The sequence below is a fragment of the Megalops cyprinoides genome, chromosome 21 (assembly GCF_013368585.1).
Source record: "Megalops cyprinoides isolate fMegCyp1 chromosome 21, fMegCyp1.pri, whole genome shotgun sequence".
NCBI lineage: Eukaryota > Metazoa > Chordata > Actinopteri > Elopiformes > Megalopidae > Megalops > Megalops cyprinoides.
Genome location: NC_050603.1, coordinates 10,077,207 through 10,149,102, shown reverse-complemented (window position 1 = coordinate 10,149,102; position 71,896 = coordinate 10,077,207). Strand labels below are relative to the sequence as shown.

Genomic DNA, 71,896 nt, shown 5'->3' with positions numbered 1-71,896 from the left:
TGACCAATGAATCAATGAATAAATAATGACCAACCCAACCAAATGGGTATGTTGGGAAGGTATAGTTCCCTGAAATTCTAGAGATCCCGTAATGCTTTTTGACTATCATTATATCTCTGCAGCTTTAACTTTAAAATCTGGAGGAAACAGACCATGAAAGTCTTCCAGAGACAGACTGAGCCGTTTCCCTTTCAAGGCAGAACCAGGTTCAGGGTCACTGATAACTGCTTTGCCTCTTCATAAAAGCTCCTCACAGTATCCGCACAGGGGAAAACAAGGTGGTACCTTTAAGTCAGTATTGGGGTTTAAATCAATATCAGGGTTTTTCCCCTGAAGTCTCAAGTTCCTGCTTTATGTGTGGGACCATGCAATGAAGGGTCGTGAAGTGACATCAAATTACCCATGACTCTTTGCAGATCATCTGGAAGTATCTGAGTGCTGGGAGCCAGATAGTGAAGGGACATGAATGTAAAAGAATTTAAAATAAGTGTATCATCCAAAAAAAGAGCAACTAGAAAAACATGTCTACACAATGTGTAGTACCACTATCTGAATTAATTCTGTGAAATCTTCATATAAAATCTAACACAAACCAGTTGTACAGCATATTTTTGGTCTGTGTCCATTAATATCCCTTTATCTGCCAAAGAGGATGCTGTAACTGTACATCTGCCAATAAGAAAGTTCCCACTGTAGGTCTGTCAATGAGCCAGTTCTTACTGTATATCTGCCAGTGAGAATGGTGATATGTGCTAAAATATGCTGGATGAAACTCAGCTCTCCCTCCAGCGGCTCAGTAAGCCTCTGTCCTGATCATCAAGTGGAAGCACAGACTTTTACCACATCAATACATCACTGATTCAGGACTCAGTTATTTTTTATTTCATAGGACAAGGCACGGTCAATTGCTAAACACTGGCAGAGTGGATGTAACTTTCCCAATATATTCTCAGGTCATTTATCTAAAGGCAGTGTTTTTATCTGGTCTGTTGACTCTAAAGGCAGCCTGTACAATAGTCTAAACCCATACTTCTTACCTTGGAGTCCCGAACACTTATAGATAAATTATTACCTGTTTTTTACTCCATCGCTGATAACATTAATAACGATCAATGTAGGGTCTTGAGATCTATACTAGTTTATGTATGAAAATGCTAAAATATTCCACTAAAATAATTTTATATTTGTTTTGCTTTGGCCAGCATGACACGAGATGCCAGCTTGGTGGGGTTTCTGTTGAGACACTTCCTCTAAGACTTTCAGACTGCAGTTCAAAATTGTACTCAGCATTGATGCCAGTGTTGATAGCAGGATTGTAAAGCAACAGCATTTGTGTTCTTCCTGCACCGTAAAAGATTTATTGGCCCTTTGTTTGGCTGGCATTAGGAGACAAGCCCTCTCTGTGGCCGTGTGTTGCTTTTTAATAACAGTGAAAGACATGGCAATTGTTTATTGAAATACTTTTGCCTGGCACCGGCGGCTTGGCTGGGAAATCTCCGCTGTGAAGTTTGAAAGGACGACAAGGGGAAACTAGTACAAAGAAATTATTGGTCAGAGATTTCAGAGAGACCTGTTCCACCCACTCAACTCTACCACCCACCCACCCCCCCAGCCTAAGATATAGAAGACCTATTTATGGCAGTCTCACTGATTGGCCGGGACCCACTTTGGGCGTGTCCTGGGTGTCTGGTACGTTAGACCCAGGGAAACAGTGATGAGTGGAGCTTGGGGTGGGCGGCTCTATTAATAGACTGTTCAATTGTCTGGGAGCTGCAAGGTACGCTGGGTATTTTTGAGGGCAGTCCAGGAGTATAAGACAATGAAGGGACAGGCAGCTGGACAGCAGAGGTACGGCTTGTCATTTAGGGTGCTGTGATGTACCAGATACTGATCTGCAATTTGTCTGATTGGCTCATTTCATTCCTGTCCCCCCCCATCCAGCCAATCCCCATATAATTCCATCAAGTTTAGTGAATGTTACTAAAAAGCATTATCTGATTGGATTCTTCCTAATGTCATGTTTTATTTACTTACAAGCAGACCTTGATTTTCATTGTCATGAGGAGTCAGCCAGTTCTATGTCTCTGTGGCTCTTCTTGCTGAACTGCTGCCCTTGTGAACATTTGCACTCCTCCGTGAACTCAAATCAACCCTCTCCACAGAGACGCTTATCAGTGAGACTGGGGTGCTGTTCAATTTTCAACACAAAAGGCCACTTCTGTGAATCAAAATCTTGAATTTATACAATAAACCCACTAATCATATTCACTTTATGCAGCGATAAACAAACATAGGAAATCCGTTCAAGTAATGGCAAGGGTATTCCTACTATAAATAACTCCGCAAAGTTGGAGCTGACAATCTGGTGTACAATATTTGACAGCACATGAAACGGGCCATGCAGGACGCACCTTGGGTATTAAAAAGGCCAGCAGGGTGGAGTAGTATTTTGGGAACAAGACTGGATGGGATACACCGAGGGCTTCTGGCTTGAATCCCACTTCGAACAGTATTGCTGAATCATGAGGTAATTAACCTGCATTGCCTGACTGAATACCCAGCAGCCCTCCCACGACAAGGGTCTGTGCTGATCAAATGTATGCACTGTGGAGACATGCCACAAAAGGTCAAGCTCAAGTTGACCTTACAGCATCTCTGTCTATACAATACATGCTGGTTTGTCTGTACACTTGACTTTGACCTCTGACCCCATAGTCCATTCCAGTCACCAGTATCAAATGCCCTACTGTTCAAGTGACCAGTGCTCTCCACTTCCTCCTTGTAGCTCCGAATGGACAACACTTACACCCAGCTCACACTAGAGACACATTTCACCCCTGATTAATCCTGTGAAAAACTGATCAATAAACATGTTTGAACATGTCAATAAACCATTTGAACTGCTGTTACTCACTGACTTACTTTTGTTAGTAATAATATCATCTGTCATTGCTGTTTTTTTTTTTTTTTGATAAACCTGCTTCTCTGGCATGTACTCGATTAGATGTATACGTGACATGAAACTGTTTAGTCCATCAGATAGCCTGGATGATTAGTTATTTGAATGAAAGTGAAGCCATGAATACTTGCAAGGAAAGAAGACATAATGGAAACTTAAAACGTTTCAGGCTATAGGTTTTGTTACTGTGGACAGTAGATGTTTTTAACCTATGAAACTTTTGCATTTCTAGTGTAAATCAGTCCTTACCAGTAAATTTACCTTTTCCCCTGTGTTGCATATTTTTGAGCGGAATGAGGAAGCATTCTCTGTCATTGTGTAAACTGTGTATCACATGTTTACTGATAATTCCCTGTAACTGTCAGACCTGCACAATCACGAGTGACAATGTTTCCAGGTAGTTTTTATCCAAGAGACTGTTCTGATGACACATCACACTTGCGCTCTCTAGCCTATGTTTGACTGAATGGTGTTATCTTGATTTTGAAATGCATCTATGATTGTCTAATCTGCTTATACTCAAAAGGAGAAAAAACTTTTCCCCTTTACGCTTTGACTCAGCTATTTTGCACATTACATTGTTACACATTATATACGATTTTAACGAATCTGACCTAGAGGGAAACAAGTGACAGATCTGTGGTTATATCAACAGGAAAAGGACAAAGAACTGCTAACATATATATCTTTATGAGCAAGAGCAAATGCAAACGTGGGGGGGGGGGTTCCAAACTGAATGGATATAGCCACGCTGTACAGTGTGCATGAATGCTAGTAAACAGTAGCTTTAAATAGTACATTTTAAAAAGCATTTCCATTTGAGCATTATCTGCATTTTCATTGTCTGCTTTGTGTAAACAACATCTTTGAAGTGGTGTGGCGAAATCAACCGCAAAAGGGGTAAATATAGAAACCTAGATTACCAACACTCTCAGCTATGAGGAGGATGGTACCTCAGAGCGGGAAGAACGCGTTTTATCTCTTTGTCAAACATGCAAAGTGGGGGCATGTTGACAGTGAATACTCTATGAGTTTAGATCATGTGAAATTGTTTACATGTGTGTGTTTATAATAGTGAGGTCTTGGACGTGCAAAGAGGCAAGTCGTCAGGATTATGGAGGCCTTTGGATGAATTCATTGATTAAATGTCACGATAATAAACTACGTTGTGCGTTGATTTCCTCCAGTCCCTCACACAATCATTGAAGCAGAGAGCTGAAGAGTCAGGTGTGCACGTTCGGGTAGTCTCAGTGGAAATGTCATCATTGTATGTATTATTATTCCTGTTATTATTATTGCTGTTGCTAGCAATGTATGAACATACAGCAATGAGTGTTTTCCTGTCATGCCCCCCTCTTCATACATGCTTCCCAGTCCGTGCTGCTGTCATCAGTGAGTACTGAGAGTACTGAGCTCTTTGTGCAGTACGGTTAATGACTCCTTTTTCCTCTTTATATTTAATTACGCAGCCATGATGGCGTTGCCCAATAGACACCTTTGATCAGCAGAACTTACAGGTTTCATATGCCCTATCATTAAATGTGATATATTGGGTTTTCTAATCATTCTACCAAATGGTCACGCTTCATTTCAATGGCCTGTTTACACTGTTGTTACACAGTATGTTGTAAAGATTTAACAATATTATTGCACACTTCTCTCTCTCTGTTTCTGTCTATATATATATACCTGTGTATACATAGAGCAAGTATGACATCACTTTTGAAACAATTAATAAGCAGGCTGTAAATAGGTAATACCACTGTTGTCAGGAAGTGACCCAATTGTCTTTAACTTATGAAAGTCAGAACTTACGAATGCCTGACCCTTGGTCAACAAATTAAATGTACGAGAAATACATTTTAAACCACTGAATCATTTCAGAATTGCTTTCTTATGAGGCTTAAGAATGCAAAGGTAAAAGGTAAATCATTTAACAGTTGTTTGCAAGTAGTGATGGTCTGGTAAATCATTGTAACGAGTAAATGATCAGTGATCATCAGACGCTGGTAGTTGTGTCTGAATTCTTAAAATTCTTAAAATCTTAAAAATGTTTGAGCACATGTCGTGACTATGCAGATGCACAGTGTCTCTTCAGTGAGGTCATACAGGCATCCACCTTTTGTGTGGTTTAGGTTCCCGTTACTAATTTAAGTCATCCAGCGATGAGTCATACGGTGCTATCGGCCTGGGAGGCAGGAGGATGACCAAAAGTGTTTGTCTTGCACCACCACCCCCCCCATGCCCTCTCTTCATGGTAACAAGGTCAGACTAGGCCACTGCTACTGTTAGTGAAGGGCATGTGTGTCTGAATGAAATCGGAACATTGAAGGCAGAGATAAGGCTCGTCTTCCTTTCCCTCCATGTTTGTGTTCATGGTTTCTATATGTGAGTCTGAAAGCTGACCTGACTCTCTCCTACCACCCCCTCATCCTGTGGCCCACCCCCCCGCCCTGCATACACACCCCACCCCCCTATCTGCTGCATCCTGGAGGTCAACAGGGCCCCAGGTCTGAGTTTTCTCAGTTTTCCGATGCAAGGGATGGTCACCCACTTCCTGTGGCCCACAAACGACTTTGGAAAGTGGGATAAGGTGCTATTTCTGCTAACATTCAGTGAAAACTGAAGACCACCGTGGGATGTCTTTGAGAGGTCTGCTAAATGTCAGATAAACATGCAAAGAAGAATAAAGTGATGTAATACCTCGGTTTTGGAACTATGGTGTAGTACCACTGGTGCTACAAAAAAAAAGAAAAACTGCACAAAACTGCAGTATGCAAAAAAAAAAAAATCGTTATCATTCACCCTTATATTATATTTCTTATATTGCTCTCTGATAATTGGCTATTATCTGATAAATTATATACAGATTTATTATGTAATCCATGTGAAACCCACTGCTGCTATGTCAATAACTTTTAATAATTTGGAAGCTGCAAAGTCTACAGAAAACTAACGGCCTAACGGCCACCCCAAAATGTATTTTAAAATGCCTCTTTTGTGTAATTAGAAAATAATAGAGAAAATGAATGACGTAAATTCTTCTGTAAAGATATTTAATACTATAATGAGTGCTCAAGTTCACTAAATATGGCATTTCAGCTGGCACAGAATGGTGTGTGCTGCCAGACAGGAATTTTTCTGCTTCAATGGAATGAGTTATGACTCAAAGGGAGGGTCACAGACTCTTCATCTCAGGCACCACTGTTCCACCACATTATGGGAAAATTCTGCCTTTCAATGGAGTGAGTAACATCATCACTGTGATTCCTTTGCAGTGGCTAGGCCAGCCAACACCTCCAGGTTAAGCTCAGTTCAAAAGCAGAATAAGAATGAGTTTACCTCCGCTCTTGGTCTTGTGTATACCATTTCACATAAAACCAAAAATTGCTGTGCACATAGCTAACAGAAATGGATTGGATCTGTCATTTTACCTTGCTGAGCCTTTACATGGGCATGAAAGGTATTTCAGGAGCAGTGGGTTTAGGCCACATTGCCAGTGCTGGAGATCTGGGGTTTGAATTAGTGTTGTTTTACCCTTTAACCTTTGCAGTTTACCTCCTGTAAAAATGAAGCTACACGCCTGAGTAAGTGAATGTACAACATACAGACATTGCAAGGCATTCTGGTTAATACTGTCTGCTAAAGCAGTCATTCTGGAAACTAGCTTTCTGATTTAAATCTTAGCCTAGGAAAGATCTAAATGTCAACAGTGCAGTGAAGATGGCTCATTGGGGTGTAACCCAGTTTTGGGGGGAGCTTGCTTTGAGTTACGGCTGGTGCATAACATTGATGTTACTGTGACATTGTTGCAACAATGAGTGTGGCTCCAGAAGCCAGAGCGATGATATCAGAACATAACTTGCAGGGAGTTATGGGAAATTCTTGACCTTTCCACCCTGTGTGATTGTGAAGTGATTCCCACCTCCCCTCTCTTTCCCTCGCTTTGGGGTAATGTAAGGTAACCCCTTCTGTATTCTGATTTCACCTTGAGGCAAAGAAATAGACCCCGCCCCCCTCCCCAACACACACACACACACACACACACACACACACACACACACACACACACACACACAACATGCACACACACAAAACCTGTCAAACACAAGGCACTCATAAGTCTTGATGCTGCCATGCACTGCTCCTGTTTCGACATGATCTAATTCCATGATTCTAATTCCTGTAGGCTGACACCATTGGGTGTGCAAGAAGACTGAGAACAGTACATTGCAGAACCATGCATGTTGATTAGGACATTGTTCCCCATCCCCGGTTCCCGTTAGTGCTTTAGCTAGGATCTCAGGTTTCATTGAGCTATTCACAGCACACTGATCATTTTATCTCTTCATCTTATTTGTGCTGCGTAATAGCTATTTTAAAGTTTGACGCTTGTGCAACATATTGTTGTTGATAACTGGCCCTTGAACAAATTTAGGGCAGCTGTCACAGCTCAGCTTATTTAGTTGTCCCAAGCCTGATTGAACCGATCACTCTTAATCGATGAAGTTGCCAGTACAGATTATTAATGTACTTTAGTGGGCTTAAATGAATATACAGTAGATATTCATACTAAATCATACTGAATCAGAGCTCAGCTGGAATGGAAGCCACCAGGCACAGTGATGCCCCAGAGCCATGGTGGCACAGGATGAGCTGAAGAGAAGTGTTACATGCTGCTCTTGCAGGAGGCCGAGCCTAGCAAAGTGTCAGTGCATTTCTTCGAACCCGAGGCCTTTCATGGTTCACAGACGTCTCATTGTCTGGCAGATGGGAAATCATCCAGGTTCAGTGACAGGAAGCTGTGGTGAGGAAAAACCCGGTAACGCTTCGCTTCCAAAAGGAATCTCAGCAATGCGATTTTGAGAAAAAAAATAACAAACCCAGCGGAAATAAAATTATTTTTATGTGTTATTTTAAGCTTGCTTTTGGTTTGCTCATGGGGTTGGGAGCCATCATTCTGAGTCGTGTTGCTTATATGTGGGAAATTTACTATTATCTTTGGTTTATCTTTTGGCACTAAAACAAAACAAGCATACCACATAAATAACTGACAACAAGCACACAGGCCAAAACTGTACATCCCAGTGTTTTCAGCTTCTTTAAAATAGACCCTACATGGCCACTTCCAATCCTTCCAAAGAACAAGCCTTATTGAGGGTTACTGAGCATATATCAGCCTGGCCCAGGAAGGTGAAGGAATGTGGACTCCTGTAGGATGCAGTGGTCAGTTGTTGGAGAGAGACAGAGAGAGGGTGGCTCTGGGGAAAGCAGACAAGAGACTCCTTTCAAGACTCTGTGTGGAGACAACTCTCTGTCTTTGCCTTATCTAACACTTCCGTCAAAGTCCTGAGGGGTCCCACCCCACCTCTTGTAATCTGTGGCGCCATCTCACCCATCTTCATCAATGAAAGTGTAAATAATGACATTGAAGGAGACAGTCGTGGCCTTTGCAGAAATACTCCCCGTGGAAGATGCAGCCAACTTCCTGTTAATTGTTTCCGTTTGCAACGGCTGTCTCTGTCTGCAGACACAGATACCATCAGGTCCCTGACTGCTGGGTACTTTCTGGAGCATGTCTGAGGTGTCGGCTTATTACTGCATGACTCATGTGTGTAATGGCTGATGTGTAAATCTGACAGTGAAAACATAACTCATTAAGAATCATTTCTTTTTGATCAATTTTAATGGATGTGTAAATGGTGCACTCCTGGGGACTTTTGTTTTTCATTTAGTGCCTTATCTCCACCCTATATTAGACTCCAATTTAATGACTGTAATAGTGGCAATTAGCAAGGAATTACGCACACCTCAGGCCCACCCACCATGTCCACTGACCTATCCCCATGCTGCTCTGTGTCAGGCAGCTCCTCCCACAGTAACCAGACGGTCGCCACAGTCCTGTGCAGTGTCTCACTTGAGAGCTCTGCCCCCGGTCAGCCCGCAAAACAGGAAGACAGGGAGCCCGACCTGTCACTCAGTCCCTCTGATGTCAGCGCTGTCCAATCACGCGTGTCAGCACGCATTGTGTCCTCTCGTGCCTTTCGGACAGAGCCTTGATTTTCCCCTCTTGTTTTGATTTGCTTGTTGTTGTTATTTTAAGATTAAAACGTCGAACAAAAGAGCGGCCGGCATCCTACAAGCGCTCCAAAGAAAGCAAACATCTGCGCGCTCAGATACGTCCCCCCCCTCGCGCGTTGCACAGGGGGAGCCCGGTAACCAGGAGACCTGTCTGCACTTTCATCGCTGTTGTTAAGAAACTGCTTGTACAGCCAGAGAGATGCAAGCCTGAATCCTGGGAGGGGCAGTGTTAAGGCTTTGTAGAAGGCATTTAACTGGAATGTCTTTAGTAAATATCAGGATGAATAATAAGTTCCTGGAGACGGTTGTAAACTGGTTTGTTGTGGACTGAATCTGTTTTTCCCATAAATATCATGTTATAAGTGAAGATTATATTTCTCAATATGGGATTGAAATCATTTTTTTTTCTCCCACAAAAAGCCTGGGGAAATATGTGTGTCGCTGAAATATTCATACAATATAAACACTACAAATATTTGTATATTTGAAAATACTTTTATAAACTGAATAAAGAGTACATTTTCAGTGTGTTGTGACACTGAATGGCACTACATGGTTTGTGTCAAGGCAAAGAGGATTCAAGATGAAACCACAGTCTTTGGACCACAAAAGACAGAGTTTATACATCTACATCTGACCCCTTTCCTAGGGTTGCTGAATGATGGCAATTTCATGTTCAACCAACGATTGCACATTTGTTCTGAGTTTCATTCAAAAATCTGTCACACAGCCACTGTGTCCTAATCTGAATTGCCTCAGTAAATATCCATCTGAATGTATGGATAACACGTGGAAGGAGAGCTATGAAATCCCCCTGCATAAGATACATAATGGTAAAATAACTATATAATAAGGTATATATATATGAGATGGATAATCTGAAATGTAATATGCTTGGACCCCCTAGCTCTTAGATAAGATAGAGATGGAGGAGAGGTGTGGTTACCTGTGGGGTTTGCGCAGTGGGTGTGTCTTGTGCAGCATAGAGTTTCATCCATCTGGCCTCGCTATCCTGCCTCACCATCCCCGTCCAAGTTCCCCTCCGCTCCTCAGCTGTTTTTCAACAGGGATGAACACGTCAGCCTATCAGCCCGTGCCTGAATGGAGGAATTAAGATGGGTATCTGTGGTGATGTGAATGGGGAGCGAGGGGCTGTTTACAGGACCGGCTGGGCGGTTTACGTGCTACTGCAGCAACCAGCTGGCGAACCCGCCTGACCCAGCTGTCTGATCGTCTACATGTGCCATACATGTGCCAAAGCACAGCAGGGATATATATCGCCAACTACAAGAAACAGCATGTCCGCCTGCGTCCTCTGCACACTGCATATAGCTCGTATAGGTTGCTGTGGTAAGGGTTAGCCTGCTTCGTTATGAGCGGCTCTTATCAAAATGGCGGAATAAAGAAGGGGGATCATTCTAAAGGTCCACTGTTATAGTCTATATGATAGCCATCAGTGTGGTAGACTGTGGGGTTTGGAGGTTTCCATGACTCCTGAGTAGCAACCTTTGACCGTCTCATATGCTCACCACAGCGTGAGTAGGTGCCACGGCAAACCTCAGGAGACCCTCCTGTCCAGTCTACATGATCTCCGCATCTCTGGATATCCACAGGGGAGGTCCAGGAGGAAGATAGGATCGTTGAACTGGAAGTCTGATTAAAGCCGCTTACGCTTGTACCTGAAGCTGCGGGAAAGCTATGGCACGTGTGGCTGCGGGGAAAACAGGGTCAGGAGAAACAAGCTGAAATACGTGAGCTTTCAGACAGAGGGGATATCGGGAATAACATCTGAGTGTGGAGTTAATCCAAATAAAGAGCTATCTCACGAGCAAGTTATCTCGCAGCCCAAAGACATTGTGCAGGTACAGAACTCTCATATGGAAATACATGAATTATTCTGCCTGAAATGCAAGAGGTGTTTTACTGATACATTCACTGAGGGGCGTCATTACAAGAACACCTCACTGGAAGAAAAGCACTTGAAAAGACTTGTTTGCCAGTAAAACACACAAGAAATCGCAAGGCGTTGTGAGTTCTTGATTGGTTTAGAGGTGATTTTCAATCCCCAAAGAATCCTTCATGGCTTTGTAGGTGAATTTGCATCCCCAATGAACCCTTCTGACATAGAAATGAATAAAGTGAATTCTGCAGGTATGATGGTAGAATAAATATCAGAACCCCCTGAGGCAACCGCGTCACCGTTTGCACAATCTCGGCTGACCCCCTGCCCCCTGTCCCCACAGTCAGCCAGCTCCAGACTCATGGCTGGGACCCACATATCTGGCTCTTATAGAGGCAGCCGTCTGCTGCAGTTCCCCACAAACAAAACCAGGAAGAGACGGAACGTTCCGATACCGGCCTCTACTGTAATCACCGTCTCTGCTGACCAGCAGGGCTCTCCCAGTGGAACAGAATAACAGCAAACATATACCCTCACACACATATGCACACTAATGCACATATTGGAATGCCGTCTCGCGCGCGCACACACACACACACACACGCACACACACACACACACACACACACACACACGCACACGCACAGGTACACTAGCTCACACACAAACAGATGCACACACATGGACACGCACACACACACACACACAAACACACACACACACACACACACACACACACACAAATATTCAATGGAACAATGTAGAGGACATTTGGGGAAGGAACAAAAACAAAAACACAACAATCTCGCCATTAATCATACCCATTATCAACCCCCATCAACAGCATATCAGTTCCCTGATTACCGTGCAGCCCCACTCCTGCATTTTTCCCATGTTTACCCCTCTCTCCTTCTCTCTCGCTCGGCAGGAATGTGTCAGGAATGTTGAAAAAGCATCCTGTTTTTCTCTTTCAGACTGAGGTGGTCATTAAAGAGCCCTCTGAGCTTGCCAGGTTGTGTGGCGCAGGGACTTGTGATTAGGTTCGCTTGTTCAGGTCCCAGATGGGTCACTGCTATTGTACCGTTAAACTAGATATTTCCAGTAAACCAAACGGTTTCAGTAAAAATCCAGTTTTGCAAATGGGCGGTGTGTATGTTGCTCTGGACAACAGAATCAACTAAGAAAAACAATGTAATGGATAACAGCTTCTGCCAAATGAATAAAAATGTACTATATCTGCATATATATCTATATAAATAGTGATACAATTTTCTCACCTGTACCTAACGTACATAAATCATCAGCTCAATTCTTTAATTACAACTGTCTTCCATAAAGCCTCTTACTTCAAATGCTATTTGTTATTCTGTCTGAACACTTAATTATTGCATTGAGTGGAAGCAATTACTGCTCATTCGTCCAGATGGCCTTTTCCCTGTGAGACTGCAAAGCAGCATGACTGACAATTACATCCTAATAACATAAAAGGCTGTGCGGAAACCACCGCACAAGTTGCAGGTCATGGTCACGTTTGTGGTCACAGTCATGGTTATTGTCAGCAGAACAGCTCATATAACCCAGCAGTATCCTGCATTGAGAACTGGTGAGTACAATGCACGGAGTATTGAATGACACTGCGGTGGGTTTATGAATTTTACAGCAGCTGCTGAAAAACTGCTTACAGTGATCCTGATTATAGCGATTCAGATTCTGTGATTCTGTTTTTGGGTTGGGAACAGAAAGAGCTGCCTTGTTGGAGAGCTTGGGTCGTTGTATTGAGAGTTACAGTAAGTTGTATTGTAGTGTCACAGTACTTTGGGAAACAAAGTGAATGAGAACCTGTTAGTAGTACACAGTACACAGCACTAAGGACACAGGTACACTAGGATGCTCTATGTCTCAGCATAACCTTAGCATTTCATGACATCAGGGCTGTTTTCTCAAAATTTACTGTTTGAACTGGGCTTGTAACCTAAATATTCAAATATATAAAGTCTTGAAATCTAACATTGGATTAAGGATTCAGTCAATAAATATTTTAATTCAGAATTTAAATGTATTTTAATTTTTTTTTTACATACACACAACACATGTCACCTTGGGTGCATACTGTGTCTGTTATGGAAACAGATGTGTCTGTATGGATGTGTTTTCCTGTGTGGTGTAAAAAACAATAGCACACCTCCTTTTTACATACCTGTGATGTGGAATTACCGTGTTTACTCTGCTTCTGAAACACTGAGGTCCTCTTGGTGGTGCCACCACCCTCAGAATAAATGGAAATAGAACAATGCAGTCTGATACACCACCTTTTTATCTAATGATCATTACTCACTCTCACAGCCAATCGGGGACAACGCTCCACTCGAGTGGAAATTTTCTTGTTTATTAAGTTGGCTTGATAAAGACAGTCCTCTTCTTGTTCCACCTGATTTTCTGTGCGTAACTACTCCGACAACTTTTCAGCTACACGTGCAAAACTTGCCCACTTTTATTGCTTGCACTTTTTCTGTTATCTACAGTATTTTTTTGACATATTTATGATTTTCCATCAAAAACTTCCCATTGACTAACAGGGGTAGAGAATTAAGAATCTCAACATTCCAACACATGCAGCTGAGGTCACAATGGGCCTGCTACAGCAGCCACAGATACAGACTGTCTCTCAAGCAATGCTTGTAACTGTTAGCTACTACCATGCTAGGCTTTTTCATGACAACTTAAAGTTTGTCCTCAAAGAATAGTTTCATTTGTATTTATTTGTATTTTTTCTTATTCTGCAATTACTCATTTAATGTTAGGATGTGAGTGTGTTGTCTGCTGAGGAGATCTTTTCAGATCTATGTTAATGGACAGTTATGATTGCTCTTGAATTCAGATGTTTTTTTTCCAGTGTCATAGTCTCACCACCCCCTCTGTTCAGAGATATCACTGGCTGGCAGCAATTCAGTTATTTGAAGTCTTAGTCAAAACCAAGACTCTCAAATTTAGGTTAATAGTAAATGTCATGCCAGCTGTAGAAAGTGCTTCTTCTGGGAGTTGTTAGCGATTGAAGTGACTTGAATTTCTTTAGAGACAGAGACAGTAGGATCCTTTGACACCAGTAAATGATGAACAGTAAAATATTCAATCAGTGGCTTGCCATTGCCATTTTTGTCATTATACTTATGATCTTACATAAAATCCACTTCAAAATGTTAGTGAAGAAAACTCTGCCTAAACTGATGCAATGCAGCTGTCTTTGATCCTGTGGGGATGAATTACAATGATATGCAAAGGCAAGGTATGAAGTCTGTCAAGATTCTTTGCTTCGAATGGGAGGCTGTTAGTCACGGGGCTACCTTTCCAAGAGTTTTCATCATAATATACTTGCATGCAAAGATGGTATCGTGTTGAATGAGCAAACAAGACAAGATGATCTCATTAAAAATAATTTATTAATTCATTATATCAGAATAAAACAAACACTTGGAATGGAAAGTACATTTTTTTTCAACACATAGACAAATAACATATCAATATCCCATATAAGTTAAATAAATAATGAAGAGCTGAATGAAAGTATAGGGAGGATCGAAGGGAGTTGAGTGTTCCGCAGAAGTAAGACAGAGGGGAATCACTACAAGCTGCCATGTTTCATCCTCTTACAACAGCAAATGTTTAAATAAACGATAAAAAAAGAAAATGCATTTAAATAAATTACAGTGACACATTCTCTGAGCAAACTGAACAGGGCCCCCTATGGAAACAGGTACACTAGCGCTCTAATCAGGAAGCAGTGTTTTTGAAAAAAATTCCACACCACTTGAAATCCCTTGCCGTACAGGACAATGAGACTTAACATTACAGTATTTGGCATTGAAATTCTTCCAGTGCCACCCCACTCCCCTACTCCCCCTTTTGGGACCAATTGACATTTGAGAGGAGTAGGGGGTGAAAGGGTTGGGGATGTAATGACATGACAGTTCAGTGTTCTGACTACGGTGGTCCAGTCTGCAACAGGTTTCTTAGAAATTTAGGAATCAATAGTCAGAATAGTTAACCTGAGGGCTCTTTATAATAAATGCAATATATTCGTGATATCCTCATGACACACAGTAGTACATATAATGTATTAATTCTTGATGTTTGAGTTGGTACTGCATATTTTAGACGAATTGCATCATTCTGTGAGAATACATGTTCTGTAACGTCTCATGTATATATCCAGTGTGGACCTGACTTTCTGTGTTCCTCACTTTTAAGACATTCAAGTACTGATGATGCTGGATCACGAGGTCAAGCCATGCTCACACCCAGCAAGACTCCTGAACGGAGTCACGTTCTCCTCTGATTCAGAGGAAGGCATTCCGCAAGCCCTGCGCTGAAAGCGAGGCAGGAAAAAGTGCTCAATGGAAAAATGACCCCAGACAGAGGGAAATTAAAAAACCCGGATCCTTCCTTAAGCCCCTGTCTGAGCATCACAACTGTCAGAAAATAAAACACCCATACCATTATAACTATCACGCTACCCTGAATAAAAGCTTTGGATATATAATCACTGCATGCCATGCCAAAGTGGTTTTGCACATGGAACAGACTGATGTTACATCAACTAGCTTTGCAAAAACATTTGTAGTTAAAGGCAAAAGCTCTACAGGTCTAGAGCCTCAAGCCCCCAGCGATGCAATTTTTCAGGACCCACCCTTGCAGGAAGGATGGGGCACACAGACTTCTGATTCTAGATATCTGGGAACCACTAAGACAGTTTTTTTTTGGGGGGGGGAGGACACTTAAGCCAAAGACCCTCCCGTATCACCGTATCACCATATCACTCCCAAGATTCCTTCCTTGCTTTAGAACCAGCCTCTGGACTGGGACAAAATGAGCCCCCCAGTTAATCTCCGTTCTGTCCCTGTGGGCTATGTCCCTCCCTTTCTTCTCTATCCAGTGCTCCGTCCGCATGGCTTTCCTCTGCTGGGGTGCTTTTGATTGATTGGTTTCTTGTTCTTCTGGCTCTGCCTTCTCCCTCAGCTTGCTACCAGCTGTGAGCCTCTTGTGGTCCGTGGGCCTCAGAGCGTTTCTTCCTAGGGGACACGCCTTGCCTGACGGCTCTTGTGTTGGCCCTGACGACGTCCCTGCGAAAAAATCCAGCAGAATCTCTTTTAGAATCACTAGAGTGCCACATATGTGCACATGCATACACACACATTCTTTTTCATTCTTCTGACAATACTATGATACTTGAAAACCTTTTCTATATAAAAATTGATTGTTGTGGTTTCTAATATTTTTCAGTAATCTCTCTGTTCATTGTTGTTATTATGAGGCATGACAGGGCCCTGTCCTTACCTGAGGAAGGTCAGTAGTGTAGTGCTGCTTCTTTTGGTACGGTCCATAGACTGGGGCAATGGGTTCACCACCACCATGTCAGGGTTCTCAGTGCTGCAGAGATGGGTCAGACATACAGCAAGGTCAGGTGGGTAGCTGCTGTGACGGGGGGGTATAGGCACCTCATTTGGCTGACAATACAGTCCTTCCACACCTATTGGCATGAGCACTGTTCAGGAGTGTGACTAATTTGGGGACAGTCCCAATTAGAACATTATTTGGCATGCAGTGGTGAAACAAAAGTATCAATCTGGCTGCTCTAAGTGCTGATTCAATGAGTGAGTAAATTAATGAGTCAGTAACATGATTGTTTTCAGGAGTCTTTCAATAAGTATGCTGTGTCAAAGTCAGTGTGTCTCACAGGGTTCGAGTTCACACTGATGGAAGGATTTTTTTGGAGGAATTTAAGACTCCACCCGGGATTAGCAGTGTAGACACAGGGCAGGGACTTGCCCGTGCCCTTGGGCTGTTCAGTAAACATTCATCCAGCACTCCGTAACAAAACACTGCATTTGCCAAGCAAAAAAAAAGAAAAAGAAAAAAGAAAAAACAAGACTGTCTAAAAATAGCAACGCGTCTTACAGTCCCACAGACATCCATAGCCTTTTAGCAGACAATGTGAAAACTGTTAACCCCTCATCTGGCTGTGAGCGCTAAGGCTGACTGCAAGCTATATTATTCTCTGTAAGTACTGATGCTGTCTGTGGGCTCTCATTCTGACCGTGAACTATGAGCGATAAGGAGGGCAAGATGGGGGCTTTGGGGGGGCCTCAATCATCAGAGCTGGGCTCACCTGTGGTGGCAGAATCTGGTGCAGGTCTGGTCAGAGGAGTTGGAGCACTCACAGCGACCCGTGGAACGCCGTCTCCGGGACAGGGGGCTACCCAGCCCATACGGTATGGTCTTACTGCGGGGGGGGAGACAATGAGAGAGAGTCAGTACAGCAAGCAAACCCAGTTTCTGTCACACACACTCTGTACAATCCACCGCAAAGCTGTGGAAGCACAGGGCTGTGACCTGCCCAGGGCAGCATACCATCACAATGCTAAAGAGGATTCTTACGTAAGTGAACGTGTGGTGCAGCAATTAAGGAACAAGGCTTGGAGGTACGATTCCCAGGCGGGGTATTGCTGTTGCACCCCAGAGAAAGGACTCGACCTCAATCAATCAATCAGTCGATGAAACTGTATGTAATATATCGCTCAGAATAATTGTCCCAGGGCATGTCAGAGGGTGCATTATGTCAAAACAGTGCGAGCTGCAGCTGATATAGCACGAAGTGGGTGGTAAAGGAATGAGCAATTATATTTTGCCAACAGAAAAAAATCACTTAGAGTGATATAAGAAGCAATAACATATAATTAAACATGGTAGTTTGTGGATAGCCTCGCTGTCATGTTTGCTGATTTGTTACTGATGGAACACCTTGCAGTTACATAATGCAAGAGATATTCCCTAATGGTAACCTAAAAAACCCCTTCAAGCGCAAATCTGCATTGACTGGAGAATAACAACAAGAAACTGAGATGGAGCAGATATTGAGTTACAACTGAAATTAAACTGTAACAGAAAGTAAACTACAACTGACCCACAAATCACAGTATTATCACCTGAAGTGCCTCAATGCAGTTATATGAATGGATAAAATGCAGCTAAATATGAGGCACTCTAGATAAGGCCCCATGTTATTCAGATAAGTAAGTACATGCGCTGCAATTTCTAATTGTATGAGTTAACCCTCTCCTGCCTGCTCTTAACCTTAATGCTGAAGGGCTTACAAGCCCACTTTAATCAGCTGATGTGGTGGGGCATGATGCAGAAGTGAGCGGCTTTGTTTTACGGTCCTAACTGCATGCATCCTGCCTCTCTCTCTTTCTTTTGCCGCTAATAAACCAGCACATGTCCTGATATTGAGTGGTTTGTAACTACAGACATATGTGCCCACCCCGAACCCCTGCTTGTCTCCTCCTCCCTGCTCGCATGCATGCTCACCTGGGCGTGTTGACCCAGATGATGTCCAGGTGGCAGAAGTAGATGCACTCCTTGTCCAGCCAGTTGTTGCAGGAGCAGCGCTTGGTCCGCAGCCTTGGGAGGTTGGAGGGGGCCTCGCTAGGGTTTGGCTGGCCTGACACCGGGAGCCCGGATCCTGGCAGGGGAAAGAAGGAAGAGAGGATGATGAACTGAATGCAGCCAATCCATTATTGACATTACACTGATGGGACAAGAGGTTGCGGCACATGAACGAAACCAAATGAACCAGAAAACCAACTGGCTGAAGCATCTGCCTTATGCTGGGATGTTGCTCGCTGATTATTAACTGTGAGGATAAATGACTGAGTTGTGCATTCACAGGTCTTATCCTCGTTAAGCAATAGTGACTGCCTGGGTTCTCCCGCCGATCAAAACGCGTCTCAGACAAAACCAGCCAGATACGATTTACGGGAAATTCAAAACAAACGTCTCGATCTTATCGGCAGATGAGATTGCTGTGCATTCATTGCGGGGGGGGGAGTCTCTATCAGCGGGAGCGAGAGAGCAAGCGAAAGAGAGACAAACGGAGTGGGACAGAGACGGAGGGAAGGAAGACGAGAGTCGATGACCGCGACAGGAATGTGCGCTGGAATTCCCGCAGTCTGATTACGTCTCACCTCACCTGGCAGGGAGGTGAGTGAGCCCTCACGCTCTAAATGAAGTGTTCCTTTCTGTGAAGTCCCGCAGGGGCGGCGAGGTGTGCCAGAGCGTTGTCCTCAGCGTGCTCTGTTTGTGCGTGTGCGTGTGTGTGTGTGTGTGTGCGTGTGTGCGTGTGTGCGTGTGTGTGTTTACATGCAGCGACAGAGCTGAGAGCCGAGCGCAGCTTTGCAGAATCTGTTTCCATGGCCATGGTTCAGTTCGCTTTTCACAGCCGTGCGGCTGTTTAAATCCATCACTGCCAAACACTGCTGTGCCGGCCTGACTCAAAGCTTCACCCAGAGATGACCTGCGTTTCTTCAGTGTCAATACCTATCAGGTACACCTGTACATAGTCAGGTCAACTACTGACCCATTTCTTTTTTTTTTTAAAGTCAGCACGCATAGCATATCTATGATCCTTAAAGGACAGAAGCAAAGAGTTCTTTCAACATGCACTCACATGAGGACATGAAAGTAGTTTACAGTGCACTCAGAGATGAAAGGAAGGAGACTCACCATCGGGAAGAAACACACACAGTGTGCTGCAGAGAGCCAGGAGAGTGCGCAGTGATAGAGCCATTGTGAACTCCTCCAGTGCAGTAATATCCAATAGCACACAGATACAGTGACTACAGTCCTGGAGTCTCTGGTTGGTTTAACTGACAGGTGTTTGTCTGGTGCTCAGTCTTCAGCAAGCGTCTCTACTTATAGGGCTTGTGTCTGTGACATCACCACGGAAGCCACACCTCCACCCCTGCCGGCACGAGCCACACTCTGTTACACAATTGGAGTCTTGCAGCTTCCTCCACACATTCCAGGAATCCCATTCCCCCCCATCAGCCCCCCCACGAAGTAGTAAGCAGGGCATCTGTAAAGGACAGCGAGAATGTTAACATCTATTGTCTCATTGTGTCATTTGACAGTGAGAAGTTCCAAAGCCAAGACTCAGACAGATCTGGTGTTTTTCTTTTTCCAGAGACTTATCGAGAGGAACGTGGGGGCGAGAGCGTAATGTCATCAGGGAAAAGGGGACAGAGATAGCAGATTATTCCCCTGCTTTGCATGTGCTGCGGGGGCCGACGCCCGGATGCCCACAAGGCCAGGGCCTCCGAAGAGTGAGGTCACAGTGGGAACATCCTGGAGATGCCACCGTCAGACACACACTCATCCCCGTGACACGGCGAATAGGCCCTGGCATCTCCTGCCCTGCCCACTGATAATGCCCGGAGAATTCTCCTCGGGCATCTTTGCCAGACTGTATCTGTGCCAATGCTGTAGACACTCATGCCCCTCTCCAGAGTCCAGTGCTGATAGACAAATACCGTGAAGGAAACCATGCAAATTCACCTGGAGTTCACCTCCTCACAGCTGGAAAGAGAATGGATTCAGATTCAGAAAAAGATTTAGTCTCAGATTCTGACTCTTTTTTAGAATAAGAGTCAGTTTCAGATTTGGACTCATCACAAGTGTTGAGTTGCAAAGGCCCGTGTTTCCCAAGAATCTTAGATGGACCATGCATTGTGGGGTGGTGAACCATTAGTATCATGCCTAACCAATAAGTAACTACCACAGGTTAATATATGTAGATTCAACCAGCATTAGCATTTTCTGTGATTCTATCTAAATTAATTCACAGGTGCAGAAAGTAGGCGTGAAATTACCTGAAATGTTATCTCTACAGAAACTAGACTTTGAAGGTCAAACATGTATGCACAGTCACATGTCCATCCTTTTTTGGCTTTCTGTTATACATGACATCACTGATCTCACTCACGGTCAATGGCTATCAGACCTCAGATTTAACCATATCAGCTTAATAGACATCAGTTACATTTATGGCAAAACAAACTTTTCTTTGTTGTATTCTGAGTGACCAGCTCTGATATTCATTCCATTTTAAAAAATGTCATACTTAACCTGATTAATCAGCTTGTTTTTCCCCTACTCATGTAAATTCTTTAGATTCCTAAGAAAATGTGTACAGTACAGTACCCCATTCCTGCCGACCGCTAAAACAACATTACCCAGCACATCAAAGGTAGGTCTGCACCTCTCTATCAAAGGAAGAAAAACACCATCATTCAATTAGAGGAAAAAAAAAAAAAACTGTTTTGGAACATGGAGCCTGAGCTTAAAAGGAAATGCCACAGTGATGTCATTGTCCACAAAACAATGGAATTTCAAAAACCCTGACGCTGGAAATATCTTCCGAACTGACTTGAGCAAATATTTGTCTGGTGGCGAGGACTGGCCGTATGGACTCTGTCACAGCCTGACGCAGGGGCAGACGGCGTGAGGAAAAATACGGGGACTTGGCCATCAGAGGGCAAAAATGCACCCTTATCCAGCTCCTCTTCCGCCGCGCGGAGTGGGACAAAAGAGTGCCGGGCGGCTCAGAGACAGACACAAACAGCAGAGTGATACGGCAAATTCCGCAGTCCGATGGAATGCGCTAATGGTTTCGTACTTTGAATCTTTGGCGAGCTCCATCGCCCTCATTGAAAAGAGAAAGAGAGAGAGAGGGAGGAGAGAGAGGGAGAGAGAGGAGAGAGAGAGAGAGAGAGAGCAAGAGAGCGAGAGTATGACGTTGCAGTGGATGTTATGCCTGGTGATTCACTGAGACCAAACATTCCGCAAAATTTGGCCCTGGTTCAGCCTTGTGTCCATCATTTTTCATCTTAAAAAGGAAATTTGAGACACCCCCCCCCCTCCCCGCACACTTGAGCACTTACAGTATACAACTCAAAATTGTGATAAACCCCAGAGCCTATTTTGCAGCTGTGGAAGATTCATGCCTATTCTTTTTTTAGATGCGTGGCACCACATGATCAAAAAATAGAGTAGTGGGAGATTACTCACCTTCAAACTGCCTGTTTCCTTTTTTATTTGATTTTATAAAATGTTGTAGGTTTACAATGCCATTAAGAACTTCACTTCAGACAAGTTTGTCATCCTATTTTTCTTTTATTGAAAAAAAAAACAAAAAAAAAAAACGCTATAAGATCAGAAGCCATGTTCATTTTTTATTTTGAGCATGAGCCATGTTGAGATACCTCATGCTCACGGGAGCGAAATTAAAACTATTCCAGTGGTTTCTGGCAGTAAGATGGTGCATCTGCTCTCTAGCCATTGACTTCACACATACAGACACATAGCAAAAAGAGGAGCCAAAAGATCAAGAAGATTATCAGTCTAGAAGTAAATAAGTGCTGTTAATGTGTAAATGTTCTTAATGTTCTTTTTAATGTTCTTAATGTGTAATGTTTTTATTGTGGGAGCGAGGGAGGGTGAACACAGTGCAAACCATTTACATGATTTAATGCAGGAAAACATAAAGAGCACTTAAATTTTGTTACTTAAATGCTGCATCTCTGTATTTATATCGCAAATATAAATGCTACATACTGAGAATATGTTTTACCTGACTTGAATCTCGCTTCAGAATTCTTACGAACAAATGCATTTTAGATGTAGCAAAACAAAGCAAAACAACAAAACATTCCAGCAATACTAATCTGCTTCTTTTTATTTTAAAATAATTTTGGGCGTTGTGATGCCAAAGAGAGGCTTTGTGACCTCCATAATGGGTGGAGCTACCGTGTGCTGTCAATCACGAACTCATTGAAAAAAAAACACTCAAATCATAGTGCCATTGATAACATGCAATTGCTCCATTCATTTTGGGATTCATAAGACCTGACAGTCATGCGAGCGCGTGTGTGTGTGCGCGCGCGCGTGTGTGTGTGTGTGTGCCTGTGCGTGTGTGTGTGTGTGTGTGTGTGTGTGTGTGTGTGTGTGCGCGCGCGTGTAGGTTGGCAAGGCTGACGCTCCTGTCACTACGTGTACCCTCACCTCACCTCACGAAACAAGGTGAAGATACACACCTGACACCTGGACCCTCTCCTCTTGCTCATTCCGCGGGGATGAGTGTGTCACTGCACCGACCTGGAATGTAAACATGCTTTTGAGGATGGGCAGACAGCAGTCTCCACTTTGGCTGCTGGGATAGGGGCTGACGATGAAAAAAAACCCTACTCCCGTTGACTTATCGAGGTGAGAATCAGCAAACGGCTCTGCGTTACATCTACATATTAGGCAACGTTACAGCCTAAGCTCACGGGTTTGAGACAGCACACCCCTCTCATTCATACTACAAAGAACGCTTGATACCTGCAGTATGATGCTGCTATGGTGACCAAGGAGATGTTTTAGCAGCCATGTCCCCTAACTGGATTCCATGACAAAATAAGCGCTAAGCATCCGGGCATGATTGCTCCACTATGGCAGTGCCGCCACACCCTGAAAGTGCTCTTATCATCTCACCATCCTCTTTGAATTTCCACAGACACATAATTGTGTGCAAATACGTCATTACCTTTCACCTTTTTATTGTACATTTTACAACCTTCACAGTATTTCCCTTGTCTCCCCCACACTCAAAATCAGATTGGATAAAAAAAAAAATATTCCAACCACTGAATGGATTTTGGCGATGCCCTCCCCTTCCGGCGAGAATCATAAACGTTTTATTTAGCTTAAACCAGGAAGGTGAACTGAGAGCTCATTTATCTTTGATAGTTATGACCTGTGGAAACAAGGAGGGTCAGGAATGCACAGGATTGGGTAGCTGTTTAGCTTGCAAGATTGAGGGAATGAAAATATAAATAAATTGCAAGAAAAAACTTATTCAAAAAATGTGAAGGAAAGCCTTCTACTGAGCCCTAGAACACGAATGCAGTGTAGCATAGTAGTACAGGAGCAGGGTTTGAAACTGAAAGGTTGCTGATTTTATACCCCGCTGGGGCACTCCTGCTGCACCCTTGGGCAAGGTGCTTAACCCACAACTACCCCAGTAAATGTATAAATGAATAATATGAGAAACTGTAACCTATATAAGTCACCCTAGATAAGAGCGTCTGCTAAACGCTAAATAACAACATAAGGTAATGTAATATAACGGACTTCAAGCAGTCCATAAAATCATTAGACCCAGTGGTGCCAGCCCTCAGGTGTGCCTTATTCATACTGGTTCCTGTTCCAGCCTCTGCTGTTATTTACCTCATTTGCTCCATTGCTCAGTTTCACTCTCTGTTATGGGGGAGTGTGGGGGGGGGGGGTGCTGAATGATCCATCACACCTAAAGATAATACTCTAGTCTATACCAAAAAAATATTTTATCGCTGTATGGACAGGATGTGAATGGGTAGAATTAACTCATTGGAAAGATCAAACCAGAGTGATTGGCTAAAGCAAAAAACCAGCATACAGTATATGCTGCATTCCAGGAACTGACCTTTAAACCCTCATTCTAATTTATCAAATTAAACAATTGATAAAATCTACCCATGATCCACTTAGGCTCAGCACACCATGACACAGGAGTGTGCAATGGAATGTCTGGTGTTGGGAGTCTTGTGGAGGAGGTTAATGAAAAGTTATTTTTATCTCCTTTTTCAGCTGAAATGATGATAGCATCCGAAGTCCTTCCTTATGAGTAACGATCTGACTCTTCCAATGATGCCCCGAGTGAATTGAAATGTTAGCCATTAAATGCTCGAGATAAATCAGATGTCTGTTTTTTTAACGTAATTTCAAGGAATTAAAAGTTGAATTTTGACTCATAAATAGCAGCTTGACACAAAATAAACAGAACTTACTTCCAGCAATACAACTCCACCTGCATTCCTGATTCTGAAACAGCTGTTGAACTCTGGCTGAATGCTACTTTTTGATCCCAAAGGATATTTAGTCTGGTCCTTCCTTACTAGAAAAGTTGTATCTTTCTTTTTGGTTAAGTTTTTAAGCTTTATGTAGATTTTGTAAACACCTATGAAACAATTTATTTGATTAATGTGTTAATACAAGCCCTTTGTTTTTTTTTTCCTTTTCTTTTGACACTCTATCCTACCTACAGGGAGTAAATACTAATTTAAAAAACAGTCACGTTAAAGCATCTAAGTACTGTAACAGTTAAAAGGAGGAGTAATTGCAAGGTCATATACTTACTGACAGGTATCAGTCTCAACAAACGGCTGCTTATTATACCTTTGACCTCAATGGCTCAACACTGTCCTCTGGTGGCAATTTAAAGAGAAGCTAAATAAAAACTTCAAAGGGGTCCAAGTTTCAGGCTACAGTAAAAAGGAATAAAAAAAACAGAAGAATACAATTCTTCTATAGCAATAGAAACTGCAAATTAGGCATCACTCACATCCTGAAATCAGTCAGTCAAACTTTCCCTTGGCAGGCATGACACAGCACTTTGTGGTGGACATCGACAACTCACCAGCAACTGGACCCAGGTCATTACAAGCTTGCACAAACTCACCAGCAAAACACAACGGACTGGGAGTTACAACTTAACCCAGGTCACAAGGCTGGACACTCACTGACCCTTGGCGGGGGTTTGTGGGTACACCCACAGCTACACCCGCACTGAGACTGTGTGCAGCAGCTAAACATTGGCCGGTGGCCCTAGTTTACTCCAGCATGTTAGCAATTGTGCTAGCAGTCATGACTTGGCCACAAATCTAGGGCGGGTTGCATTTTCAAAACACTTTGGGGGGTAAAAAAACACCTTGTATCTGTGCCAAAACGGCACCAGTTACTGTAACAATCTAGATTTTTATCTCATCAGTTCCACAGAACTCTTTCTTTAGAGGTACATTACAATTTCCAATGACTCTTGCCAGCACCACTCACTTGTTAGACAGTCTGAGTCATTTCTCTTAATTTAGCACCAGAAAAGTACTAGACATTGGTTTCTACATAGAAAGCTTTTTATTTATTGTCTTAAATCTCTAAGAAGAGAAACAATACAAAATAATGTAAAGAAAATTACAGCCCCAATCAATAACAAACCCACAGTTACTGACATGGTTTTCATAACAAAGGATAGTTACTTCTATACTGACCTGTGCACAGATCTACACCTCATTTAACTGTATATAAAAACAAACAAATGGTATCGAAATGGTATCGAAGACACATCTCACAAAACATGATTGAAAATAAGAAAACTGGTAATATTAAAGTGATGATTTATGTTGTGCAGCCACTGTTTTAAAGCAGAACATAGATAAATGCAAACATGACTGTCGATTAATGTGACAAAAATGATCTTCCTCTTGATTATACTCACATCCAAGTTGAATTGGCACTGACATCAACAGTAAAAATGTGTGCCTGTTGTGTGAAAACAACTTGTAACTTGTCTAAATGTGCTTGTTTGATGATATACAAAACTCAATAACAGCATTAATAAACCCTGATAAACAGCGTGATGGGGGGGAAAAAAGTTAGAAGCATCTGTACAGCTACATGTGTAAGGGTTGTTGACTACCATATGTGGCTTAGGGAGTAAAATCAGTGGTGCATATAAATATAACTGCCACCTTAACATGGTGATGAATGTGAACATAAGTCATAATTTACTCTTAACAAAACCAATGAAGACCAGTGGAGGATTTACAGTATATTAGTATTAATTAAAAGGGGACTAAGAAACAAGCCCAGGCTTTCCCAAGCCTATTCCTGGGGACTCACTGTGTGTGTTGATCTTTATTTTAGCTGCTTTAATCAATCATCTTCATCAGTTGTATCTTTCTGTCAGCACTGAGAACCAAAATATTTTCAATACATAATGTCTAACTGAAGTAAAATCCAGATAAGGACTCAATTAAGTCTCATCTAACCTAAGTAATGAAGCCTTCACGAATAACAAAAACAAACCCCCAACAGGAGTGCTCCAAAATCATATTTGGGAAACACTTAACATAACCAAAATTATAGACCTTAAGACAAATATACACTGAGACATGGATGAGGAGACGTCTAATAAGTAAAACCTAATATGCAAATTCCCCAAGTAGGAAAATAAAACAAAACACTTACCCCATTAGTCTTAAAGTTCAATTTGCATATTTAAATCTGAGGTAACATTTTAGAAGGTGTTTCATATATGGATTTTTGGACCTAGTTGCCAACTACTCATCTCGGACCAGTTGTCCTGACATTCATCCTAATCCTTACCACTTTGTGCAAATATGCTGATACTGACCCAGGGACAGTATCAGTGGAGGGCCCATTTATGGACATGTTTAGTGTTCTGGTTATAACCGAAATCTGATAAAGCTGCAAGAATGGTTTATAGCTAACAAAAAAGTCAAGCAGATTATAAATTGCTAGACTGTGATGATGCTAAACTGTTATATGCTATACATTACAGGACAATGGATATGTGTGTGTATGTGTATGCACATATATGTTAAATTGATTTTACAATTTAGTGAAAAAGTTAAGGTTTTACCCATATCCTTCATACTGACCAATAAAACTTGTAGCTCAGAGCTTTCATCTGCAGACGAGACCAAACCCCACCAGACCAGGACACAAGCACAGAAGTGCACAACCCATACACACCCACACCGACGCACACATGCTTGACCTGCACAACCCCTGTTCTGACACACTGCGCTTGCGATCCATTTGGACCGTGGTGCTGTTCAGCTGAAGTCTCGGTCTGGCAGGATGAGTGGGGCCACCAGGGTCCACAGGTACAGAGCCAGGCCCAGCCAGCTGGAGCTGATCTTCACCCACACTGCTGGCATGGTGCTCAGCATGGCCTGGTAGTCTGTGTCGGGCCTGCAGGAGGAAAGAACACCTGAGTCTTACACCAGTCTTACACCTGGGAACCAAAGCCCATCTCCCCAGGAAATGAAGGCAAAGGCTCTACTGCTATCCCGATTCATTACACAATGAATATCTCAACAGCTCAAACCAATATTCAGAACTGTGTCAATATTCACTGAACATTGTGCAATATGTTAACATTCTGGCAGTCACAAGTATGACCCATGCTTTGATTTCACTATCGGTCTTCAGTACAAAAAATACATTGGTCTTCAATTGAAAACATGTTCTGCCCCTTAAAACCCACACACACTCATACATATACACACTCACAAATAAGCACACACACACAACACAAACACACAGACAAACACACACACACACACACACACACACACACACACACACACACACACACACACACACACACACACACACACACACACAGGACTGATACTCACTGGTACCAGTTTGTGAGAGTCATCATGATATAGAGAGAGGCCAGGAAGAGAGAGAAGTGGAAGAAGGAGTAGCTGTAGGTGACGCTGTCCTCCTCGTTGTCCACCGCGCGTCTCACTCCGTCCTCTCCGGGCGTGGCCTCCACGTCAGCCGACAGCCTCTGGCCCTCCTCCGTCTGCATCAGCTTGTTCACCTGGGCGTTGTTGGAGGAGCGGATGCTGGGGATGGGTGGGCCACAGAGATTGGGGTAGGTCATAAGGTGGTGCGATGTGATGAATAATTAAATAGACAAAATAAATCATCTATCTACTCCAAATTATTTTTTATTAAACAATTATTTTTAATAAAATTAATAAAAATTTAATAATTTTTTTTTTTCAACAATGGCATTCCACCTGCAAATCAAAGCTGCAACCTTCTGTTTAGGTCTGTTAAGGTTAGTTCCTTACAAATCTGTACCACAGGGCTTCCCTGGTCAAACACATTTTCCCTTAACAACTTGGACAAAAGACACTTTGGCCATAATCTGGCTTTAGCGTGATCAGATCCAATTGCACACTGCTAACTGTGATGCCATGCTCAGCCTGATTTACACTAGACAGCTGTGAGGGGCCCAGGAAGACAGCAGTTACCTGGCATAGAGGGTGCAGAAGAGGAAGATGACCAATCCCACAATGCCTTGGGCATCCCACCACTGCACCTGTCCCGGGGCGCTGGTTGGGGCGGGGGTGCTGCTGCTGCTGCCGCCTGAGACCAGGCTGAGCAGGCTGGGATTGCACTTACGGTCTGTGGGAGGATAGCGTGGTAAAAAAAAAAAAAAAACAAGTTGCTTCTACCTTAATTTCTGATCATACCATGTTTGTACCTTTATAGAATAGATGGAACTGAAGTGCACTGAAGTGGTTCATGTGAGTTTGTGAATTGTGGGTCATGTGATTTTCAAGGATTGTTAGTCATGTGACTTACTGGGGTTGTTAGTCATGGCAGACCATGTGACATACATGGTGTATAGAGTGATGAGGGAGGCCTGCAGCAAACCAGACTGAGGTTGAGCTTCCTGTAACACACACACACACACACACACACACACATAGTTTAATTGTTTGCCAAATCATAGTTGAGTGACTTGATTCAAACAGCTTTCACCCCTCTCATTTCAAGTCAGTTATTATTACCCTGTTCACACTCACAGATTTTATGAGGAACAATGTGTTAGAAGCCAAAGGATGGGTGAGAATGGGATAGCAAAAGTGTGGCTCTTGCAAATTCTTAGGAAAAAAAAAAGAAGTGAATCTGCAGACCATGCTGTAAATTGATAGTGAAGTTCACATGGTTTCTATTAATTTCTTGCTGGGAGAGGGAGACGGAAAGAGAGAAAGAGAGGTGTGAGAGGTGTGAGCTGGGAGTGGGCAGACAGAGTGGGCAGGGGAGGCAGAGCTCGGTGTACCTGCACTTTGGGCAAGACGGACACGACGGAGACGATGATGCAGAAGATGAGGTTGAGGCTGATGAACACTTTGTTCTCTGTGCAGTCATCAGGCTGGGTGTAGAAGATGTAGAAGAGCACCATGGCGGCGAAGGCCAGGGCGTAGTGCAGGATGGTGAAGGACAGTAGGCCTGAAAGAGCGGGAGGGCAAGCAATGCCAAAGGACCTTATGCAAACCTTACACACTTTCCTTCTGAAATAAGTTTGTCTGAACAGCAGTTATTTCCTATTTTATTATTATCCATAACTGTAACAGACTTTTTCTTGATACTGCTACATTTATTTGTAGTGCCTGCAAAGTAACCTGTAGTGAAACCGAGAGAAAGACAGAGAGAGAGAGAGGCTCTCTTGTTCTCATATTTGGAAAATTCTCACATCAGCAGGCCTGAAATCAGAGCTGTACATGTAATGTTAATGACCCTGCACCCCAACAGTGGGCCATACACTCTTTCAGACACTAACAGACCCAGGTGTGGCGCCACCGTGTGGTTTGATTGTGGTATTTTACCTGCAAACCAGCACTTGCGGTTGCCCTCCTCAGCCCTCTCCACCCAGGCCTCGTTCCAGGAGTGGGCGAAGTCGATGAGGAGGATGAGCTGGATGATGATGAAGATGAAGGAGCCGACCATGCCAAAGTAGTACCACACTAAGGAGGACAACAAAAGGAAAAATTATTCAATGTGCAGCAATTTCCCAGACACAACTACAACCTGTAGAGCAATAGTGCCCCCTGGTGCCGCCAAAGCGATTCAGTTTATAATTTTTAATAATAGACAGGCCTTTTTTGGTCCAAATATTGAAATCCAGTTTATTTCAAAGTGATATAAAGGTTCTTACCTATGAATGAGCACATTAAAAGCAAAAAAATCAGAAAGATGTTTTGGTGAACTTTCAAGGACTATCAAACAAGAAAAAGGAGAACACAGATATTTATTAATGGGCCAAATTTCAACCTTAAGCAGTACCTGTGTTGAAGGTTCCATCTGGGATAAAGAAGGCTCCCACGGTGATACCAACCAGAATCAGAAACTTGAAGAACCAGAACCTGAGGAGCACAATGCCAAAGGTTTCAGACAGAGCAAGATTCACATGCTCTCGATATTCCCTGTAAAATGCTTCCTAAACTACATTTTGCATGACAGTGACAGTGTTTGCTCTGTGTTTCTTTACCAGAATCATGTGGAGCATGCAGTATAGTACAGACTACTCATTTACCCACAGCTGCGTTTGACAGGATAAATATCTTCATACCTTAAATTCTATACAGCTAGGGCTAGGGCACCTGTTTTTTTCAGCCAATAACACAATGCAACAAGCTCTTATGGTGCCTGGAGTGGCACCACTACTCTCTGACCAGCAGAGGGCGATAGAGGGTGATAGAGACACCAGAGTGATGCGGGGGCTCAGGGGTCACAGCAGAGCCTACCCGTTCTGGATGGGGGCGCGGGGGTCCTTGCTGCTGCGCACCCGGATCATGATGAGGGAGAAGAAGAAGAAGAAGCAGGCCATGGCGAAGCACATGCGGTACACAGACTTGTAGCCCACGATGATGTCACAGTTCACCTTGTTCTCTACGCCCCATATCGAGGCACCCCCCTTGCAGAAGCCTGGGATCTGAGGCGTGCACACAACACAGGTTTAACAAAGGAAGTCTGCAGTGACAATTTATCAGGCTGAATATCTTACATGGAAAATTCTGTCCCTGCCAATGAAAATCCCATGACTGTCACAGATCATCAGAGCTCCTTAAATCCTCCAACAATAATTGATTTCAGTGGTGACTGGAACTAGAGATGGCCAATCAGGAGATTATCACATTAGTTTTTCCTTCCTTCTTCCATACTCCCAGGTGTAGCATGTTCCGTTTGGTAACAGGAGGCTCTGATGCTGTCTGAGCTGGTGTGCTAGCAGTGGATGTTCTATCTTTAGAAATGTTCTTTAATGAATATTCATGATGTTTAACTTCAACAATGGCAGAGGCAGAATTGTTACTTCTAAGCACACCCAGCTGAATATCTGTCCAGAAGGTATTTTGTGGTGGAAAAACTCCACAGAGAGTGAATATAGAGGGAATACAGAGAGTGTCGTCTCCTTGGTGATTCTGTTTATGGTATTACTTCCTCCACCTTGACACTTCACTTAAAACAGCAACCAACACATCGGATTTACACAAACTTTAGAGAACACTGCTCGCATTTACATAATGAACAGTGGGTGCATTTACATAACGATGGTTCCACCAGCTAGTTCGAGTTTATTGCTCTAGCAACTGTGTCTGACAAACAGCGCTCCTAGCATTCAAATAAGAAGGATAAACAGGTTAGACACTTAAAAAAGAAGTATCTGATGAACAATGCTCTAAGCATTCAAATGAAAAAGATAAACAGGCAGATTAGACACTTAGAAATAGGTTAGACACTTTAAAAAAAAGACATCTATCAGGAACTAAAGCCAAAGGGTCCTTTTAAGTGAGTTGACAGTAAAATATTAATTTTATGGGAACTTGTGTATTATCCTCTATAAGAAATGAAGAAAGGGGTCCTGCAGGAAACAAACTGAAATACAAGAGACTAACAGAGTAGATTAAGATAACACATTGGTAACATGGTGCATTGGCTAGTTAACAGCCAGCTGAGTGCTGTAATGAGAGACACTGAAGGGGGGGGGGTATGCTGAAGTTATGGGGTAGACTGGCGTTAACTCTGATCCCCCTAGAGGATGCTGGCACATCGGATACCTTCTTGAGCTGCGTCTCCATGCCTGGAAGAATCATGATGACAGACACCACGGTGCCCATGAGCAGAAAGAAGGAGAAGACCAGCCGGGTCACCGTGGAGTTGTTGGTGGAGGGACAGCAACCCGAGAGGAGACAGGGGGCGGAGCCACACAGACAAGAGGCCTAGAGGGAGAGAGAGAGAGAGAGAGAGAGAGAGAGAGAGAGAGAGAGCAAGGGGGGCAGTGAGTGAGATGGAGAAAAAGCAACAGGGGGAGGTGGAGAAGTAAAGAAAGGGGGAAAGAGACATTGAGGGTGAAAATGGGAGGGGGAGAGGCAAATAGGGCAGAAGAGTGATGAAAAGAAAAGAGAGAGAGAGAGAAAGAGAAGAGAAATAAGACAACCCTGTATGCAAGTCATGTTTCAAGGGGTGGGAGACAAAGAGAGTTGACCAAATACACAGACAAGTTTACCATTCAGCCACTGTACAGTCAAATTGTGCTTCTTCGCTTAAAGGAGTGTCGGGGGGGGGGGGGGGGGGGGGGGGGTTTCAGGTGCATCCACCTTCAATCTATCTTTCTCAATGAGGACACAAATATTTGATGTAACAGGACACTGAGTTTGTTTTTAGATCATTGCAAACCAGTCCTACTTTGCTCCATAACAACCTAAGGTTCTTTTATCTTCCTTAATTACCCACGACCTTTTCTCCTCTGCAGCTACTGTTCAGTCTCATTTCAGAGAGAACTGTGTTAAATCTCTGGCATGTCTGCATTTCTATTTTCATGTATTTTGCTCTTAATTTACTTAAATGATGATGACGACGATGACGATGATGATGATGATGATAATAATAATAATAATAACAATAACAATAACAATAGCAATAACAATAATAACAACAACAACAACAACAATAATAATAATAATAGTAATAATAATAATAATAATAATTTGAAAGACATTACTCCAAAACAGGTTTATTATTTCATGGACTCTACACTACTAGCACTAGCACTTAACTCAGTATCTTACTGACTTCTTGCAATACTTCTCGATAACTACTCTTAGGAAAGTGATGCACTTATTTGGAAGTCGCTCTGGGTAGGTGCGTCTGCTAAATGATTTAACATAATGTCATGTATATGTACATGTATATGCCAATATATTTGCGATGAGTGCCTTTTGGACGGAAACTTTTAAAATGCTTCAATATTTGCACAGTGAATCGCTTAATAAACATGAACATAAACACATTAAAAACAAATTCACTAATTTCCGTAACGAGACAAGAACGAATTACAGCTGTTGACGGTGACTGCAACTGTGACACAGCAAGGAGTTTTCAGGTACAGGTAAAACAGGTGTGGCGCACCTTGCCCAAGATACCGGGATCACTGAGACATAAAACTCCCTTTTCCCGCCACAGGAGATTAATCTACGGACCACTTTAAACCTTTGCCCATGTAGCAGCCATATTATTCGCAAAATTATTTTATTGGCTCGATATGAAATGAAGCATAGGCTAAACATAAAAAGACGATATTATATCTGAGCGTGTATATAGCAGACCAGACAGTTGTAGAGGTGTCCCTATAAACATGTTTACAACAATGCATCCTTATAGAATGATCTAAAAATTTGACAGCACATTTTAACAACTTTTAAAGTTGTTTAGAAGTTGGCTTGAGCAGCCACAATACAGCAGTCCATGATCATGAGTTCGAAGGGATGACGTCTTTTGCGTAGAGCTGGAATCTCCTGTGGATATCCTCTACCGTAAACTTAGTATTGAGCAACCAAAGAAAATGGTTGTTAACAAGACCAACCTGGGTAAATGTCTTTTATGCTAAAACGGAAAGGAACTAAACAGATAACACATGCACATTCAACATTTCTTTACTGGCAATCCTTTATACCTCGGCAGTTACCTTGATTTACCTGCCTAGTTTAAGTTCGTTTTTCAAAAAAGAGAAGGGATATCCTCACCATTTATCAAAAATGTAGTTAAGTTATACTCACACAGCTGGCCAAGGAGCACAGTGCCATACAAGCTCCCATTTTCTAGTTTTAAAAGTAATTTTCAGAAAAATATCGACGGAAAAAAGCAAACACGGAAAGTGACTTCGTTTCTTCCGTGTTTCCAGTAACCACACCTCTCCTAAGGATCCGCATTTTCCATACAACGAAACTCAGCATGAGTTAAGCGTCTTGTAAGCCGTTGCGTGTTTTGACAAATCAGGATCGACTGCGTTGAGCTTGAGTTGAGAAAAAAAAAAAAACTGACGCATAGAATGACAAGGATAGGACAGTGTAAAAAACAACAAAAAATAGAGGCTTGCATTAGAAGAGACTTGACACATTAAAAAAGGAAAAGAATAAAACACATTCACGATTAATTACGTTTAAGTTTTAGGCTGCATAAATAATATTGTCCCCACACAAATTGTGTTGGTGGTGATACTGGGGGCAGTGAACATAGGCATACACACAAACACAAGTATGGATCATAGATACACACACATGGTCACTAGTGCATGTGCATGAACACACGCAAACACACACACGGTTGCTGAGGTCTCAGGGGTGACCGCAGCCGTTGCTCATTGCCTGCAAATGCATCACGCAGCGCAGTAATGCGCTGGGACAGGCAGTCAGGCCTGATGCTCTGCCTTTCCCCGCTGCACATCACACGCAGATGGCGTGTCTCTCTCTCTGACCCCGCTGCCTCCCTCTCTCCCACTCCGTCTCCGACCTCGTCCTGTTCCCACTGTCACGTCTGTTGCATCTCCGCCATAGTTTTAGGAACTGTATATATTTTTTATAGAACCAACACAGGTCGATTCCATTCAGATAAACGCAAGATGCGTGACTTCTGGTCTTGGAATGTACATTCGAATTAAAACTGGACCGCTAGCATTCAACTGAATGGACCTACTTTTCCTGTCCTTTGTCGCCCTCTAGTGGCGTGACAACATTCCTGCAGGAGCCGTTCATTCACTGTGTCGGACAGTTAATGAGTCGTTGAGCCGATATTGCCGTTTCAAGGGTTGCTACTTTGCAGCCAAAATAGCTTTATAGTTCTTTAATTATTTAAATGCCAGTAGAACTGAGACGTGGTCAAATTAAATGGCATGAATAAAACATGCTCTTTTTGTCCCAGATGGACTTGTTTGCACTAGAAAAATCTGTGGTCCCAGCATGTTGTCCAATCACTAGGAAAGCAATGTGTGAGATACAATGCACCATACGTTATTCCATATAGATTTTTACCCTGTATAATGGACCTTCTTCGGGTTTATATGATTTCCCAGACCTGTTGATTACCAAAAGGACAGGGGAAACACGCTCGCACACTTCAACACCACTCCCCTTACCTGGCTGGACAGACTAAAGCTAAGTCAGTACCATTTATCAAGGGTCACTACAACTAAATGCGTGTGTGTTGAAGGTCCTATTAATATCCCATTGCTAAAGTGTTCGTGTATGAAGCTTCAAATCCACGTGGTTCGGAAATAAAAACCCATATTTTAAATACATGGGGTACTCGTTATAAAAACTTTCTCAGTTTTCGAAATGTTACAGTCTGCTCTCTCTGTCGTACTCCCCCACTTGTGCTGACTTTGGTATCATCTTGTCGCTGTTACCTTTATCTTTCAGCGTACTGCGAGAAGTAATCACAGCCGCCTAGAAGAAAGATGCTGCGGACAGCGTCTGGGAGAAGTGCGTATGTTGGCTCAACTTAAAAGAAAAAAGGGAAATCAGATCTTTGGAGAGGACATGATAAGAGTATAAAATAAAAACTGGATTACCTGCCTCGTGATTTCGTTGCTGGTAAGTGTTTCCCCCTTATTTTGCCGCGGGTGGTGGAGCGTAATTGCGATGATCCATTGCCGTGTGTTTATGGTGACAGTGAATAACATAGTGAAGCGATAGTTTAGTGTATCAACCTTCCGTCAATAAGTTATCATAAGCTAGTGTTGAGACACTTATTTAGCATTATGGATACTTATATACGATCATACACAACAACGCACATGCATGGAGCTATATACTGTATTCTCAAATCTAAAGCGCCGTGGGTATTCGGTGTTTTACACTATCAGTTTGATTGAAATTATCAGGGCTTAAATGCTGTAACTTAAATCTGATGACATGAGATACATATTAAACTAAAGAACGGAATTATTGTGATATATATCACTAAACCTAGCAAATTATAATTACGGAAACATAAAATAGTTAATGGGTTTACGAATGTACTTTTGCGGACAATGATGGATTGCTGGGATCAGGTTTTCACTTTTATTGAGCTATGAGCTCTATTATCTGATAATAACGTCCTGCGTTTATGTCAACGACTAGACAATTTAATACAGGGTAGATCGTTTCAATTGACTGGGGAATCGTTTAAATATACAATTGTTCAGGCATCTACCCTTTAATGGGTTTACGAACAGTTATCTGAAAGGGTGAAACGAGATGACAGCAGTAGGGACTCTATCATAACGATATTTGTAAGCGTTGAACTTTGCCTTTTTAGTTACAGGCAGTGAAGCGCAAAAACCATGCCAGTCCCAAACAGCGTCTTAGTATGCACTGATGCAGAACCGCGCATTTTTGCTGTTCAGCGCGGGGAAGAAATCAGGCTTAACGCTTATGTTGCTATCACCCAGACATCGACTGGTCTAAGAAACAAGGTTTAGTTTGGGGCACGGAGGACGGTGGGGGTATCCAAAATAGCCGGAGACCGTCAGGATGTAAAATGCCCTGACATTGTAGTCCCCCGTGGCGCCGCAAGCAGTGATTTGTGTGCCCCAAAATTATTAGACCCCACTCACAGAGTTCTTTTGTTTACCTCATGGACACAAAGGTCAAGACAAGAACAAGAGGGGAGAGTTCCCCCCACTGATTTTCACATGAAACATCTCAAACAAAATGGCTTTCGTGAGCTGTGATAGAACTGCATAAAGACTGAAGGAAGTGTATTGTTGCAAATGCAATACTGATCCTTTCAGGGGAGGACAGAGACAGGAATAATAGCAGACAATAGGGGTGTATAGGCTTTTAACCACAGTGTTGTAGTTTGAAATTCTGTGGGCACTGCTGCTTTTCCCAATGAGCAAGGTGAGAGTATAGTTTCTGCAGTGAGTGCATAGGATATCAAGATATCAAGTTTTAAAGGTGAAAGTCTAACCCCATATTGGGATTGTTTTATAGCACATGCCTGTACTTTCAGGTGTGTAAAGGTGTAAAGGTGTAAAGGTCATAAACCTAAACTGTTACCAGAAGTAAGATCAGCACAATAATTTGCAAGTGATTGTGAATAACCAATAAAGTGCGTGATTTAAACATGTAGGACAGTTAAATTCAAGGGCATCAGCAAATACTTTTCTACTTTGATTAAAGCTGACAGAGATTAGAGAAAGGGAGGTATCAAGCCCTGACCCTGGCTCCTCTGCTGAACCTGAATGTAATGTCACTATCAGAAAAGCCGTTTCTGGAACTGACCTCATTGCACAGCTCAGAAATGGGGAAACTCAGTCCTCAAATGCCGTCACAGGCGTTCCATTCTGACCAGAGCTCCTACTTTCCCTTTGCCCTTTGTCCAAGAGGTTCTGGTGCTGACTGCATTCCTGTGCTGAGTGTGGATGCTCTTTTTTAGACCACACCCCTTCAAGAATGGCAGGGCCAGAGCTATCAGTGTGATGTACACCAAGCTGACTGTCTTGTATACTGCTATATATATATATATATATATATATATGCTGAAAATCTTTGATGCTGTGCTTGCCACCGTCTGTTGCCATAATGTCAGTTGACTGCCGTGACCGATGGCTTCTGACAGCCTCACCCTTCAGCTGTTACGTAACTCAACAGGACCTGTCAGTGACGGCACATCTGCCTCCCTTGTCCTGCAGATGGTGGCATGTTTGTCCCGGGGCTGGGCTTTGTGATACCAGAGCTAAGCTCGATGTGCACTGTAAGGGTTTGCTGAGCATTTGATCAAAGAGCTTTGGCTTTGTTATTTATTTTGTATAATTTAATCTCTGTAGCACATCCCTCTATCCAGGTTAATTTACAGTTTCTTGGTTGGATCCACACAGAAATGATACATTACAAATGTACAAAGTAGAGTTCAACGTTGTGGCCCCCTTCATAGCTCAACATCACTAAGGGAGACTGAATAACCGTACTGTAAAACAGCAGTGATGTCATGCTGATCTGAGCCATCAGCCTTCAAAGGATCAGAGTCAACAATTCCCATGTTCACTGTGATGTTATGTATTGTATGTAAGCACTCAAAGATATGTTTTACATGCACTTTGATGTGCCCACCTCATCCATAAACACATCTCTGTTTTCCGTTACTTACATTAACAGTGTAATTTCTCACATAATACCAAAACCAGTTTATTTGCATAGGTTTCTTAAATTCTCATTCAGATTAACCTCTTGGAATTTTCAGTTCTACATTTATGTTTGTTAAAAGAAACAACAAAATCAATTTAAAAATCAAGCAAGTATTTGCTAAAGGTGATGGATGTATGTCCTTTATGAGCTTATCGCGTGGTGTTTCCAGTCCAGCCCAGCCCTTTTGTAACAAAGGCCTCATCACAGAACACCAGATGTCTGTCATCTGATACAGGTTCCCGCTGACACAACTGCAGTCACCAAGACATTATCTCCTCATTTATGTCAACATGTCGCCAAGGTTTTTAACATTTATCATCACGCACGTGTCTGCTAGAACCAGGCGTAATGATATGTGAAACTGACGGCAATGCATCACAACACAAGTGACCTTTTTAGCACGCCAGCCCAGTGTCATGGTAACCTTTCCTGCTGGCTGTGTGTCAAGCCTGCCTTGTTCAGCCAGTCAAATGTACATCTGGTGATAGCCAGACCCCTAAGTGAGAAAAGTGTGTGCATGCTGCCCATAGCTGCACGGATTGGTGTCTCTTGTCACTCTCTGCTTCCTCATGTGACGATAGGCTCCTCCCAAGTGCAGATCAAACAGGTAAATCACCTGCTTCGTTTGATTGCTCAGGCTTTATGACTTTATCACGTGAGGCCTCATACGCAGATGGTAAGTGAGGCTAGTGTACTGATCAACATCCTTGCCCTTTCCTCATGTTCTCCTGCTGCACCCTGATACTTTGATATGGCCGCTGATGTCCCTCAGATGCTACAAATATTAGTTAAGGTTTTTGACTAACTTTGCTCCTGGGTGGTATTTTGCAGGCGACCTTTGGTAATAATTTGCTGCTGGGTGATAGATGGGGACACACAACAGACATGTCAAAATAGGAGTGCTATAAACTGGTGGATTTCAGCCTTACTGTGGAACGGTGTGCTTTTTAGGACACAGAGGAAGAGTCAGATGCCACGGCTAAATCTGGGAAAAACTGCCTCTCATCACCAGGTTCAGATGGTGCCTTTACCCGAAACCAGAGCTGTGGTACATGACATTAAACCGAATGTTGGCACCTGTCAGGAACAAGTTGCCTGCCTGGATTTCACCTCATAATGACCTCTGAATTGTACCGACTCTCAGCAAATCGGATGACTGGAAAATGAAACAACTAAAGAGCACATTGCTTTGGCATTTAGCACAAGGCATGCTGCTCCTGAGCAACTCCTTTTAGGAGAATAATTACTGAATGTAACTGCTGTGCAAAATAATGCTTCATCCTTGGCTGACTCATGGTTGACTTTGAAGAGAACAATCGCATTAATTCCCTGTACCTTTTGTCTTTGTTGCTTTGGTTCCTTGCAGTTCAATTGAGAGCTGAAAACAGGGGGTAATAAGAGAAGCTGTTTCCGTATTGCTGAAAATAGAGTAATGGCAGAGACTTCGGATATCCAGGTCAGGGTACGGTTAAAAGCACCAAACTGAGGGAGCGCACAGAGGTCATGTTCTGACATCTGCGTGCTGTAACTTGCTGCGAGGGTTGTCGTGAGTAGAAAAGGCCAGTGCAGACACTGGCCAGCACACAGTGAAGCACATGTAAGCAAAACGGACCCATGGCTGGTGTGTTCAGATGCAAGATGTCTAGGGGCAGAGAGTCGTACAGCCAGTTCTGTAAGAATTTGGGCACTGAAATATTGACGGTTAATCGCACAGATTGTGGTCCCAGTTTTAATGCAGCACGCTAGAGACAGGGGGTCGGTGTTAACACAGTGTGTGTGTGTGTCTGTGTGTGTGTGTATGTGTGTGTGTGTGTGTGTGTGTGTGTGTGTGTGTGTGTGTGTGTGTGTGTGTGTGTGTGTGTGTGTGTGTGTGTGTGTGCGTGTTTGTGTGTGTGTGTGTGTGTGTGTGTGTGTGTGTGTGTGTGTGTGTGTGTGTGGTTGTGTGTGTGGTTGTGGGTGTGTATGGCAGTGGTTGTGGTGGTGATGGTGGTAATGGTGGGGGTCGGGGCGGGGGCGTGGGCTGGGTGTCTCAGATTTTACAGGCCTTGACGTATCCCTCTTTTGCATCCCTCCTTCATACAGTCACGGGTCATGTCTCTCCATCTGTCTGCCTCTCTCTGCGTGTCTCCTCTGTCCATCTTGCGGTTTCTCTTTTCTCTGCCCCTCATTTGTCTTTCTCTTTATCGTTTTCTCTGTCTCTTTTTCTCCTCTTTCTTTTTCCCTTTGTCTGTGTTATGTGAGAGGACGAATGAAAAGCTCCCGCTCCCTGTCTTCGCAGCGGGGAGCTGAGCCCAGACCAGGGACAGGGCTGTGGGGGGTGTGGCCACAGGGTGGCATGGAGACTGGCTGTCAGACTCACTGAAATCCTTGCCACCCCAGCTTCCCCAGACTTGAGACATACCTGTTGTGGATTTTTTTAATAGTTCAATAGCCTTGTTGTCATTAGTTTTCCTTCCCCCCTGTGAGAGTGTAAATTCGGTCTCGGTCTTCCAGTTCTTCTTAAATGATTGTGTGCTGGTGCGTTGAAATATTTAACCTCTTCATGGTTTTTAGTTTAGAGCTTTGGGCTTTGAAAATGAGCTAATCTGTAGTAAATGGATGCATCACCCTTGTCCCTTATCAGCTAGTCATATCTGTGCAGTGCTCACTCGGTACTCAGTGACAGGTAGTACTACTGCATTCAGAGAGATTCCTCCATGTTTTCTTGAAACAAAATTTTCATTCGGAACAATCAAAAAATTTAAGCAATTTTTCAGTAAGACATGATATTTTTGCTTTATTGTCTGCATTTCAACAAAGAAAGGATTATTATTCTCTTATTAATCTGTTTTGATAGGACAAAAAATATATTCAGTGTTTTTTTTAATTATCATATATGTTTTAGCAACAGTATTTAAATGGGACCCTTTTGCCCAACAATTTATTGTAATTCAGCAATGTGTGCATATGAGGCTGTCTGCATGTACCCTTGTGGCAGGTAGCTAAATTAGACAGAATATTTACAGCTGGGATCGATTGATAATGCCTGTCACCCTTCATGATTTCACAAGGTAATTGTGGCAACTTGATCTTGGTGATCTTGAGGTTGATTACACCCCCTAGGAGGGCAGGTGTGTGCGGGGGCTGGGTGCACAGTCACGCAAAAGTAAATCAGTTTTGGAGTGCGGCTGCAGCCGATGTCGGCTTGATTTCATCCTCATGCTAACCGAGGGCATTACTCTGAATCAGCAATTAACCTTCAATAATGACTGGTGAATAATCTCATATTTTGCCAGCAATTTGGGGGGGGGGCAGAGGGTTCTTTGCACCCACACGCTTGTTTATCACAATCTGGTGTGCTTATTTTAATGATGCTGCTTCTATTCCTCCTGTAAGTCTGGATGTTTTTTTTTCCCCAGCTCTTGGTTGCTGTTAGACATGTGAGGAAGAGCCTGAAGGGTGTGGTGATTAGTGAGGTGCTGGGTGCTGGGCTTCAGGCAGGCGGAACGGTACTTCCAGCGGAGAGGGAAGAGGCAGGGGGCACAGCAGGCAAAGGGGCACCCAGGGGCATAGTGCAGTGGAAACTTCAGCAGGCAGGCAGAGGGGCGGTGGGGGGGTGAGGTGGGGAGGAGGCACGCCACACTGACAGATCTCTCTCTTTCGGCTGAGGAGCAGATACTCCCGAGTGGAGGTAAAGTGGCAGGTTCCCCTTTTGAGGCTGAGAAACGTGACGGTCGGGAGTGATGTTTCTTTGTGAGCTCTCTCGCCGAGGCATGAAAAGGGGGCGTGCTGACGAGCGAAACTCCTGCAGATCAGCCAGAGCACAGCAGGATGCGTGTCAGAGCCAGTGCAGCCAGCCTAATCAAACCTACCCTTTCATCTGCGGTGCTCGTCACCCATATTGAAGCCTGCAGACTGATCAATAGAAGATGCAGAGCTGAGTGCAGAGCCTCAGGGTTCGCGTGCTGTCTCCAAACACGGGTTCGAGACACAGCGGCAGTGTAGCATAGTGGTTAAGGAGCAGGAATCATAACCAAAAGGTTGTCAGTTCAATTCCCCATGGAGGCAGTGCTGCTGTACTCTTGGGGCCAGGTATTTAACCCAGAGTTGCCTCAGTAAATATCCAGCTGTATAAATGGATGATGGATCATGACATGTAAAAATTGGAACCTATGTTAGTCACTCTGGATAAGAGTGTCTGCTAAATGCCATCTGCTGTCAGGTATCATGTCCTCACATTGGGAACCTTGTGTCAGTTATGTGGCTCAGTGGGTCAGAGTGGATAAGAGTGTCTGCTAAATGCCATCTGCTGTCAGGTATCGTGTCCTCACATTGGGAACCTTGTGTCAGTTATGTGGCTCAGTGGGTCAGTTTTAAAAGTGGACTGTATTCAGAGAGTGGGAAGAAGAGAGGCAGATGGGAACGAGTACAAATGTGTTATTGTGTACAAAAGTTTTATTTTAGTTTTGTTAGTAATGCTGTAGTGAGTTTATGAGTTCGATAATGCATGTATTAACAAATATCAGTGCAGCATTACACCTATGTTGTACGATGCTAGAATCAACGTACTGGATTGACAGTTGATAAAAATTTTCAAATTACTGTTTTATGAAATGCAGAGTTGCTTAGCCATCCGGAGTCAATTTTTCCTGAGCCCTGGGCTTTTTGGCAGTGTAACACTGATGCCGTAATGATTCTGACAATGAAAACGATCACTCTGTTAGGGGTACGGTATAATTTCACTGAGCCATGTGGAGGTTTCCAAGAGAAATGACTATTTCCTAAAGTTGCCTGCAGTGTGAAAGTAATGACTAATTCCTAAAAAGCTTTGCTGGATTGTGACAGGAATGAGGCCTGGGTGCTGAGCAGATGAGGGGGTTCCTCTCTGACCTGAATCATCGCCACAGCAGAGGAGATTTCTCATTCTGTAGTACAACTGCTGCTGTCAGAGTGAGTCAGTGCTCTGTACCTCTGCCTCATCGACCGGCACAATTCACCATGTGCGCTGTTGTTTTGAATGAGCTGTGTGTGCAGGTTGAACTGGACGGGAGTCCAGTCTCTCAGGTGACCCCCTGGGGATCGGGACCGAATGTTACACTCAGTAACCAGCAAAGACACAGGCTTATGATGAGTTGTGCGTCTGATCTGAGATCAGCAAACTGCGGCACATATACCTCATGCTCTGGTTGGGTGTCAGAGAGCCTCTAGAGGACTGGGAACAGTTACGCCAGCTATGTGAATGGCCGCGCCATGGCAAAAAAGCCTAAAATTGGATTGTGTTAAATTCTCAAAATGCTATTACTGTGCTATGGACCAGCTGCACAGAGCTGCGACAAGGAGTGTTTACAAAGCGATTACAATAGTGGAGACGGAGTGGTGACCGTACGCGTGGATGTTGCAGTAGTGAAACAGTTCTGTGTCACTTTGATGGCAGGAGACAGCCTTAGCAGAGAAACAGGATATTGACACAGGGTGGTTAACTAAGCATACACAAAGGGCCTGCAGCCATACAAGGAATGGGACCGCGTGGCGCGGACTGCACGGAACAACACTGAACAAAAGATTGCCGTTGAATAAAGTGGATACATTCTGAGATTACTCTCTGCACTCAGGGAGTAATTTCCAACACACCTTCTCTCTTTGTTGTCATAAAGCTGTTTGTCAGCAGTGTTGCCGGTTTCCATGGAAACGGCACTATTTTAATCTGTGACATATACAAGGAGATAAAGGAGAACGGAGAAGATCAGCGTACGGACTTTGTACCCAACAAAAGCGGGGAGAGACATCATACAAAGGGTGTTTTTTATTCTATATGACCATAGTCTAGCCAGCTCTATGCTCTGTCAATTAACTAAGACAGCAGGCTTCCTCCATATAAGAAACTAACAACGACTTTGCCCGCTGTGAAGGTCACCACATTGCCTGGTGCAGAGCATGAGGGGTGTGTGTGTGTGGACGAGGTGTGGCATTGTGAGTCCCTCACAAGTCATTTAAAGCAACCCTTACACAGCCAGTTCAGACAAATCTGCACACAGACTGCTGTAAATCAACCTGCACATGGAACATCAGAGAATCCTGCACATAGACCAACAGACACACCTGCACACAGACCACCACAGGAAACATACACAAACCACCAGAGAAACCTACACACAGACCACCAGAGGAACCAGCACACAGCCCATTCAAAATACCTCGAAGACAGACCTTCGAGAAACCTGCCAACAGACCAGTGATGTGCTTCTTACAGATGTACAGTCTGTGGCCTCTATTAAAGAATAGCAAAGGGGGGGGGGGGGTCTGGTGGTACACATGCCAGTGATGGTATCACAGAAACCGTGCTCTTACAAGGATGTGAAGAATTACAGAGAAAGAAAGGGAAGGAAAGTTTAAAAGTGGCTCTCTCTCTAAGTAAGCGGGCTCGGCGGGCTGAAAATACACTTGCCTCCACACCTCTGTAGAGCAGTAGAGTGCACTTGTTAGCAGGATTGATGTTGCTAGCAGCAGCGATCTTGTTAGCACTCTCCAACACCTGCCTCTGAAGTGGGATCCTCAGGTGATGTTTCCTTCCCACCTTTGTTGGGTTGGATGAGGGACAGGCAGGGGTGCAGTGACGGGCTCTTTAGCCAGTGCATGGGACACATTTAGGTTTGGGTGGGTTGTACTGTCGGGGCCTCTCAGAATGGTGGTTTACATTATCATTGACTGTCCCTAAGTACATCTGAGCCCTAATCCATTATGTTTTTTCTGCAATAGTATCAAGCTTGCATCTGTGTGTCAGGAAGTTCCTCTTCCTGTCTTTGAGACCAAGTGCTTGTTTTTTATCAATACTGAACAGATGTTGCACAGTTCACTGCAGTGTTCAAAGTTCAGTTCAAAGTTCAGTGAATTCGCACAAAATATGTTCAATATTATTGACCCAAAAAACAAACATGATGATTTCCATGTGCTATGTGTGAGATTGATATTTTCTGATACTGTCTGTCAGCCTGATGTTCCCCCTTCTTGTTGGTGAGACTGATGTTAACCTGTTTGTAAGACTGATACCCCACTTCCTATCTGTGAGACTAATGCTTTCACTTTGCTTTCACTACCTGTCTTTGGGACTGATACCAACTCCCTTTCTGTCAGATGGAGACTCCCATTTCCTGTCTCTGACACTGAAACTCCTACTTCCTTTAAATCAGACTGATACAGCTACCTCCTGTCTGGGAGACAAATACCCACTTGCTTTCTGACAGAGGGAAACTATCACTTTCTGTCTGTGAGACTGAAACTTCTACTTCTCGTCTCGCAGACTGATACTCTCCACTTCCTTTCTGTCAGACTAAAACTTCCACTTCCTGTCTGCGAGACTAATACCTGCCCGCTCTTTGTTGGAAAGAAACTTTCACTTCCTGAGACCGAAACTCCCTCTTCTCATCTTGATACTCCCGCTCCCTGTCCGTCAGAGTCTGTGCGTCGGGGACCTGCTCTGCTAATCCTCTCTCAGTCTGCTCTCTGCTCCCTGGTGTGTGCACCTGCTGCCGGCCTGGGGGGTGCTAATTGCAGCCTGTCTGTGGCCTGGATGGAGGAAACAGGGAAGAGCCTGACATTCAGAGCCCCGAGTGGGGGAACAGTGGGAGCTTCCTGCCTGCCTCACGCTTTCATCCAGCTGGAAATAGAACCGTGCTGGTGCCCTGCACGGGGGCCGAGTCGTTACACAGACCACAGGCATGGGGCGGCTTTCTGGGGAATCCACTGGCCATAGTACTACCAGGCTGAGACAGATGTCTACCTGCTCATGGCTGTCCTGAAGTCTGAACTGGTGTTCTGCTTTTCCTCAAGGGGTCTCACAACCACAACCCTTCATCTACCCCTAGGGCTCTTTGGGCTGACAATGTAGCACAGTGGTAAGGAGCAGGGCTCGTAACCGAAAGGTAGCTGGTTTGATTCCCCACTGGGGCACTGCTGCTGTACCCTTGGGTACTTAACCCAGAATTGCCTCCAGCTGTATTAATTGTTAACATAAAAATGGAAAAGTAAGTCACTCTAGATAAGCTCTGGAGTAGCATCTGCTAAATGACAATAATACAATGTAACAACCATCAAGTCCTTAAGAAAGGGAGAAGAGTTTTTGTATTTTGCTTGGAAAGTCAGTAGCAAATATCAGAGTTTACCTGTGGATTGTTTGTGATCTCAGTAGCGAGTAGGCCACAGCTCTGCCTGCAAAGAATTTCTGTTGCATCAGAGAAAGCTGGAAACAGCAGGTCTGGCTGTTGGCACAGCAGTGGTTCAACACAGAGAGGTGGAGAGAGGACAGAGAAGGATGGATGTAGAGAGAGAGAGAGGGAGAGAGTAGAGGAAGGAGAAATAGGAGTTAAGATCAGGGGGTGGTGATAGAGAGGTGGTGTCTAATTGCCCCCCTGTCTGGGCAGGCTCAGTCTGAGCGCGCCGATCTGATGGATCAGCCGCCTGCTGTGGTGGTCGACCTTCACGCCGTCTACCTGACATCACAGGGGGTGCCGAGGAGTCCTGCTGAAATATTCATGCGCCTCCTCCCTCACTGGGTCATGCCGCTTATCTTCAGAGGTTCTTCAGAGGGACAGCCCGGGCTAAAGGCCAGCCTCTGACCCATCTATCATGAGCCAATTACCAGTCACCAGTCCAATCCTGAGACATGTACTGGTACTACCTTGGCCAGGGAAAGGATGGCATTTGGGCTGGAAGTCAGTTTAGCAGGTGAGTTATGTGTTGCCATTCTTAACCATTCTGGGCTTTGAAAACCGAGGACCTATCACAGGCAGTGAGTGCAGTAGATGAAAGTGTGGGGGTGATATGGGGCATCCTGTTAGTTGTGGTTAGTATTCTAGGTGCAGTGGTCTGTACTGATTACAAATTATATTTTTAGGCAGACCAGAGAGTCATGCATTGCAATAGCCTGCATGTAAAAAAGCATGAACTAACTTCTGTACCAGCCTCTGTGAGTCATGGCCAAACTCTGAATATGTTTCTTAGTGACACTTTTTACATGGCTCTGACAATTTAATTCAGTTTTAATTCATGAAATTTACATAAGACTTTTCAGACAATGTGGTCAAACACACGTCCGAATAATCCTGTAGATATAGTGAACTCTGTCAGTACTTTTTGGGCCCAGTTATAGGACCAGTCCAATGCATACTTATTTGGGTAGTATTTGTGTGTGTCTGCATATGAATGCATGTTTGTGTGTGTATATAAATGTCTAATATACCCACACTGGGGACAGGGGACTCATTTGAGATGTCTTTGTCTCTTGTGGGTGAAGTGGGGAGGGCTGCTGTTTGTGAACAGATGGGCAGAGGTGCATTGTGACATTTGCTGGTCTCTTCAGCCACAGAGCAGAGGGAGGAGGGGGTGCACCCAGTACACAGTTTATTTAAAGAACACTCCCCAACCACCTCCCCCCCCCAAAAAAAAGAAAAAAGACATGCATTCACACACTGCTATGCCAGAGGTGCTATTTCATCTGTTGCCATAGGAACCGCAGCTCACTGTGTGTGTGTGTGTGTATGTGTGTGTGTGTGTGTGTGAACGTGCGCGTGTGTGTGTGTGTTTGTAAAAGGGCTGGGTACACAAACTGTCATTAAGTTAGCCTCCGAATGGTGCTGATGTCTGCTGAACTCAAAGTCCCTGTGAGCCAGCGCAAGGACTGAAAAAACCAAAGGCTTTTTGCCGTGCTCCAGCTGAGAGCAGAACTGAAATTCAAATCGCTGTATGAGGGGGACAACATTCATATCCCCCTTCTAAAAGCCCTTTCCTCTGTCAGTCATAGGCAAGGCTGGGATAGGCAACTGTGAGACCATGTTAACATCCCTGTGTCTTTGAATACGTAAAGACGCACAGCAAAATGCCCTGTCAGACTGAAAATAGCTTGATGTCTTTCCCAGCAGCACCGAGCATGACAGCTATTGATCCTCTAGCTCCCTCTAGTGGGAAATAGTGATAACACAGTCTATTTTCATCTTTGAATGCAGTGTGAACAAAGGCTCCTTCTATTAGTGTGGCAGCATCAATGTGGCCATATATATATATGAAGACTGACCAACCTTATATAATAATGTATTATAACAAAGACTGACTCGTCTTATATAATAATGACAGTCCTGTGCTGTACCCTCATTCCTCCTCTCTGTCACTTTTACCTGTACCTTTTTGCTGTCCCTCTCTCTGATAAAGGGCTCTGAGATGACAGAGGTGGAGCCTGTGCTGGACTTTGCCTCCTCTGGCCGTTCAGGCCGTAGAAACGCCCTGCCGGATGTCCTGGGCTCCCCGGCAGGGGTCAGCCCGTCTGACCTTCCGCTCAAACTGGGCGAGCTCTCCCTGACAGGTTTGTGTGTGCTCTTTATCCCCTTTGCACCCCCCATTTCAAACACACTGACCCCCAAGTCAATCTACACTCCCTCCGCCACCTTCACAGTCCCCAAATCTCCACCCTCAAATCCACCCCCACTGACTCCAGATCGATCTGCACCCTTCATCTACCCGCAGGGACCTTCGGTGTATACTCTCCAAATCCAGTAGTAGATTGCCCGCTTCTCAACAGCAGTGCCAATAGGAATGAGAGCCCTGCGTATGCAGAGAATATGTATTTTTTTCTCTCTCTCTTGCTCTCAGATGGGCCTGGGGGTGCTCAGTCGCCCACCAAAGAGGAGCCCCCCGCCTCCGCAGAGACCCCACAGGGGAAGGATGACGGATCATAAAGGACTGGGGGGGGGCAAACTCCAAGGGGAGGGTGAGGGCGGAGGCCTCCAGCTCTCTGTGAGGATCAAATGGAACAATGGACTACTGAGAGTAAAAGAAGCTGTTCTCAGGTCAGTGAAATCACTGGGAGAGAAGTATCAGCAGCCGCTATAGTCTGGACTGAACTTTGAGATGGACAGAGAGAGAGAGCTGTCTGGGGGACCGGGCATCTGGTAAACCCTGGAGATGCCACATGATAAAGATATGTCTTCAAACCTCAGGCCTAAGGCAGACAGGTAGAGTTGTCCCTTTTATAATGATAAGAACATAATCAGCACAGCAGCTGGGGAGATCCAATGGGTGAAAAAGGAGAGCTTGCTTGCCCTTTAAAGAATTACACAGCTGATCTCTGTACAATTCATTTTCTGAAAACGAGGATAAGCATGTCTTTGTTCTCAGTGTGGGAACAAGGTGCCTGCATGCATTTGAGGGAGAGTCTGGGAGTTTTCTGTGATCTAGAGAATGATTTATTGGAGTTAATAATGTTTTTAGAGGACATGATCAGCAGACTCGTTCAGAGTGGAAAACGTACAGGATAATGCCTGTCTCAAAACTTTTGTGGAATTCAGACATTTACTGACCAAAAAGAGAAAATTACTGCCAGTCTTTTGAAACTCTCCTAAGAAACTATGTTGAGACCAATTTAAAGTAGCCTGTTGACAGATTTTAGGAATCATGAACTACGGCTATGCAGTTGTGTCATCTATGGTCTCTCGCTTTAAAACAGGAAATGTATCTTTGCGACACAAGTGGATTTCATTATTTTCTCCTTTGAGTACATTTACAAAATGAAGGTGCAGTGAATATATGATGTATTATGACATATTGTTATTTCGATCAATGTCTACTGTGCAAATATTTGGTGCATCAACAATTATTGGGATTTAATTCACTACCCTTAAATATATATAGAAACACAAGAGAGCTGAAACTGGTGTTTTTTTGTGACCCTCATCAACAGGCACCTTGTTCTGTAGAGTTGTGCACTGCAGAAAAATGTCTCATATCAGGATTATAATGACTGGTATCTGCTTGTGTACATTAACAGATCGGGAAATGTTTGAAAGTAATGGTTCATTACTAAGGCAGGTTTTATTCTATATTGACAGACCAATGTAAAAATATGTTTTTTTATAAGGAAGGATCCTTCTTGGTCTAATGTATAGTGTCCTCAATGTTACAATTTCTACATTTTTAAATGATGGAAATTTTGTTCAAAATTCTGAAGGAAATGGCACATAACTAGGTTCACCCTGTACACATAACCTGTCTGACAATCAATGAAAAAGGCCCGTTGTGTTGCAGAGTGACAATTCACAGCTGACCCTGAATTTTATACTGCTCTGGCACCTGTGTCCAATGTTAACTCACACACATCAACTTTAATGTATGTGTTTTATATTTATAGTGTACAACATACAGGTTTGTGTATGATGTTGTTTTCCTTTGGAATATGTAGAAGTGAACAAATGAATTCTGCTGTATTGTGAATAGTGCAGCAGCATTTTATAGTATCTAAAATGCACACTTCATCAATTCATCAAGTTTGATGTGATCGAGTGCTCTTGGAAATTCTTTCCCTTAAGCAACTCTTTCCGACTGCATTTCATGTGATCCTTAGAAACAATAGTGAATATAGCCCAAAGTAACAAGATATGCTATGAAGCATCATACAGTGACTTATAACAGGATATTATACAAACAATTAGTTTTTCACAGGATGAAGGCACGCACACACACACACACACACACGCACATATACACACAAAGTGTTGTGAGGAAATAGGCAGAAATACTTCCTGTCTGTCCTCTAATGGCAACCAAAGAAGAACAAAAGAACTACAGTTTTCGTCATGTATAGAGCTGAGTAACCCTGAGAGGAGAACAAGCTAGAAGTCATATTCAAAATATATTAATATATTAAAATATATAATATTAAAATATATAATATTTTAATATTAAAATATATTAAAATATATTAAGGACATCACAGTTTTCTATGTAAAAACACAAGGTAAATTACAACAGCAAGTGAAATAGATGAACACTATTTTTTTTTTACTGGTATGCAGATATCATATGTGTATGAATATGTAGATTCTGTTATGTGCTATGTTGTAGATACCATAATAAATCTCACACAACATTCACACAACATTGTGGTTCTTTTTGTTTGTCTCAGCTGACATTTAGACATCAGTATCTAACCAAATGTCTAAGAACTCTTTTCAGTGATTTGTATTGTGCTAGTATAAAAGTGTTGACTTTTCAGGATTACTACTATAATAGTTAGAACAGTATGCAATGGTGATCACTGTACTTTATAGGATTTAGAAAGTATAGATAAAGTGTCCAAAGTATAGGAGTCCATAAATCCCATCATCAAAAAGAGGAATCACAGACAACTCTACGCTGCTACTATAAGATTTAGCAAGGTCCCATATTTAACACTAGATGGAGACATTCCCTTAAATATCACCGTGAATTTGTTACTATACAATGACAGAGGTGCAGGTTTGTGACACAAAAGACCCTAGAAGCTGTAAAACGTAACAAAATGTCTTGATTTTCATTTCCAGGTGAAAATGGCCACAAACATGTAATTTTAACTATAGGCTCAGCAGACTGGTATATAGTATAGGATATCTGCCTCTCAGTCTGGAAAGGGTCGCCCTATTTTGCTTTGACCTACTGGGTCATGAGATATTCATGTTATAGGCTTGGGGCGGTGTTTAGTCATGATGCAATAACCTTTATGAGGTACTGTCCAGTCACAATGGCCATATTTCATGGTGTTTCTGCATATTCCTACCCTTTTCTGTTGGTGTTCGTGACTGACAGGACAATGGCATGCACAGAAATTATTTAAGGAAAATGGAAGACCAAAACATGTCAAATCACCTTTAAAAAAAGGAGACTTCACAAATACCATAATAAGTGTAGCTATGTCTTGTCAATCAGTAACTCAGTTAACCAATGAAAAGACTTTTCAAATAAATAAATAAGCAGACACAGTCTACCGCCTCCCCCTTACCCAGACATGGCACACTCCAGATATGTTTTGAGAGGATGGGGTGAGGTGGTCTTTAAACACTTAGGCGCTTGCTAATGAAATATTAACCAGTTTTGTGGTGACCTCATTCTCACCTCACTGTCTCAAATTACAGTACAACAAACACAAAATCCCGAATCTACAGACTCCACACAGACTGGGTGACATCATCGTTTTGCTGACAAGGCCCGGGAATCACATGCCTGGAGTCACATGACCAGTACAGCACATCTCAATGTCTGTCTCTGTTCCCTTTTTCTCAAAAGGCCTCCCTGTCTGACTGCTTCAGAGTGCCATCCGTCTTTCATTAGAAATAAACAGGCTTCTCACTGCTATGTTCCCTCTCAGATCATCAGAGGAGGTGACGCTGCATTTCATCTATACATCATATTGATTTTTACACTGTCATTTCTGAAAACTATGGAAATGTGCAGGCCACGCCCATTCTTTGGAGGGATGTCTCTCGTGATCCTCCTCAGACAACAATACAAGGTCCTTAATTGTTAAAATATAAAAATGTATAAATGAATACTTATCAATATAAAGTACATATATTTTAGGTATGTATCAACATTCAAGCCATATACTGAGCATACCTATTGAAAATGCACAGAATTGACCCCTTCATACGTTTAATTATGTAGATATTTTTGGAATGCATTTTACAACATATGTAATTTTACAATTACTCTACTGTTATTAGTATCATATTAGAAAAGTGGCTCCAGGCCAGCTCAGCTGAGGACAAGCTGGGGGTGAGACATTCACTGACAAACAAGTGTTTTGTTTTCCACTTGGATTCTGTGGGACTGGCATTGCTCAGCGATTTCTGATAAGAAAAAAAACAAAAAAAAACAGGAGCAGCAGAGCTCAGCGAGAGAGAGAGTGGAAGTGAGAATTTCCCTGTGCAAGATGGGAGAAAATCGAATGACCTAGATATTGCTGCTGCTGGGCTTCACGCAGAGCTGATCTATACAGATGGACATTCGTGGAAGCAGTTCAGTTTGAATGTCCCTATTCAGGGATAGAACATGTGGTGTGCTGGCTTGGGTTTGAATCCGCAGCCCTCTGGTCAATAGTTCAGTTACCTGACCACTTCCTCCTCATCGTCAGGAGCTGTCTCTCCCAGTGCACTGTGTCCTGTTGCTGATGTCTTCCTATGCCATGTCAGGGCATCGCGCAGCCTCAGGTGAGAGTACATCTGGAAAAAAAAGGTAGCCGGTGACTTGAACTGGAACATTTTTTTTTCTAAGTGCGTTTCATCAGTACATCATATTGATTTTCACTCTGTTCTTTCTGAAAACTGTGGAAATGTACAGGCCACGCCCATTCTCTGGAGAGACGTCTCTCTTGATCCTCCCCAGAAGACTATACAAAGTCCTTAACTGTTAAAGTGTAAAACTGTATAAATGAATACATAGACAGATTAGAAGAAGTTATCTTATATGCTTTGTAAAGCTGGCACTCACAGGCGGATTTTATCTGCTACAGATAATGGCAAAAAGTGAATTTTGGAGGGAGATATAAGACAATTATTTGAGGAGGTGCTCCAAGCCTCCATATTTGTTTGTGCAAGTAATTACCTCGCCATAGACAGATTAGAAGTTATGTTACATATTTTGTAAAGCTGGCGCTCACAGGCCAGTGTTATCTTCCACAGATAATGGCAAGAAGAGAATTTTGGAGGGAGAGATAAGATTATTATTTGAGGAGGTCCTCCAAGCCTCTACATTTGTTTGTGCATGACTGCACACCTCATGAAAACTCCAGGGGATATTCCTTCCAGTCTAAACCGGACACAGTAATAATTTCAGACAAAAGGTTATCTCTACATTTTACTGTTTGTGTGGATAAAAAAAAAATCACAAAAATCTATTTTCATTATTCTTTTAGGTATTTATGGAGGTGCATTTTAGGATGTATGTCATATTTTATTGTTTTAATCTGTTACTAGTATCTTGTTTTTTCTTTTGTTCAATGAATGTGCATGGCCACATACTGAAGGTTTGTCATTATGGACTACTTGGCCTTTTCTTGTCATTCAGATGATCTTCTATTGTTACTCCCTCTAAGTGCATCGCCATGGTTTCCACCTCTTGCCACCCTCTTTGTTTGCTTCTTGTCCCTCCTTTGGCTCAGCCATGACATCATCCTCCCGGTGGGGCGCTGTGATGGTAACAAGTCCTGATTCAGCAACTGTTACTTAGCCCCTCCCCTTTACCACCTCAGTGTCCCCGCCCCTTTCACTCTGTCACCCGGTCCTGTCGCCTGTGGCAGAGGCTGATTTTAGCAGAGCCCAGGCCCTGCCTTGGTGTGGGAGAGTAGTGAATGTGTCAGTGCTTAAAGGATTTACCATCACCAGTGGTGTGATGGGGGGGACAGTTTTGATAAGAATAATCCCTGAATGAACTAATAGCTTTTAAAATGTGACACCATCTTAAACTCATTTCATTTTGACTACAATGAAGAGAGAAAAAAAACATTGAATTCAGTTTCTGACACACTGGTTTGCTTGACTGCCACCTTCATGTGAGCTTTTTCCCCACACGTAGATCGTTGGTCAGAGCACCCTTTGGAAAAACAGGCAAGTACAGCTGACTGATCTGAAGCAAAGACACTCAAAAGAAAGCTTCTGAGCCCATGAAGACAGGGCTAGCTGTGCCAATCACCCAAACGGATTCTCCCCTCGCCCTTTGTTGTGGCTGTAAATGCCTGTTTTGTTGCAAGCGGCAGTTTTAACGGAAAAGAGCCTTGGCAGCCAATTCTGTGATTATCTATTGTTTGAGAAAAACAGCTGCCAGCACAACAGTCTAGCGCCGTGTCAAGGATCGTTTCCTCATAATAATTCCCATCCTGAGTATCAATTTGTACTTTTCACTTAAATTGTAATGGGCGCTTCTCACACTTTTTGCTTAACCTGCAAGGCAGATTTAAAATAAATCAACCCAGTTCCTGGTTTAAGAGCTTGATTTGAGCCAGGATGGAGACTGGAGGTATTACCTTTGAAAATCCTGTTTTTCCTTAAATTAATATAAATTCTTCAGACTGTGATCAAATGCCAAAAAAACCCCACTTTGAAGATAAAGAATGTCATATTTGTTGTGCACACTTTTTGTTAATGAAACAGAACATAGTGAATTACATTCCTTTTAGCCATGGCTTGCTTGTGAATATTTATTTGTGTCTGCACGATTATACCCACAGATGAACATACCACTAATGGCAAGCATGTCTTGTATGGTAAAGATCTGTTGCGTTATGAGTCCCTTAAGAGCTTCCTGCTTTCAGACTCTGCTAGTTCTTTGGTTTAGGCTTTTGAAAGTGGGAGGGGGTGTGTGTGTATGTGTGTGGGGGGGGGGGGAGCAGTCAGTAAAGGTTATGCTAATGGGGTTGGAGCATAAGAGGCACTGGCTGGACAGATTGCGGCCCGTTTCTTTAAGCTTGGCTCAAACCATGGCAAGGAGGAGGTAAGTGGCTGTGCCACAGGGTCACCTTGGGACACTGCTGCCTGCCACGCCCTGGGGGACAGAGAGGAATCACTGACAAAGCCTTCAAAAAAGATGCAGAGGACTGATGGCACAATGGGGAGGCGACAGGGTGGGATTTTTTTAAAGGTTCCAGCAAAAAAAAAAAAATTGTTGCCTGTGCCGTGAACACAGCCTCAAAGAGAGAACAGGTCAAAGGGAATCCACGCAATATTGTTATATTTAATATAAAAATGGACCAGACACTATAATTAATTATGCTCTGTTATGGAGCACAGCTTAGGGTTTTTATAAGGGTTTGCATTGGATTACATGTTTGTAGATGTGTTTGTGTGTATATTGGGGTGAGGTGAGTTGGTGTGTTTGAATATATGTATGCGCCCTATAAGGCACGTGTGTGTGCATGTGTTTGCATATTTTGAACTGTATGTGACTGTACTCATCTGTATGTGTGTGTGTGTGTGTGTGTGTGTGTGTGTGTGTGTGTATTTGCACCATGTGAGCAAATGTTATTGCAGAAGAGGAGACAACATACATTTGAAGCCCAGAGGGTCAAACACAGAGCAGCTGAGTGTTACATAACATTGTGGTACCGTATATGAATGTTACGTATAGTAAGATGTGAAATGAACATAACAACAGCATTCAAATGTGCGTCACACATCACAAACATACGATGTAGCTGAATGCACACGGACTATAAATTGTAGCACATATGGGAAGAATTCAGACTACACAGCACATTTTAGAATATGCTCTGTATTCAGTTACATATACGGATATACTCGCAACTCAGTTTTGATTTATTAAATTACCATACCAACACAGGACTGGGGGAAAGAAAACACACAAACATGGTGATACGGTGGAGAAACCAATCGGCTCACTGGTTGGGTACTGGATTGGTGACGAAGTCACTGAAGTAATATCTTAACTTTTGTTAGGCTAAAACCCCGCCTCCTCCCCCGCATCCCTGCACCCCGCACCCCTGTACCCCCAGGTGTGTTTCTGCGAGGCTGTGGTGCCTGGGCAGGTACTATGGCACCACCTGCTGGATTCGTCTCACCCTAACGCACCATTTGTCATTCGCTATTCTCCTCATCTTGTTAGAATGGCACTAATTAATATTTTTAGAATTAATACTGTGTGCCTTATATGTAAAATGCAGCTGACAGGATTTGCCACACATTAAATCACTGGCCATTTCTGAAATGCATTTCAATGCTCTTCAAACCACAGACCTCCTGTGTTGGGTTTTAAAATTCAGGTTAATGATTTCAGCAGACAAGAGCCACATATCTATATCTATAGGTGTCAAAGCTACTGTAAAATGAATACTACCAATAACATCACTCATTTAAATGGCAACATAATTACGGTAGTGGTTGAGGAACTGTACTGTAAAAAAAAAGTTGTGTATGGTGTTACAGGTACACTTTGATTGGGTTTGATTAAAAAAAAAGGCCTCACAAATCCTTAGCATGACATGTGACCCTCACTGTCCAGTTGCAGTTGGCCAAAGTGCAAATTTGGGCTGCTCCTCCCAGGAAATGGATGTCAAAGTGCCTGACAGAGATAAAATAATACTTTTAATAATACTAATCATTGCTCAACCATGGCTAGAGACTGAGAGACTGCTGTAATTGAGGCCTGAAGGGGCCTCTTTAGTGCAGAGTCTCAGAGCGCCCGCCAACAAAAGTAGGCCACCCCTGTGTGCAAAGCTGGAGTTCGGTGCCATTTGAAAGGGAATTCTTGTACACTGGTGCCTTTAGAAGCTGACACTGGAGGAAGATATAGACTGATGTGGCTGCTGGTTTTTTTTTTTTTTGCTGCAGTACCATAGAGTGTATGTTAGCATCCCTGGAGAGTGTGATAAAGCAGATGGAGTAGTGGGTACAGTCTCACTGCCTTCTGCCACTGCATGCTATTGTTGACACTGAATAGTAATTGTAATATATATTTATAGCAATGCCGTGGGGTTTGCCCTCTGACCAAAAAAAAAAGTCATAATAAAACCCTCCAGCTACACACCAGGTTGTGTACGTTGCATCATACGCATATATACGTTTATATTATTCATCCTATTTTACCAGTAATGGAATATAAAAGGAAATATACAGATACCAAACACAAAAAAATGAGGATTTTAGCACAGCAGAATTGACTTAACTCAGTGACTTGATTCCATTCTTATTTGCATATGTAACGTTTTAAATAATCTAATCAAAGCCCATAAAAATGAAACAACTAAAAACCCTGTGCAGGGTTTTGTGCGATCTACAGCAGCAGTTTTAGAATATCCTCCTTCCTCTCACAGGAGGCTAGCAGTGAAGTCACATTATATCAACAGCCTTGCTTGGATGTGAGAAATGTATTGCTCACACATGCTTACTTGCAATTACCGTGCACACCACAGACAGTAATTACAGTCATTCTCACAACATCATTAAAGATGTAAAGAAGAAACATTGCTGCTGTGATGTTAAACAGATACTGAACAGCCACGTTGCAGATTTGTTTTTGATTATTTGTATTATTCATTTTTATATTTAGCATTATTTATTACATGTAATATTTTTAAAATGGGCTTGTACGTAACACTGGGCACAAGCTTCTGCCAAATATTAAATAAATAAATAAATACTCCCTGTTCTTCACTTAATGACTTTATTTAGCTCCTTAATTCAGCACAACCTCAAAGTGTAGCTGTGCAGTGAGCAATCAGAGGCTTCACTTAGACCTAGTTTGAGTGTTTTAATTCTGAGTTATACAAAATAGAATGAGTTAACCATTTAATTTCTGTCTTTGTTTAAAATATTACAGATTTGCTCATATCTCTGCTGCAGCTGTGTCCTCCACACAGTGGGACATTTCCAGCCCTAACCACACTAGGACAGTCATTGTTTGGGAAAAGATTTGTAACAGTGGCATGACGAGCATAAATGTAGTGTACAAGGGGGGAAGGGAGAAGACCAGTTGACCATCTGGAAGCGACCACCTGGCTTGAAGGACACAATGGGACGATGTAGGAAAGGCAAGCAAATATGAGAAGTGATTCACCCAAACAAATCATGTGAGGTTATCTGTAGGCTATTAAACTGCGACTGACACACTGAAAACGGATGAACATTTTCAGAAACGACCCAACGTCGGTATAATTCGTATATCTGCTTCATTCAACAAGCACTGTTAAATGTATTACTCTACCCAGACCTTTAAACCTGTGACACGAGAACACCTACCGTCACCGGCACTTCTTCACCGATAAATAAACCAACAAATACTACAAATTTCTGTGCTAATACAACCATACAGGACTGGCACCTGTCATTGAGTTGTGTGGTGCCTTATTTCAGACGAGATAATAGTTAATTACATCGTGCTGTTGGCAGTTTTGTCTAATCCCACGGTCATTCATCGAACGACATATATATTTAAGTAAAGATACATGTATCTAACTAGAACTGATAGCGACATATAAAAAGTAAAAATCGCCATTTTGACATAGCTAACGCTTATTCCTCGTGGTTTTGTTTTGACGGCTTAAACGTAAAAACTACAAATCCCAGCATGTCAAGGAAACAGAGAGGGGCTGCTATGTAGCCATAGTAGCCAATGGGGATCCAGAACGAGCCGTGACGATGTTGTTTTTTGGTCCTTTTTTGCGCGAACTGCAGACGGAGGGAGGCAGAATTCGGCGCTGTAAGCAGGTTTGCCAAGGAGGAGCGGAGCATCGCTTATCGAGGTGGGTGTGACTTTTTTGTTGTCAAGTAACGCTAGCTATCCCGACGTAAGAAGGCTTAGTGCTGACTTTAAGGATGGAAAGTATTACCCAGTAACATTCGCTAAAGCACTGTTTATAATACTATTACCTTAGTAATTTAGCTAGTAGGGTGGCCGGCGCGCTGATTCCCCGTCGTCTTCAAAAATTAATTGGGAACCTGTGGCTAAAGATTGTAAACCTGTTATTCAGTTTATTTAAATCAATTAAACAAATGCTGATCTTGGTGTAATTTAGCTAACTGGCACGGAAACCAGAGCTAGATTGGTAACGTTACCTTGATAGGAATTTAATAATAGTTTTTTTAATTATTATTTTATTGAACGCCTCAGAGCACCATATCCACACATGCATTGGCTACTAGGTAGCCTTAAAGATTTTGTTCAGTTGTAAAAAAGGCGGGTGATCAGCTCTGCTGGCAGACTGATTGGGACAAAAATTAGAGGATTTTACAGGGATTGTCTTTATCCGCGAGTGTATCATGTGTTTGCAAATCTCTCTGGGTTGGTCATACGAACACATGAATGTCTGTAGTCCATGTTTGGGTGTGATCACGGAATTTGAAACCGTTATATGTTAGTTTACTGGCTAGGCTGACAGCTAATAATACAAATTTGTGAAATTCTCAGAAATTCATTCATAGATCTTTCGATGACATGATTTTTTGATGGCTGGCTAGCGTTAAACAATGCAAGTAGCCACGGTAGCTAGTTAGGTGTAGTACTGTCTATGAACGTAATGGAGGCTACGAATATTTCGTTGCCTTGAAACCATCTCAACGCCAGGTGCCCCGAAATTTCATCAGAGAGTATGAAACCATTTAAGCGGTTAAATGGCTTTCATGTAATTTGATGATAGCCAGTTCGCGTTATCGAGACGGATATTCGCTGGCTAGCTGCTTCGATTGCAGGTGGAGCTGGGGTCGCGCCCAGACAGTTCTTTGTCTGCGTCTGCGTTCTTATTAGCCTGCTCATTACACAAAGACTCTTCTGGTGTACAAATCCGCCCTGCTATTTTGTATGAGGTTATTCGACGATAGGTAGATCATTTATTTCTAAGAGAGACACGCATGTATTGTTTTAGGTAATCTAATTCTCGTGCAGTTATCCTTTGCTCAGTAGGCACGCTTGGTTCCAACCTTAAGATGCGGTGATACGGGGAGCGCCTTCATAGCTTGCGAGTCAGTTCCTCGCATCTTGGCTTTGTAGTGTTAGATAGCTGTCAGATCAACAGCTCGGTACCGTTACCTCGTCCATGACAGTCTCCCCAATCGGAGCAGAGGGATAAGCGAATGCCTTGTGGATTTTTGGTTCATCGGATCCGAAAGCTTTGATTCATTTTCCTGCTTTGAAACTGGCTAGCCAGCTGGCTGGGTTTTCTGCCCGTGATACTTGGGCAGAATGGAGATGGCTAGTGACGAAACAAACAAGGTTAGCTAGATCAGCTGGCGAGCCAGCCTGTCCGTTGCATCTTTTAGACGGTACCCCCGTTGCTTTCTGGGCGCTTCTTCTCTGCACGCCTGCGCGCGCCTTTGCCCGACTTTTTACAACTGTAGTAATTGATCTGCACGGTTTCTTATCTTCTTACCCTTATTTTGTCCGTGTATTTGCAGGTGTGTAGTTTTGAGCCACTAAAGCTCAGTACAGACTGAGTTTATATTAGATTTGGTTGGTTTTGTTTTCCACGTTGGTCACACATTTATAAACAATAACCTTGTAGTTGTGTTGCTGTTCATATTTGTGCGTTGCTAGGCACTATAGTGCAACACACGGTTTGTGTAATAGGCGAACTCAGGATTTGGTATTTGGCAAATACTTATTAATAAGAGATGCACGGGCTAGGGCTGTGTCACGCTGCGCGTAGTTTAATTTGCCAAAAGGTGTCGCCGTAGCATGCTGAAATATGTGGCGCTGTTTTGTCAGACGAGTTTGTTGCTAGCCAGCCAGCTAGATTATCTCGAGTGTTAGCCAGATAGATGGATGAGGAGGCTGTGTCCTGAAAAATTCAAAAATATTCCACAAGAGGGCACTGATGCTACTTTTAACGGGGTGCACCTGCTGAAACGCAAATAAAACCAATGCTTTCGAATTGCTGCCCAGCCTTGAGAATAGATTGCGCTGTAGGAGAGTCAGTGTTATTGGCTTTTTCTGATGTCTTTCGGAGTTTATAGTTGTCTCAACTTTCTTTTTTTAGGTACTTTGACCTTCAGTCTTAAGTCAAAAATGGCCACCCCGAATGGTAAGCAAATTTCAGTGAATTTTTTTGCCCCATTACACAGTAGGGTTACCCTGGTGGCATGACCATATGATGACTCTGGTTCTGACTCACGTCAAAATAACCTCTTGCTTAATGTGTAACAGTTTTGATTTCTGTAGGGAATGAGCCTGTCTAACCTATCAGTGAAGTAAAGACAGTATGCAGATGTTACTTTAAAAATCTGCAGAAGGAAGTGGCAGGACAAGCTTGGCAATGCGTTTAACTAGCTGGCACCCTGAACTCTCCAGGGAATCTCAACAACAGCAAGTTACTTACAGTCATAAAATATTAGACTTGATTGAACTATGATTAAACATACATGTACCTAAGGTACTCTGTTGGCAATGGAAGGAATTAATAAAAATATATTTAATAAGATATGCATGATATTAACACATATAACAGTAACGTATCAGATAAATAATAATATACAGCTGATCGGACAGTGCATGGTGCCTTCACTGAAATTTTCCTGATTTCACAATGACACAAATTATCAGCTCTATTTTTTGCCAGCATTTTTTGACCAAGCTTACTGTACAGTTAAAAGAAGCTATCATTATTTCTTTATTTTTTTGGAGAAACATAGATTTTACTATTATAATAGAGATGGCATTTGAGCCAACAGTGGGGTCAAATAAGTTTACTTGTATGTCAGTTGATTTTACGGTTACATAGAAGTAGTTATAGGCATAGTTTGCACAGAGAAAACATTTCATTGTGATTTATTGATTGTGTTACTTGTGCTCAGAAGGTATTGTTTTGCTGTAGTACCAGGGGGTATCAAGACACCAAACTGGTCTGATAATTGTAGCACACACAGTATCATAGCATGGAATTACGGGACATATATGTTCTTTGCCGGCCCCCTTTGAGGTGAGGACTGTTTAAATGTCAGTGTTGGTTCTGCAGTACCAGTGAGATGAGAGATGTTAACTTCTGGAGAAACAGGAAGCAGAAAAAAACAGGTCTCATTGGGGCAGTGCAAACACGCAGTCCAGGAGTGAAGAGTAGCTGTTCAAAAAGTAATCAGATACTCACTGGAATCAGTAAACAGTTTAAGTAAGCATTGCTGTGCTGCTCTAACATAAGTGAACGGCACTGCCAAAGGAAGACAGTTTATGCCGATAGCCACACTGTGTTTTGCTCAGTATTTAGTCTGAGCAATATTAAAACTAACACAGTACTGTGCTTATACACCAACATGGTTTTTTATGTATGGCTGCCCACTTTTTGATTAGATGCTAATGGCCAGGTGTCTTTTGTCCCACAGATATCCAGGTCAAGGAGCTGGACAAACGGGCCTCTGGTCAGGCCTTTGAGGTGATCCTGAACCCTTCCACCCAGGATGCCAAGGGTGAGTTCCCCCTCTCCCCCCCGAAGAAGAAGGACGTCTCCCTGGAGGAGATCCAGAGGAAACTGGAGGCTGCGGAGGAGAGGCGCAAGGTACCACATAACTGATCCAGGATCAGTTCACTAAATGCTTGTGAAGCAGAATATTTTTTATTGCTGGATTTATTATTCTGTAATGTTTTAGCAATGTATGTTCATGCTTGGTCTCTGTAATCACTGCTTGCAACTGTATGTATCAGGACTACTATATCCAACAGACCAGTTACAGTTGCACACTTAGAAATGTAACCACACACACTTTGTGAGGGCCCTGTAAATTTTTTTGTCGTCTCCTTGCAGTCTCATGAGGCCGAGGTCCTGAAGCACTTGGCTGAGAAGCGAGAGCACGAGAAGGAGGTCCAGCAGAAGGCCATGGAGGAAAGCAGCAACTTCAGCAAGATGGCAGAGGAGAAGCTCAACCAGAAGATGGAGGCCAACAAAGAGAATCGCACCGCGCGCATGGCAGCTATGAACGAGAAATTCAAGGAGAAGGTGGGGGGGGGGGGGGGGGGGGGGTGCTTTCATTTTCTTCCTTTCATCCCATTTGTCGTTTATCCGTGCGCTGACAACTTCCAGCTCTCAGGGGTGTGTAGTTTTGAGAGTGCGCTTCAGAAGTACGTTAAACCCTGACACTGGTGTTGGTACTTTTCAGGACAAGAAACTCGAAGAGGTGCGAAAGAATAAAGAAAATAAGGACGGAGAAGAAAACTGAACCGGGGTGGAAGAGTTTTTTTTGTTTTGTTTTTTAAAAAAAAAATCCATTTCCAAAGAGGGTTTTTCTCTCCGTGTCATGGCCAGTATTTCAGTGTTTGGTTTTGTTCACTGCTGACCTTGGACAGAAGAGAAGATAAAGTAAGTTCCTCTTGTTTACCCCAGCTCCAAGTGTACCCACGATAGGTTTTCATGTGGCTTTTTCCTTGTCGCGTTGCATCAGTTTTCCTATTTGCAGCTTTTGATCATTTTTGAAATAAGCAGTGTTTTTTTTTTCCCTGTGAGACAGCATGTCCCTATGCATTGATCCTTAACTCTAGATATTATACAGTGCAAGTTGGAAATTAAGGTATTAGAGCTGCATAAAGTAGCACATGGTTGTGTATTTCGACCCATTTTTTTTAGCCGTTAATCGCGGGTATGTTGCAGCTATATCGTGATAAATGTTGTAAATTCTATCTTGCTGGTTTCGCTGTGAACATTCCTTTTTGTGTGTGCTTTGTGGGTCTGCACGCCGAAGTTGGGGGGGGTTCATATTTAAAGCACATGATGTACCCAAGGACTCACCAGGACAGCCAACCTGTGGATGGAATGACAGGGACAACACACTGAAAGCGACAGCAATATACTTGATTACAACATGGTGGATAACTTAGTTGGCTTGAACTGTGTACTAAAAAATGCTAATAAAACCTCATTTGTTTTGTGAAATATGGTGTGTTTTTAATCTGTTGAAAAAGACTGGGATGAGAGAGATCCTAGGTATGCCTGCTGGTTTTTCAGAATCTCTTTTCTCTTTGTGCTGCTTCGTTAGCTGACTTCCCTCAATGTTAGCTCTTATTTTATGAATTAAAGATAATTTGTTTGGCAGTGTTCTCGCAGGCTGACCTCTTGCAGTGAGATTGGTACCGTTAAACAGGAGTAGAACAGAAAGTGACAGCCATGCCAGAGCATCTTGTGAACTCATCTGTCTTTGTCTGTCTTTGTTGCTGTGTCTCTGGCTGTGTTCTGGCTGCCTCTCTCTCTCCCCCTGTCTCTCTCATTTTGGGCCTTCTATTTCATTTTGCACCTGAATATTTCATACTAAGTCTCATCATCGGTGACTGTTAAATACCATTATGGTCATACTGTGAAACACAGAAGAAGGCTTGTGAATGTCCTCAAAGTGCAGAGTTAGTAAAAAGTAGTTTATGACATCACATAAGCAGGTGAATTCTATTACCTTCTTGTGGTGCCAAGAGAAAACAAAGATGCACTTTGTGGATGAGAGTCCAAAAATGGTGTGTTCTTCTTTATCTGTACTTTAAATGTTACTTGTCAGACCAGTTCATTAAGGATGGGGGAAGTGTGGTATATTTAAGGAACTGGGCTTATAATATGTAGATTGTAGGTTCAAAAACCGAGGCTGGCTGTTGCACCCTTTAGATTGCACCCACAGAAAAGTGTGAGACCGTGCTGATTTCAACAGATGCTTCTGTCATGCCCAAAGCTGCCATTTGCCTGTTTGTTGTCACACATTCAGATATAGTAAAAACTGTTTGCCAGCATTACATTATATAAGCACACAAAATTATACATAAGATTAACAAATGTAGGCAGAATACACCATTACCGAAGTGAAATTACAGGAAAAGTGCTCACATTATGAATGCACCACAGCACGCAACTGCTTAGCTAAAGATATAAATGTCACAATGTTAAAATGTTAAAAATGGTTACATTTAAAATGGGCTTGTTTCAATCTTAGATCATTTATAACCTTCCACTTTACAAAATATTTCAGCAAGTCCACATCACTTTGGCTCTCTTCAAAAAGCTTTATTTGAATAATAAACACAAACTTAGGTAGGTGATTTGATCGGGCCAGAAATACGACAGCCTCAACCAGAGCCCAAACTACCTATGAATACAGTACTTCTTCATATATTGTTTGTATTTTCATATGCATCTCCATATGACTGTCAGTTGATAATAATTATAATATTAATAATAATAATATTAACCAGTGAAGAAAAAAGTTGGTTACACCGGTATGCATTTCTGCATTTTTTGGATATAAACTCCTCATAGGTCAAAAACCTTTTAAAATGCTTCTGGCTTAAAACATTTATCTTCAGGACTATGATTTCAGAATCCCTGGTGGCCATAAATATTCATTAGTTAAGGTAAGTATGAGGTCATTTTCTGATGTCATATTTCCCGTTACCAAGGATATCATGGCAACCGTGAGTGGAGTGAGCAAATAACGGTTAAGATGCCACTCATATTTGACTCACTGTGGAGCTTTGTGTTATTTTCATTTTAATGTATTTCTTGCAGAAAACACAGGAATGAATTACCAAAGATTTTATTTCCTCACTTATTTCCAAAAAAAAAAAGTCAGTCTGCTGAGTTCGGTAAACGTCTCTTCTGATTTCCCATTTGATCGCTACTGAGCCAGCACATAAGTGGGGCATGTGACACTATATTTATTTGAGTATAACTAGTGTTGCCAACGTGCTTACAACATATAGGTATACATAAATATGATCGCAGAACACTAGAAATTGAGTTGAAACAAGAGCTTAATACTGTGCAGTCTCTCTCCAAAGAATAAAAATGAATATTCTCCCTCTATTTCTCTTCCTCTTTCAAACCCTACCAGTCCACATTCCCACTACAGTGAAAACATTTAAAGAGTGGCATGAAATGTTGGCTAAATGTGTCTGTGCTGAGAAAAAGTCTAGGGTGAAACATCAAGCACTAATAAGGCCCAAAGCGAGTGGGCCTCCCAAACCTCATTAAATATTACTATGCAGTCTTAGACAGGCCTATCCTCATATACTGTGGATGGATGAAAATGTTAAATACTAACTCAGACTGAAAAGTTATTAAATAATTTACCCTTCACAGAAAATGAAGGTATGCTTTGTAAAAACATTAATTGTACCATTAATAACAGAATGGAAATCTGTAGAAGGATTTCTGAGATAAAAGCTGATTGATCCTGAAGCATTAATTGCTGTTCTGAAAAGAGAAACAAAATATATGAAATCTTTATGAGCTGTGCGGGAAGGATTATTCAGATACAATCACTGTTTTAATGAGAAGGGAACAGACTGGTTTGAAAATGTGTCAAGGCAACTTGTCTTACCTCAATCCAAATTTCATAACTACCTGCAAAATAGAAGCAATTTAATGAGAAGTCCAGTTAAGAATAGGATATCCATCCTCTTTTGAAATATATTATAAAAAATTGTATCAAGTCAAAAGTTAAATACTCCGTAGCTGTGTATTGTATGTATATTGTATATAATTCTTGACAAAAGAGTGAGGAAGACAAAAACAAATACTAAATTTTAAATTATTTTAAAATAGTATAACAACAGAGGAATGTAAAAAAAAATAATATTCTTTCAAAACAAACAATTCATCTGACCAGTGAGAATATGCCTGAAAAAACTTGTGACTGTCAGATCACTGTAATACAGGCATATAACAAAGGAACAACTCCAAAAGGCTGGCAAAAAGGCTGGAAAACCTGTCTTGTGAGGTCAAGGGAGGTGGTAGGTAGGTGCAGGAGACAAGATGTGAGTCCGAACAACACAAAGGAAACATTTAACACATTGACACTATGGCACTGTGTCAAATTGGTACTAGTGCACTCTACACAAGCAAGACCTCAAACAAATCAAGAAGAATATGCTCCTCGTTCCGTCCCTCAAGCCCTGTGGATGATTGACTTAAATATCCTTCAGTCAGGGTCTAGAGGGAAAAGGAAGGTACCACTGACAGAGCACAGTGTAAAATATTACATGTATCATTTACAAGAAATAAAGAAATACAAACGGTCTTGCACAATGGTTTTGCATAACCGAACATAAACCAAAATTATATTAATTCAACTAAACAAACATCTAAAGTTTGACACTAAGAACAAATAACACTGAAGAAAAATATGCCGAACAACCCCTCCGTTCACAGGCATGATCCACTCCTGGCCCTTGATGGGCGCGCTCACTCCTGCGCGCGTTTCCCGTGCAGGCAGGCGCACGGTCACGCGGGCGGAAAATGGAAGCGTAAGTAGAATGGCTCAAACAATGACCAGTGCTGCGACTGCTGGCAGAAATAACAGCACGGCACGATTATGATAACGCGGTACAGACCAAATACAAACGCAGAGGTGTTGTTGTGATATGCAAGGATATGTGCACCTATCCGCCCACGTACACAAACGGCGTATGCGAATAAGCGAGGAGTAAGCGAAATGGAGCAGACAATACAAAACGGTACATGAAAACTCGTGAATGAAATTAAGGTTTAAACCAACCAGCTCCAAAAAAAAAAAAAAAAACAAAATTGTAAAGAGTTTTTAAAAAGAAAGATGTCCTTAACGCCTTTTTGTTGTATAGAAATCGCCGTTTAAACAGAGGGAAACGAGCTCCTTTTAAAATGCGCGCGAGATGACGCCCGAGGGGCAGTCCATCGTCCCAGAAATCAAGGATGTTTTTCAGAATAGATGTTTTAGCTAAAATAAACATGCTGGTAAAAAACCTAATAGACTCTCCAGAGGATAAACAGTGAGTACAAGCACAGAAATACTGACATCATAGGTCTTTGTATGTACGTGTGTGTACAATACGTGTATATCTATATATGTATATATATGGCCTATGCTAGTTTTTTTTATCCCCTCCTATAATCAACTGGGGATGTGTTAGACTTACTACAAAAACATTGTTAACAATGAAAAGAAAGTGAAAATGCAGCTTTTTGGAAATATTCTAATAGAGACACAATACATATAAAAATCATCTTCATAACTGACATAAGTCAGCTAAAGACATCTGATGACGAAGTGGTCCACTTTACATATAATAGTTTGACCTCCATTTGAAAAGCATTAAAACCACTTATTGTTGCCATATTGCCTGATTTGTATACAATCCAAATAAGGGCTCTTGTATCTGAAAGGGCGGTATTTTCTAACCTTCAGAATAACATCAGAGCCCAACCGAAGGTGAGGGAAACAACAGCACAAAAATGCCTACCATGTTATTCCCAAAATACCACTGAGCCCTAAATATTCACAAAGACAGCCTTAATTTATTTATTTTTTCTACCACCACCCATCACCTGCCTTCTCTGGGCAAAGCCCTGACACAATCTGGAGGAAAATTGCAAAGCCTGCATTGCTGGCATTTCTGCAGACGCAACAATTGGAAAAACAACAGCGCGGAGCATATTTCGGGACTGTGCAGCTTTTTTTTTTTTAACGCCTATAAAAATCAGGCCGAGTATCAGATTAGTTTGCTGTTTGGGTTGGGCTGTTAGGGCTGGGTGCGATGGGAAGGCTTGCAGTCCACTTTGCAGATAAAATCTAACCACTGACAGGGTGTGATGGGCACACACGTTGTCAAGCTGCACAGTTGGTATACAAAATAGGAGCAGTGTCCTCGCCTCGTATTAAATCCCCACCATGATAATTAGATGTCTAATAATTTGATTCTCGGCTTCTGAAAGGTATAAATTTGGTGCCATTGGTATAGATTTTCCATTGTGCTTTTCAACTAGTGGTAGCCACTGTTGCTTTTTCAAATTTTTTTGCGATGGATCTGCTGAAGGCAGAGTTGGATTATGCCATGATACATATGTAATGCAGTCAATACACACACACACACATTGTAGTCATGCTAAACACTATTGGCCTATTGCACATAGGCCATGATTTGTCATATCATTCACACCATTCATAGTTGACTCCAAAAGCAAGTCGGAGCAGCAAAGGTCCTGGGCTGAAATCACCACTGTGATGTATTAACATCAAACTACCACGAGGTGGCAGCATTGTTAAAGAGAAAATCCTTTTTCTTGACTCGAACTTTCCGTGTATGCTTTCGTGCTGGTCATGGATGGTTGATTTGAGAGAGAGTGAGGTAAAATGGTGAGCACTCCTGGTGGAATTCTCAAACAAAGTTTGGGAAAGTGGCATGCCATCCCTTGTCTTTAAAGATACTTTTTTTTCTTCCTTTGTTCCCACTTAATAGACAATGTCTATATTTATCCCATTACTGTAATGAATTTCTTGCAATACAAAGCATGTTTGACACTAGATGCATATTGACACATCAAAAGAATAGGTTTGAGGAGGAAAATATGTTGATATTTTATGCAATATTGTTGGCAAGATATATGTGTATATTTGTTCCTTAGCTGTTTAGAGAGCGGGGATTTCTTGTGAATTTTTTCACAATGCAATCACACCAGTATGGGTTGCATGCTGAGTGGTGGTGTATGGGTCACAGTGCAATACCAAGGCAACTCTGCAGGGTGGAGACAGGCCAATGACCAATGAGGTCAACCATTCTGAGACTTGTACTGCCGGGGTGGTGACACAACCCCTGCCCTGGAGAACGGTCAGGTTCCTGCTCCACCCTCCAGAGGGATCCAGAACCCTTCTAATGTAGTCATTCCGTGAGCTCCTTGGGGTTGAGTGGTCAAATGAGCTCCTAGAGATGCAAGAATTGGCAGTGTAAGTCAGAGGTGCACTTCAGAGAAAACACGGATTCATGAAGAGCGGGTTCCGAAGCTTAGAACTCGCGGCATGCCGGATCGCGGAGCGGCGATGTCTTCTTCGCCTCAAGCTGCAGCAGAGCCGTCACAGAAGCGCCGTGTGCCTCTGTGAGCGGTGTCTGTAGGGAGTGATAATGCCGAAACGCCTGGCGGCGGCAGCCGTGTTGCCGCTGCACCGGGGGCAGTGTTGCAGCCCCTCCTGTGAGGCTGAGCAGTAAATCAATATTCACTTTGAAAGCTGGTCATGTCAGGTGGAACAGATGGCTGCCCCCTTCTCCGTTCTCCATTCAGAGGCTTATCAGTGCGGTGCAGAATGGAGAGGAGGGAAGGGTGTTCCGTTCATGCCATGCCATGGACGGTGTACATGCCTGAAGCAATTTATTCTGGACCTTCACATCTATGCTACCGTAGCGCTGTTTATCCGTGAAGTTCCCTCGGCAGATACATCCAGAATCGACAGCCTTAAAACGCACTCTACTCTCGTCAACGCTGTGCTTTTCAGCTCAATAATAGCGTGTAGTCAGTAATCATTTATGCTGAAGAAGGTGAGAAATCTGGAAGTCTTTCAAGAACAGCACCCCGGTCCTCTTTCTTTTCTTGTGTGGAACAACAAAATTTACAAAAATAAAACACAGGCATCTGGTTTGCCAGTTTCTGTCCAGCAAGGCAGACTCTTCACATGAAATGAACGAGTAACCATTCCAGACAGTTTCCCAATCAACACAGATTTAATAGTAATTACACCTCGAATAATTGCTCTAATTTATCCCACGCAGTGAGAGAGCGCAGCTGTGATTGTCATCCCAGTCACCTCCAGACCCAAGAGTGTCTTCCACACGCCTCTTGTAGGTCTCGCAGATAGCAGTTGTCAGTGGCGATAGTGTTCATAACTGCTGTTTGGTCATCTTAAAACAGAGCTTGGTGGTGGGGGCTGGGGGTGTGTGGGTCTGGGTGGTCAATCAATGAGGTGCTGGGATGTAATTGGAGTTCTGCCAGAGACTGGGCTGAAGGTGAAACCACGCTGGCCTGGCAAGCACTGTTGGTAATTGAACAAGCTAGAAGATAGAGAGGTCAGGGATTTGAGTTATGGAATGAATGTAATAAAAAAGTTCTCACCGTGAGTTCAAGGTTCAGTGTAAGATGTACGCTTATTTAATAATGATGTTTTCACTCCGGTAGCTGTGTGCCCTTGTTCAACCTTCAGTATAAACAGCCCACGTGTGTGTCATGCTCCCCTTTGC

The 71,896-nt window shown here is 42.8% G+C and overlaps 4 protein-coding genes across 4 annotated transcripts; 2 read left to right on the top strand and 2 right to left on the bottom strand.

The window, feature by feature from the left end:
* Window positions 1-15,583: 15,583 nt before the first annotated feature.
* Window positions 15,584-19,647, bottom strand: LOC118768795 (endothelin-2-like). The gene is made up of 5 exons (XM_036515713.1): window positions 19,497-19,647; window positions 18,303-18,456; window positions 17,104-17,217; window positions 16,272-16,364; window positions 15,584-16,057 (listed from the first exon to the last, which is right to left on the bottom strand). The coding sequence occupies exons 1-5, from the start codon at window positions 19,558-19,560 to the stop codon at window positions 15,958-15,960; spliced, it is 525 nt and encodes a 174-aa protein (XP_036371606.1). The 5' UTR covers window positions 19,561-19,647; the 3' UTR covers window positions 15,584-15,957.
* Window positions 19,648-27,081: 7,434 nt separating this feature from the next.
* LOC118796524 (serine incorporator 1-like) lies at window positions 27,082-34,415 on the bottom strand. The gene is made up of 10 exons (XM_036555459.1): window positions 34,292-34,415; window positions 32,294-32,455; window positions 30,983-31,170; window positions 30,522-30,601; window positions 30,065-30,202; window positions 29,518-29,687; window positions 29,037-29,127; window positions 28,703-28,856; window positions 28,073-28,288; window positions 27,082-27,623 (listed from the first exon to the last, which is right to left on the bottom strand). Exons 1-10 carry the CDS (start codon window positions 34,328-34,330, stop codon window positions 27,485-27,487), a joined length of 1,377 nt encoding a protein of 458 aa, XP_036411352.1. The 5' UTR covers window positions 34,331-34,415; the 3' UTR covers window positions 27,082-27,484.
* Window positions 34,416-36,050: 1,635 nt separating this feature from the next.
* LOC118796270 (cAMP-dependent protein kinase inhibitor beta-like) lies at window positions 36,051-49,386 on the top strand. The gene is made up of 3 exons (XM_036555073.1): window positions 36,051-36,103; window positions 48,863-49,013; window positions 49,301-49,386. The coding sequence occupies exons 2-3, from the start codon at window positions 48,872-48,874 to the stop codon at window positions 49,384-49,386; spliced, it is 228 nt and encodes a 75-aa protein (XP_036410966.1). The 5' UTR covers window positions 36,051-36,103; window positions 48,863-48,871.
* A 10,254-nt stretch (window positions 49,387-59,640) lies between these two features.
* On the top strand, window positions 59,641-64,814 carry LOC118796581 (stathmin-like). The gene is made up of 5 exons (XM_036555552.1): window positions 59,641-59,708; window positions 61,938-61,982; window positions 63,274-63,446; window positions 63,693-63,884; window positions 64,045-64,814. The coding sequence occupies exons 2-5, from the start codon at window positions 61,967-61,969 to the stop codon at window positions 64,102-64,104; spliced, it is 441 nt and encodes a 146-aa protein (XP_036411445.1). The 5' UTR covers window positions 59,641-59,708; window positions 61,938-61,966; the 3' UTR covers window positions 64,105-64,814.
* The last annotated feature ends 7,082 nt before the right edge of the window (window positions 64,815-71,896 follow it).

Coding starts and splice junctions, on each gene's coding strand:
- LOC118796581 (XM_036555552.1), top strand. Junction 63,447..63,692: donor CTGCGGAGGAGAGGCGCAAG/GTACCACATAAC, acceptor GTCTCCTTGCAG/TCTCATGAGGCCGAGGTCCT. Junction 63,885..64,044: donor ACGAGAAATTCAAGGAGAAG/GTGGGGGGGGGG, acceptor GGTACTTTTCAG/GACAAGAAACTCGAAGAGGT.
- LOC118796270 (XM_036555073.1), top strand. CDS start 48,872: ATGACAGAGGTGGAGCCTGTGCTGGACTTTGCCTCCTCTGGCCGTTCA. Junction 49,014..49,300: donor GGGCGAGCTCTCCCTGACAG/GTTTGTGTGTGC, acceptor TCTTGCTCTCAG/ATGGGCCTGGGGGTGCTCAG.
- LOC118768795 (XM_036515713.1), bottom strand. CDS start 19,560: ATGGCTCTATCACTGCGCACTCTCCTGGCTCTCTGCAGCACACTGTGT. Junction 18,457..19,496: donor GTGTGTGTTTCTTCCCGATG/GTGAGTCTCCTT, acceptor TTCCCCTGCCAG/GATCCGGGCTCCCGGTGTCA. Junction 16,365..17,103: donor ACCAGATTCTGCCACCACAG/GTGAGCCCAGCT, acceptor CCATCTCTGCAG/CACTGAGAACCCTGACATGG.
- LOC118796524 (XM_036555459.1), bottom strand. CDS start 34,330: ATGGGAGCTTGTATGGCACTGTGCTCCTTGGCCAGCTGT. Junction 32,456..34,291: donor TGTGCTCCTTGGCCAGCTGT/GTGAGTATAACT, acceptor CTCTCCCTCTAG/GCCTCTTGTCTGTGTGGCTC. Junction 28,289..28,702: donor TTCTGCACCCTCTATGCCAG/GTAACTGCTGTC, acceptor ACCCATCCCCAG/CATCCGCTCCTCCAACAACG.